Source organism: Amblyraja radiata, chromosome 35 (genome assembly GCF_010909765.2).
Source record: "Amblyraja radiata isolate CabotCenter1 chromosome 35, sAmbRad1.1.pri, whole genome shotgun sequence".
NCBI lineage: Eukaryota > Metazoa > Chordata > Chondrichthyes > Rajiformes > Rajidae > Amblyraja > Amblyraja radiata.
In genome coordinates, this window is record NC_045990.1 from 6,098,498 (window position 1) to 6,170,586 (window position 72,089).

The window sequence follows — 72,089 nt, forward strand, 5'->3', positions numbered from 1 at the left end:
ACAGAGTTATCAGAAGGAAAATGTATAAGAGGGGAGTAAAGGCACGGTGGTGCAGCGGTAGAGTTGCTGCCTTACAGTGCCAGGTTCAACCCCGACTACAGGTGCTGTCTGTACGGAGTTTGCACGTTCTCCCCGTGACCGCGTGGGTTTTCTCCGAGATCTTCGGTTTCCTCCCACACTCCAAAGACGTGCAGGTTCGAAGGTTAATTGGCTCGGTATAAATGTAAATTGTCCTTTGTGTGTGTTCGTGTGCGTGTGTGTGTGTGTGTGTGTTAGTGTGATGCCCCTGTCCCACTTAGGAAACCTCTGGAGACTTTGTGCCCCACCCAAGGTTTCCGTGCGGTTCCCGGAGGTTTTTGTCAGTCTCCCTACCTGCTTCTACTACCTGCAACCTCCGGCAACCACCTGCAACCTCCGGGAACTGCACGGAAATCCTTGGGTGGGGCGCAAAGTCTCCAGAGGTTTCCGTTCAGGCTTCCTAAGTGGGACAGGGGCATTACTGTGCGGGGATCACTGGTCGGTGCAGACTCGGTGGGCCAAAGGGCCTGATTCCACGTTGTCTGACTCTATGACTGCTCCCTAACCTCAAGAGTTGCCACTCTTAAAATTCTCCACCTCTCCTCATCCAAGTTCTTGTTAAAGTTACTTCTTAACGGTTTGGCCCCTTTCCTAAAACCTCGTTGTATAGCCTGATGTCTGAGCTTTGGTAAAACTCCCACGGATGTTAAATATGCTAAATATGCTATGTATAAATATGCTATAATAAATCCAAGGTGTCTATAGTACTGAGAAATCTATGCATTAGATGTTCGATTGGCCCACCTTGCCCACGGTGACTAACATGTCCCATCTGCACTAGTCCCAAGATAGACACAAAAAGCTGGGTCTGCAGAAGGGTCTCAACCCAAAACATCATCCACTCCTTCTCTCCAGAAATGCTTCCTGTCCCGCTGAGTTACTCCAGCATTTATTGTCTCTGCATTAGATGAGTTCGCTTCTGGAAAGGAACTGGAGAACCAGCCGCCAGCAGGAGGAGCTACTTTGCTCCATCTATCGAACGGCTATTGTAAATCAGACCAATCCCCATGCACAGAAAGGATGTGATTTTATTCACTTCTAGGGAGTGAGCTTCAATATCACATGTTGCCAAACACTACCTGTCCTTAAGAAGGCAGTGGTGAGCTGCTTTTTTGAATCATGCAGCAGTTATAGAAACATAGAAAATAGGTGCAGGAGTAGGCCATTCGGCCCCTTGAGCCAGCACCGTCATTCAATATGATCATGGCTGATCATCCAAAATCAATACCCCTTTCCTGTTCAAGTTACTTCCTGTTAAAGTTACAAAGACGTAATCTTTTAGGACTGAGATGAGAAAAACATTTTTTACACAGAGAGTGGTGAATCTGTGGAATTCTCTGCCACAGAATGTAGTTGAGGCCAGTTCATTGGCTATATTTAAGAGGGAGTTAGATGTGGCCCTTGTGGCTAAAGGGATCAGGGGGTATGGAGAGAAGGCAGGTACAGGATACTGAGTTGGATGATCAGCCATGATTATATTGAATGGCGGTGCAGGCTCGAAGGGCCGAATGGCCTACTCCTGCACCTATTTTCTATGTTTCTATTTTCTATGTTTCCTGCTTTCTCCCCATACCCCTTGATTCCGTTAGCCCGAGGAGCTATATCTAACTTTTCTGTGGATTGTCACCTTGTCGTGATCCTGAGATCCTGAGAGCGATGCCGTCTGGAGCTATGCTCCTGGTAGGGCCACCCATGGCGGTAAGGTCGAGGGGGAGGTCTCTGAAAAAGAGCAATCCAACCAAGACCTCAACGGTGGAACAGGCGGAGGACGATGGCTGACCTTAGTGGAGCGTCACAACGGCTGGGAAGGCGGATGAAGGCTGCAGCAGAAAAGGGTCTCCGGTCATCTTGGACTCCATGCCACTGGATTCTGACCCAGATCTGTCAAGGACCGTGTGGTGTCTGTCTGTGCACCAGTCTCCCCACGTTAAACAAAGTCACGCACAGGCGTCCTCCATGAGAGGACAGTCATACTCATTTCGAGTGACCGCCGATGATGATCTAACATGGAGTCAGAGAGTCAAGGGGTCATCAAGCTGTACAGCAAGACACAGGCCCGTCGGCCCATGTTGTCCATGCCAACATCGGCATATTGCTCTGGTCCCATTTACCTGCATATCCCACTAAACTCTTCCTATCTAAATAGTAGGAAGAGTTTAGTTGTAGGAAGGAACTGCAGATGTTGGTTTATACTGAATATAGACAAAAAATGATGGAGTAACTAACTCAGTGGGTCAGGCAGCATCTCTGGAGAAAAGGAATAGGTGACATTTTGGGTCAGAACCCCTGTTCCGACTCCTATCTCTCTGTCTTTTAAATATTACGTGCATCCACTTCTATAGGTTTCTTTAGCGTGCCAATCCAGATATTGAATTGAATTGAATTGAATTCCTTTTATTTGTCATCCAGACCGAAGTCTGAACGAAATTTAAGCAGTCATTACATATAATACAATACAATAAAAAACAACAATAAACACATATTAACATCCACCACAGTGAGTCCACCCAAACATCTCCTCACTGTGATGGAGGCAAAAGTCTTAGGGCTGCAGTCTCTTCCCTCCTCTTCTCCTTCTGCGCTGAGGCGATACCCCCCGGGCGATGTTCCTCGCGGCTCAAACACCGCGGCCCGGGGTAGTGGGACTACCCTCTGACTGAAACAATTGTTCCTGAGGTCCTTCTTAATTCTCTCCCCGCTCAGCTTAAGCCTACGTCCTAGAGTTTTAGAGTCCACAACCCTTGGAAAATTATTTGAGTCTTCTCCTCATCCATGCCCCTCATAACCTTGTGCTCCTCAAGAAGGTCACGTATGCTCCGAAGAAAAAGATTCCCAGCCTATTTACATTAGTCTAGTTCAGAGATACAGCATGGAAACAGCCCCGTCGGCCCACGGAGTCCGCACCAACCAGCAATCCCCGCACACTATCACTATCCTACACGCACTAGAAACATAGAAACATAGACAATAGGTGCAGGAGTAGGCCATTCGGCCCTTCGAGGCTGCACCGCCATTCAATATGATCATGGCTGATCATCCAACTCAGTATCCTGTACCTGCCTTCTCTCCATACCCCCTGATCCCTTTAGCCACAAGGGCCACATCTAACTCCCTCTTAAATATAGCCAATGAACTGTGGCCTCAACTACCTTCTGCGGCAGTGAATTCCAGAGATTCACCACTCTCTGTGTGAAGAAAGTTTTCCTCATCTCGGTCCTAAAAGATTTCCCCTTTTGTCCTTAAACTGTGACCCCTTGTTCTGGACTTCCCCAACATCGGGAACAATCTTCCTGCATCTAGCCTGTCCAACCCCTTAAGAATTTTGTACGTTTCTATAAGATCCCCCCTCAATCTTCTAAATTCTAGCGAGTACAAACCGAGTCTATCCAGTCTTTCTTCATATGAAAGTCCTGACATCCCAGAAATCAGTCTGGTGAACCTTCTCTGTACTCCCTCTATGGCAAGAATGTATTTTCTCAGATTAGGAGACCAAAACTGTACGCAATACTCCAGGTGTGGTCTCACCAAGACCCTGTACAACTGCAGTAGAACCTCCCTGCTCCTATACTCAAATCCTTTTGCTATGAATGCTAACATACCATTCGCCTTCTTCACTGCCTGCTGGACCTGCATACCTACTTTTAATGACTGGTGTACCATGACACCCAGGTCTCGTTGAATCTCCCCCTTTCCTAATCGGCCACCATTCAGATAATAATCTACTTTCCTGTTTTTGCCACCAAAGTGGATAACCTCACATTTATCCACATTATACTGCATCTGCCATGCATTAGCCCACTCACCCAGCCTATCCAAGTCACCTTGCAGCCTCCTAGCATCCTCCTCACAGCTAACACTGCCCCCCAGCTTCGTGTCATCCGCAAACTTGGAGATGTTGCATTCAATTCCCTCGTCCAAATCATTAATATATATCGTAAATAGCTGGGGTCCCAGCACTGAGCCTTGTGGTACCCCACTAGTCACTGCCTGCCATTGTGAAAAGGACCCGTTTACTCCTACTCTTTGCTTCCTGTCTGCCAGCCAGTTCTCTATCCACATCAATACTGAACCCCCAATACCGTGTGCTTTAAGTTTGTATACTAATCTCTTATGTGGGACCTTGTCGAAAGCCTTCTGAAAGTCCAGATATAACACATCCACTGGTTCTCCCTTATCCACTCTACTAGTTACATCCTCGAAAAAGTCTATAAGATTCGTCAGACATGATTTACCCTTCATAAATCCATGCTGACTTTGTCCAATGATTTCACCACTTTCCAAATGTGCTGCTATCCCATCTTTAATAACTGATTCTAGCAGTTTCCCCACTACTAGGGACAATTTACATTTATACCTAGCTAATTAACCTACAAACCTGCACGTCTTTGGACTGTGTAATGAAACCAATTATCTCTGGGAAGGTTCAAATTCAGCACAGGCAGCGCCCATAGTTAGGATTGAGCCCTGGTCTCTGGCGCTGTAAGGCAGCAATTCTACTGCTGAGCCACTAGAGTGATCTCAGAACATGACATTGGAGCTCAAAGACTGAAATGCTGGATAGACTCAGCAGGTAAAGAACAACTAGAAAAAGAGAAGCAGACTTAAAGTTTAGGGTAGACAAAAGTGCTGGAGAAACTCAGCGGGTGCGGCAGCATTTATGGAGCGAAGGAAATAGGCAACGTTTCGGGCCGAAACCCTTCTTCAGACCGAACTTAAAGTTTAGGGTGGTGGCCTTTCATCACTTCTGAAAGTTCAAAGCTTGAAACATAACTATTTTAGGCTCTCCACCGATGCTACATGACATGTTGAGTAGTTCCAGTATAGCCTGTTTTTATTTTAGTATCTGCATATTTTTACACTTGATTGATTCCAGGCACATCATGGAAAATAGGTCCTTCAACCCACCTTGTGTAGGAAGGAACTGCAGAGGCCGGTTTACACCAAAGATAGACACAAAATGCTGAAGTAACTCAGCGAGTCAGGCAGCATCTCTGGAGAAAAGGAATGGGTTGCATTTCGGATCGCAACCCTTCTTCAGACGAGGTCACACTGATCATCGATCACCCGTTCACACTAGTTCTATGTCTGAAGAAGGGTTTCGGTCCGAAACGTCGCCTATTTCCTTCGCTCCATAGATGCTGCTGCACCCGCTGAGTTTCCCCAGCAATTTTGTGTACCCTAGTTCTATGTTATCCCACTTTCACATCCACTCCCTACACACAATTAACCTACAATCCCACATGCCTTTAGGGCAGTGGTTTTTAACCTGGGGGTCATTTGGGGCTTTGCCGGAGGTCATGAAGTGGACACAAATAACATATCCATTTGTTGAGCCCATGTTTAGGACATTATTGAGGACATTACTGAGGAAGGACATTATTGCCCTAGAGGGAGTGCAGAGAAGGTTCACCAGACTGATTCCTGGGATGTCAGGACTGTCTTATGAAGAAAGACTGGATAGACTTCGTTTATACTCTCTAGAATTTAGGAGATTGAGAGGGGATCTTATAGAAACTTATAAAATTCTTAAGGGGTTGGACAGGCTAGATGCAGGAAGATTGCTCCCGATGTTGGGGAAGTCCAGGACAAGGGGTCACAGCTTAAGGATAAGGGGGAAATCCTTTAAAACCGAGATGAGAAGAACGTTTTTCACACAGAGAGTGGTGAATCTCTGGAACTCTCTGCCACAGAGGGTAGTCGAGGCCAGTTCATTGGCTATATTTAAGAGGGAGTTAGATGTGGCCCTTGTGGCTAAGGGGATCAGAGGGTATGGAGAGAAGGCAGGTACGGGATACTGAGTTGGATGATCAGCCATGATCATATTGAATGGCGGTGCAGGCTCGAAGGGCCGAATGGCCTACTCCTGCACCTAATTTCTATGTTTCTAACCTAAGAAAGATACATATAGTATTTTGTTCGCATATGCGCGTACTGGTGCCAAAAAGGTTAAGAACCGTGGCTTCAGGGTGCGGGAGGAAACCAGAGCACCCGGAGGAAACCCACGTGGTCAACGTGCAAACTCCACATGGAAATCAGGATCGAAACTCAGGTATCTGATGCTGTGACAGCTCACTCTACCAACTGTGCCGCCAAAGTTAGCTAAGCCAACAAAGTTACAGCGTAGGAAGGAACTGCAGATGCTGGGTTACACCAAAGATAGACACTAAATGCTGGAGTAACTCAGCAGGGCAGGCAGCATCTCTGGATAGAAGGAATTGCTAACATTTCAAGTCGAGACCCTTCTTCAGACTTCATGTCCGAAGAAGGGTCTCAACCCAAAACATCACCCAAAAATCTATAAAGTGTTTAAGAAGGAACTGCAGATGCTGGAAAATCGAAGAAGGGTTTCGGCCCGAAACGTTGCCTATTTCCTTCGCTCCATAGATGCTGCTGCACCCGCTGAGTTTCTCCAGCTTTTTTTGTGTACCCAAAAATCTCTCTGCCTTAGTAATATTCATTGACCTTGCCTGCACAGCCTTCTGTGGCAAATAATTCTACAGATTCACCACCCTGACTAAAGAATAGTATATGTGATATTTTTTTTGACGAAAAAAAATACACTGTGTTGAATGCTGCTAAATGCTTTATTGATTTTATTCTTCCGCCCGACTATCTCCATAGCGTGCAATTATTGAATACAATCAGAGTTAGAGTTTAAACAGTGGACACAAGCAGTCAACTGAAGCCCCAGGGAAACACCAACCATTACATATCAGAAGCAGGTTTACTCTGAGTACATGAGGTTTGAAGAAGTTACAGAAGAGGTCAACGTCACAACCTTTTGACCAAGTGGAAGCAGGGTGCATCACCAAGCTCGTACCAATGCCACGATATCAGTGTTTGAATGTTGTTAGGCTTTAACTTCTTACTGTTCTTGTTTCTGGAAGATAAAATATATATTATTATCACCAATTGCAATCAGAAGCAAGATGTGAACATTCCATCCAACATTCACTAGTGATGTACAAAGGGAGGTCAACTCTCATTAGGGGGACAAAGAACTACAGATGCTGGAAAATTGAACAAAACACAAAGTGCTGGAGGAACTCAGCAGGTCAGGCAGCATCTGTTGAGGGAAATGGACAATTGGCATTTCGGGTCGGGACTCTTCTTCAGACTTGTTCCGATTAAAAAGAATGTGGCACGAAAAACGTATTTGAACGATAGAGGGAATTTCAAAAAACTCATGTTCGGGGAGTTAAGGAAGTTAAGCAGTGGAACGTAAAAGTCGACAAAGAAGAAGGGTCTTGACCGAAAACGTCACCCATTACTTCTCTCCAGCGATGCTGCCTGTCCCACTGAGTTAATCCAGCATTTTGTGTCTACCCAAGGAAGATTAAGGATCCGCTATACACTAATGGCCCTGTCCCACAGTGCAAGTTCATTCCAAGAGCTCTCCCGAGTTAATAAAAAAAATCAAACTCGTGGTAAGCACGGAGAATGAACGTGGCGGGTACGTCAGAGCTCGGGGACGTCTCTTAGCGCTAACGGCAGGAACTCGGGAAGACTCGTGAAGATTTTTCAACATGATGAAAAATGTCCACGAGAGCCCCGAGTACCGACGAGTGGCCATTACCGTAAATCTCGAATCAGGGCAAACTCGGGAGTACTCTTGGAATTAACTCGTACCGTGGGACAGGGGTTTAAACCCTCGTTATAACGGACCATGGGGAAAGGGGGAGGTGGTGTCAGTTATTGCTGATTGCCTGCTATAACCAAGCAAGGGATTATCATTGTATAAGCAGTAGAAATAAAGTGAGTTGGTGGTTAATAAGGAGAAGGACACAAAATGCAGCAGGCCAGGCAACATCGCCAGAGAACATGGATAGGTGTGGGAAGGAACTGCAGATGTTGCTTCAAACTGAAGATGGACACAAAAAGCTGGAGTAGCTCAGCAGGTCAGGCAGCATCTCTGGAAAAAAGGAATTGGTGACATTTCGGGTCAAGACCCTTCTTAGAGTGAAAATTGCCCAACGCATCACCGGTTCCTCACTCCCCTCCATTGAGTCTGTCCAAAGCAAGCGTTGTCTGCGAAGGGTGCTCAGCATCGCCAAGGACTGCTCTCACCCCAACCACGGACTGTTTACCCTCCTACCATCCGGGAGGCGCTACAGGTCTCTCCATTGCCGGACCAGCAGGTCCAGGAACAGCTTCTTCCCTGCGGCTGTTACACTACTCAACACTGTACCAATCACCCCCCCCCCCCCCCCCCGGACACTCCTCCCACCAGGAAAAAAATTCTATGACTGTATGCACGTAAATAGTTTTATTTATTGCTCATATTTATGTCGCTCTTCTATAGAGATGCTAACTGCATTTCGTTGTCTCTGTACTGTACACTGCACAATGACAATAAACTTGAATCTGAATCGGAATCTTCAGCCCGAGGGTCAGGGGAGAGGGGAATGGGACATAGACGGTGATATAGAGAGAGATATATCACTCTGTAGCCTGTAGTGGGCGCTGCTCTGGCAGCAGCCATGTCATGCAGCTCGTCAGTTTTTCAACCTTTTTTTATTTTTTTAGTATGTTTTAAAGTCTGTATTTAATGTTTCTTCGTGTGTTTGTGTGGGGGGTGGTGTGGGGGGGTGAGGGGGAAACCGCTTCGGTCGCCTCCTCACGTGGAGAGGCGAGTTTTTCCAGGTCGCCTCCCCCGTGGCCTAACATCAAGGATCGACGCGGCCTTTCCCGGAGACGCGCCCGGCGGGCGCAGCGTGGACTCTCGGCGTGGAGCGGGTGAGCCCTCGCTGGGGCTCGCTGGAGGGGAGCGCTCCGTTTCGCTGGCCCGGGGCAGCCGGCAGCCTGAAGTCGCGGCCTGAAGTCGCGGTCTGCAGAGCTCCAGCTGGTGCGGCATCTACAGCCCGGGATCTCACGTTGGGGACCCGGGGGAAGAAGAAGCCATCACTGCCGGCCCGCGGCCGACTTCTACCGCGGGTCCGGCATGGACTTACCATCACCCCTGGAGGGGAGCTTCGACCGCCGGCCCTGCAGTCTACGGTGCTTCTGGCTGCGGCGGGGACTTTAAATCTAGACCGCCGGCCTGCGGCCTACAACAACTTAAAGCCGCGGTCTCCGGTGAGGAAGAGCCGATCCTGGACTGACTCTGGACTCTGGTCCTGACCACGGGGGGGAAATGGAGGAGGACTGGCCAAATTTTGTGCCTTCCACCACAGTGATGAATGCTGTGGTGGATGTTTGTGTTACAGTTTTATTGTGGTTGTGTGTTCTTTATTATTGTATCGCTGCAGACAACCCAAATTTCCACCAGCCTGGCTGTGTGGCAATAAATTATATCTAATCTATATCTAATCTAATCTAAATTATATCTAATATAGAACATAATAATGAAAGATATCCAAGGCAGGGTATAAGTAAAAGCATATTATGTGAACCATGATTTTGTTTTAATAGAATGCTCACCAATTGTTTTGACGACAGTCACATTACTAGTCTCCTGTCCGCCACTTATCGATTGGCTGTGATGGAACACCAAACAGATTCATTGTAAAGTGGTGAACAGCATTACATAAACAAGCACGTAAAATGGACTTAGAGTTACTAATTGCGGTGGGCAGGTTTCCTCCTACTGAAAGTAGTTGGTCGGAGCTCAGACACTGCACCTGATGCTTAAACCAGCATCAGTTCCCCAAACGCTTGGCTCGAAAATTAACATCATTCTAAACTTGATTCAGCCAGTTCAAAGGGCAGCTGATTTTTGGTTCTTGGCCCTCCAAAATATTCCAAATGGAATTTAAATTGGAGGTGGTACCTCATGGTGGTACCCCATATCCCCCACACCTCTCTCCCCCTCCCCCACCCCTCTCTCCCCCCCCTCTCCATCTCCCTCCCCTCACCCCTCCTGTTGAGCTGCTGACTCATAGCACCAGGGACACAGGTTCAATCCTGACCCCCCCCCCCCCCTTACAGTGCTGTCTACGTGGAGTTTGCATGTTCTCCGTGTGTGACTGCTTGGGTTTCCTCCCACATCCCAAAGTCGTGCGGGCATGTAAGCTAATTGGCTTGGTTTATATTCTCTAAATGGTAAATGGGCCACAGAGCTGTACAGAACAGAACAGAAACAGGCCCTTTGACCCATCTTGTCAATGCTGACCCGCTTGCCGTTCAGGACCAATCCCATTTTATAAATTCATGGTGACAGGAGCAGAATTCGGCCATTCGGCCCATCAAGTCTACTCGGCCATTCAATCATGGCTGATCTATCTCTCTGTATCAACCACATTCTCCTGCCTTCGCCCCATAACCCCCGACACTTGTATGAATCAAGAATCTATCTATCTCTGCCTTAAAAATATCCATTGGATGTGGTGCATGTCCCTTTAAACCCCTCATGTCCATGTATCTTTCCCCAATGTCTTTTGAAAGTTAAAGTGTTTGAACTCACGTCGACACCCAACACAGTCTCTGTGTTGACACCCAATAATTTGCTGAATGTGCAACATGAACAGTTAATGATCTAACCTCGGAAGGGGTAACCAACCTGAAACCAGATCCTTGAAGGAGCTCTCTATAGGTGGCAATTTCCTTCTCAAGTTGCATCTTTATGTTGAGGAGTTCAGAATATTCCTTAGTTTTCATCGCCACGTCATTCCTTAGATTGCCGAGCTCCATTTCGAGGCTGGAGATGGACATCGTCAACCTGCTAAGTTGCCCGGCATAATTATCTTGAATGCCTGCAACAGAGGTTTCGAGAGAGAAGACCTGCCAAATGGATTAAAAAGGGAGTTTTATTCCACCGATCATTGTAAAGACATTGGCCAGTATTATATTAATGTAGATCTGCTGTATCAGGGGTGACTGATATGGACCTTCACACAAACCAACCTCCCTTCCATCGACACCTCATGCTTGTTCGACAAGGCATCCAGTCAAAGCAAAAACTATGCATGTTTACACTCATGCCATCCACAGTGTACAGATAAAGGATAAAAGGAACAATATTTAGTTGAAGATAAAGACCGATTATTTGTGGAATTCCCTGCCACAGTGGGCAGTGGAGGCCAAATCACTGGATGGATTTAAGAGAGAGCTCTAGGGGCTAGTGGAATCAAGGAATATGGGGAGAAGGCAGGCACGGGTTATTGATTGGGGACGATCAGCCATGATCACAATGAATGGCGGTGCTGGCTCAAAGGGCCGAATGGCCTCCTCCTGCGCCTATTTTCTATGTAAAATAGTACAAAGTTCTCCAATGAGGCAGATGGGAGATCAGGACCGCACTCTAGCTGGTGAGAGGACGGTTCAGTTGCTTGATAACAGCTGGGAAGAAACTGTCCCTGAATCTGGAGGTATGCATTTTCTAACTTCTGTAACTCTTGCCTGATGGGAGAGGGGAGAGACGAGGTGAGAAGGGTCCTTGGTTATGCTGATGGCCTTGCTGAGGCAGCATGAAAGGTAGACGGGCTCAACGGAAAGGGGAGTTGGTTTGTGTGATGATCTGGGCTGCATACACAACTCTTTGCAAGCACTGCTGTATCTCACTTCTAGGCATGGAGTTTGATCTCCGAACTCCAAAACTAAACTACAATGCCGAGAACTATATTCAGCACTTTGTATCTTCCCCTTTATTGCACTCGAGTTCGACTTGGCTGTAGTTATGTATAGTATTATCTGACCTGATCGGATAGCATACAAAAAAAAAAAAAAAGCTTTTCACTGTACCTCGGTACATGTGACATTAATCAACCTAAACATCAAACTAAATCTTGTAAGCATCTCCAATTGAACTCACAGCACTGCAGAGGGAATCGTACTCGGTCTGAAGAGCTTGCCATTGCCGTTTTAATTCCGTGAGCTGCAGTTTTGCACCTTCTGCAGCCTCGTTGACTTGAACGGCCGCAACTGTTTGTGTTTGGACCTTGGATTAGAGGGAAAGTTGCACTAAAAATTACAAAGTATTCACAAATCCAGATCCCTGGACACAAATATAGCGACAACATGCAGCATCATAGGTTCTCGGAGCTGAATTAAGCCATTCGGCCCATCAAGTCCCAATCCCTCTCAACCCCATTCTCCTGCCTTCTCCCCATAACTCCCGACACCCATACTAGTCAAGAATCTATCTATCTCTACCTTAAAAATTGACGTGGCCTCCACAGCAGTCTGTGGCAATTAATTCCAGTTTCACCACCCTCTGACTGAAGAAATTCCTCCTCATCTCCTTCCCAAAGGAACGTCCTTTTATTCTGAGGCTTCGGCCTCTAGTCCTGGACTTTCCCACTCGTGGAAACATCCCCTCCACATCCACTCTACCCAGGTCTTTCACTATCGGGTAAGTTTCAATGAGGTCCCCCCCGCATCCTTCTGAACTCCAGCGAGTACTAGCCCAGTGTCGTCAATTCAAGTATTTCCCAAATCTTTTTCTATTGGGGCCTACAGTTTTTTTGTTAATTTGATTGAGCGTAGGATTAGAGATCACAATAGCTGTTAAACTGAGCATCGCAGACTTTAAAGAGATTTCTTTATTTTTTTTTCTTTAAATGAGTCATCATCTAATTTGGATTCAGTAAAGTCCAAATTTCATCCCTATTTTCTTAAGCTGCCCTGCAATATGCCAAGAGCCAGGAGTCATTCATTCCAGCTGATAGATTTAGCTGGGCTATTTCATTCACCATTCAGTGCACTCAAAGGGTCTCTGTCTGAAAAAGCAAACGCACCTGAGACTCATACCAGGTTTTCATGGCATCTTGATTGGCCTTGCAAGAGGCTTCATGTTTTGCTCGCATGTCGGCCAGTAGTTTACTCAGGTCAGTTGCATCAGAACTATCCACTTGCACACTGACAGTCCCAGCAACTTGCTGCCTTAAGACAACCAGCTCCTGCATAAACAAAGCATCACAAACATTATGGCATTTTCTCTTGTTGAACATGTACAAAACTATGATGAGCCTCCGTCCCTCTTCCCATCCTGAACCACTTTCAGAAGAAGGGTCCTGACCCAAAACGTCACCTATACATGTTCTCCAAAGATGCTGCCTGACCAGCTGATTTACTCAAGCACTTTGTGCCTTTTTTTATCGTTTAGTAAATGTAATCAATAATCAATAGAGGATCAAAGCAAAGCCAAAAGTTCTTTCAAACCAATATTTTCTATCTCAGGAATGAACTGAACATTATTTTCTTAATTATAGGATATGTCGCTCTGAACGTTAATTTTTTGATGGTGATGCCTTATTGGCATGGAGTCTCATCCTGGACTGTTCCGGCCATTGGTTATTCGGTAGAAAAGTCCAGTGACAACAAAGGCAAAACCAAAATATAGTTCCATCTCAGGAAGGTGCGTAACTCGAACAAATTGGAGAGTAGAGATAGCATCATTAAACGCAAATCCCTCAGCAGTAGAGTTGCTGCCTCACAGCCACAGAGACCCAGTCTCAAACCTGACCTCAGATGCTGTCTGTGCAGAGTTTGCACGTTCTCCCCACGACCTCGTGGGTTTTCTCTGGGCGCTCTGGTTTCCTCCCACATCCCAAAGACACGCGGGTTTGTAGGTTAATTGGCCCTCTGTGAACTTCCCCGAGTGTGTCGGGAATGGATAGGAGTGTGGGATGACATCGGATGGAAGATGCATACCAAATCTCATTGCATTTTTGTGCAATGACAATAAAATATATTATTATTATTATTATTATAACATCCAATTAGTGTGTACGGGTGATTGATGGTGGGCAAGCACTCGGTGGGTTTTATCTTTAAAATTATGAACGGAAATAATTATGAATAAAGTGATGAGAAAGTAGGGTAACATAGAAAAAGTTTGAACGGGTCATTGATGGTCAGCATGGACTCGATGGGCCGAAGATCCATTTCTATGCTTTATCTTCTGAGTTATGAATAACAATAGAAATGAATCCTGAATTGGGTTTTAATAGATGAGCTTTGTGTTAGTCTCCTCCTCTTTGAAGTAAACAGGGGCTATGTCTACAAGGATTAGGAATGAAGATTTATGAGGATGTTGCCAGGGCTAGAGGCTCTGAGCTATAGGCAGAGGTTGAGTAGGCTGGGACTCTATTCCTTGGAGCGCAGGAGGATGAGGGGGTGATCTTATAGAGGTGTATAAAATCATGAGAGGAATAGATCGGGCATGAAATTTCATTCAGACCAAAAGATCTGAATGACAATAAAGGATACTTTGACGTTTTGACATGCACGGAATCCCTTCCCCAGAGTAGGTGAATTGAGGACCAGAGGACATAGGTTTAAGGTGAAGGGGAAAAGATTTAATAGGAATCTTTTCATACATAGGATGTTGGGTGTATGGAATAAGCTGCCAGAGAGGGTAGTTGAGGCTGGGACTATCCCAACGTTTAAGAAACAGTTGGCCAGGTACATGGATAGGACAGGTTTGGAGTGATATGGACCAAACATGGGCAGATGGGACTAGTATAGTTGGGACATGTTGGGTGGTGTGGGCAAGTTGGGCCGAAGGGCCTGTTTCCACACTGTATCACTCTGACTAAAACCTCTAAAGGAGTGAATGCCAAACGTGAATACCATACCTCTTCATGGTTCTTCCTCAGATACACCATTTCTTCTTGCGTAGCTGTCATATCACCTTCCATGTCCTTACAATTGCGTATATATTCCTCCTTCATTGCTTTGAGATCCATTATATCACCCTCCACCATCTGCCTGGTGTTAAATTCATTTTCATATCTGAATTGAAGATGTAGAGAATAGGGACGTTGTTTAAATTGTACATGAATGAAAGGTACATTGAGCTCAAGGTAACAAAACTGTGCAATTTGGGGGGGACTGCAGTTCATTGTCAATTGAGGCCCAAGTATAGACAACAAAACAATATATTTTTTAAGTTAAATATGTACAGTATTAACCATTTCATTATACTATCAGCCCTAGTATTATCTATTGTGTGTGTGGGTAGGAATTTGATAGGTGTAATAGTGGCGTTGAAGAGGCTTTTAGATAGGCACATGGATATGTAGTGAAGAGAGGGATATCGATCACATGCGGGCAGACGATGTCTTGATATTGGCATCATGTTCAGCAAAGGCATTGCGGGCCAAAGACCTGTTCCTATGCAGGAAGGAACTGCAGATGCTGGTTTACACCGAAGATAGACACAAAAAGCTGGCGAAGCTCAACGGGACAGGCAGCATCTGTGGAGAGAAGGAATGGGTGACGCTTCAGGGCAAGACCCTTCTTCAGACTAGATTAGGGGGTATTAGCTATAGGGAGAAGTTGGATAGACTTGGATTGTTTTATCCGGCATGCCGAAGGTTTCAGGAAGACCTGGTGGACATAAATACAATTACGAGGGGCTTAGATAGCGTGGACAGTCGGAAGACCTTTTTCGCAGGATAGAAAAATCAAATACCCAAGGGTGTTGTTTAAAGCTAGGATGTTGCACCCTTTATCCTATATCCGTACCCTGTGGACCACTTGATTGTAATTGCCCAGTCCCACTGTACATGCTCATGCAAGAGCTCTCCCGAGTTTAAAAAATCAAACTCGTGGTAACTTAGTGGCTCATAACGCTAACGGCAGGTACTCGGGAAACGCGGTAAGCTCGTGAAGATTTTTAAAGATGTTGAAAAATGTCCACGAGAGCCCCGAGTACCTATGAGCGGCTATTACCATAAATCTCCGAGTTCGAATCAGGGGAAACACGGGAGAACTCTTGAATGAACTCGGACAGTGGGCTTTAACCATGAGTCGTCTTTTCTTTGACTGGATAACATTCAAACAAAAGCTTTTCTCTGTACCTCGATACATGTGACAATAATAAACTAAATGAAAGAAAAACCATGAAGGAACTTTGCAGATGCGTAATAAACAGCAAATTATGTATAAGCACCGTAATATACTCAATGACTATCAGAATTCCCATATTGTCCATTACACTGGCACGCCCATGGGAAATAAACTGATGTTGTTAATGGTGTCACATTTTTATTTGGAAGCCCCGTAATTTAAAATGTGGCTGCATTTCTGTACACATCAACAAATGGCTCACGCACTTAGACTGGAAGTCTCTCGCAGCCAGGCTTGCATTATCAAGGTCCAGGGCCACACGGGCATTTGCAAGGTGAACTTTCAAGATCTGGAGGCAAAATCAGAATGAGTTACCCATGAGAACGTGCAGTCGAGTTGCTACAGTTTACGATAAGATAAAGTAAGTATGTAAGTTTATTGGCCAAGTATTCACATACAAGGAATTTGCCTTGGTGCTCCACCCACAAGTAACAACATGACATGCAGTGACAGTTACGAATGACTCAGAAAACACTAAACATTAATAATAATAAAACATTAATGATCAAGCATGTGAACCAACAAAATACCAGATCAAAGGGAGGCTACAGATTTTTTGCTTTTGAGTAGAGCAACTACTCGTGGATAAAAACTGTTTTTATGTCTGGCTGTGGCAGCTTTGACAATCCGGAGTCGCCTTCCAGAGGGAAGTGATTCTAAGAGTTTGTGGCCAGGGTGAGAGGGGTCAGAGGTGATCTTACCCGCTCGCTTCCTGGCCCCTGCAGTGTACAGTTCATTAATGGAGGGAAGGTTGCAGCCAAGAACCTTCTCAGCTGATCAATTTATGTTTGCAGCGGTAATTTGTTCCCTTGGTTCCGGTGGGTCACTGCCGTTTGCAGCGCAGTGGAATAGTGAGAGGCCTGGATAGAGTGGATGTGGAGAGGATGCTTCCACTAGTGGGAGAGTCTAGGACTAGAGATCATAGCCTCAGAATTAAAGGATGTTCTTTTAGGAAGGAGATGGAGGAATTTCTTTAGTCAGAGGTTGATGAATCTGTGGGAATTCTTTGCCACAGAAGGCTGTGGAGGCCCCAAGTCAGTGGATATTTTTAAGGTGGAGACTCTTGTTCAGTACAGGTGTCAGAGGTTATGGGGATATGTCATGCAAAGAGCAGCAGTTTGAAACCACTTTAGGAATACTTTGAAAGAGCCAAGTTATCATAATTTAAAACCACTGAAACATTAACACTTTTGAGGTGTTGCAAAATTGAGCATGAATTGAAAGTCATCGACTGTCATTTCTTTTGGTCAAGGAAATGGCAATAACATCATAAAGCTGTCTGCGGATCAGATTAAAGCTTCTTCATCACCAGTGCTCCTGTTAGATCAAATTTCACAACTGGAGCTTCAAGTTTGACAGCATTCTTGGTTCAAAGGACCTCGTTCTCCTGACTGTTTAAGAAAGAACTGCAGATGCTGGAAAAATCGAAGGCAGATACTATGGAACAGTATCCCTCTTCCCATCAGAACTGCTCCCTCCATCACCTCTTTTAAGTCTAAACTTAAAACTTATTTCTACTCTCAAGCCTTTCTTGAGGTCCTCTGAGGGAGCGCTATGTATGTATTGTTAGATCTATGTACCACTGTATGAAGCATGTTAGTACCTGCACTGATGTAAAGCACTTTGGTCAACGAGAGTTGTTTTTAAATGTGCTATAGAAATAAAATTGACTTGACAAAAATGCTGGAGAAACTCAGCGGGTGAGGCAGCATCTATGGAGCGAAGGAAAAGGTGATCTACATCTATTCCTTCGCTCCATAGATGCTGCCTCACCCGCTGAGTTCCCCCAGCATTTTTATCTACCTTCGTTCTCCTGGCTTGTCAACCTGAATGCTAAAAGGACAGAGATTTCTAAAGCTGCTCCCTCTCCTTCTATCCATTTTGCTCATAGGTCTGAACAAGATGAAAGGCTTTAATTAATTCTGTGAAGTAATACAATTATCTAATCCTAATAAACAACCAAAAGCAACCAGTGCAAGAACTATCAGATTGGAGAGAGTTTCAACCTTGTTTGGCCGAGGCCAGACACCCCACCCCCTCCCTCCCTCCCCCACCTTATTTGCTCCTCCTAGGCATACATTCCATAATTCCACACCATCAAATTAAGTCTGACGCCACTTCGATAAATGCAAGAACATTTTGAGCATTATTAACATTTTAAAGTCCACACTTCAAAACAGCAACAGAGAGCTAAGCAGAGCAAAATTAAATTGGATATGTAGGAAGGAACTGCAGGTGCTGGTTTATACCGAGGATAGACACAAAGCGCTTGAGTAACTCCAGGAGACAGGCAGCATCCCTAAGAATGTGTAACCTTTCGTCTCTGAAGAAGGGTTCCAACCCGGCACGTCACCCACCCTTTTGCTCCAGATATGCTGCCCAAAGATCTTAAGCAGAGATGCTGCCTGACCCGCTGAGTTATTCCAGCACTCCGTGCTTAAAATCAAATTGGAGGCAAATTGCACAATTCTGAAAGAAATGTAGAGCCGAGCCCTGTCCCACGGTACGAGTTCATTCCAAGAGTTCTCCCGAGTTTGCCCGGATTCGAACTCGGAGATTTCAGTGGACTCGGGGCTCTCGTGGACATTTTTCATCATGTTGAAAAATCTTCACGAATCTTCCCGTGCTTACCTGCCGTTAGCGAGTCTTCCCGAGTACCTGCCGTTAGCGTTACGAGCCGCTAAGAGACGTCCCCGAGCTCCGACGTACCCGCTACGTTCATTCTCCGTGCTTACCACGAGTTTGATTTTTTTCTAACTCGGGAGAGCTCTTGGAATGAACTCGTACCGTGGGACAGGGCTTTAAACCCTGCAAAGGGTTATCTTAGAATAAAGGGGAGGTCATTTAAGACTGAGGTGAGAAAAAACTTTTTCACCCAGAGAGTTGTGAATTTATGGAATTCCCTGCCACAGAGGGCAGTGGAGGCCAAGTCACTGGATGGATTTAAGAGAGAGTTAGATAGAGCTCTAGGGGCTAGTGGAGTCAAGGGATATGGGGAGAAGGCAGACATGGGTTATTGATAGGGGACGATCAGCCATGATCACAATGAATGGCGATGCTGGCTCAAGGGGGCCGAATGGCCTCCTCCTGCACCTATTTCTATGTTTCTATCTAAAACAAAACAACATATTGAGCATCGTGGTAAGAAAGTGATGCAAGGAATGGGAAGTAGTGATGAGTCAAGAGTGAAGAGTGTTTTATTGTCATATGTCCCAGATAGAACATAGAAACATAGAAATTAGGTGCAGGAGTAGGCCATTCGGCCCTTCGAGCCTGCACCGCCATTCAATATGATCATGGCTGATCATCCAACTCAGTATCCCGTACCTGCCTTCTCTCCATACCCTCTGATCCCCTTAGCCACAAGGGCCACATCTAACTCCCTCTTAAATATAGCCAATGAACTGGCCTCAACTATCTTCTGTGGCAGAGAATTCCACAGATTCACCACTCTCTGTGTGAAAAATGTTTTCCTCATCTCGGTCCTAAAAGGATTTCCCCCTTATCCTTAAGCTGTGACCCTTTGTCCTGGACTTCCCCAACATCGGGAGCAATCCTCCTGCATCTAGCCTGTCCAACCCCTTAAGAATTTTATAAGTTTCTATAAGATCCCCTCTCAATCTCCTAAATTCTAGAGAGTATAAACCAAGTCTATCCAGTCTTTCTTCATAAGACAGTCCTGACATCCCAGGAATCAGTCTGGTGAACCTTCTCTGCACTCCCTCTATGGCAATAATGTCCTTCCTCAGATTTGGAGACGAAAACTGTACGCAATACTCCAGGTGTGGTCTCACCAAGACCGTGTACAACTGCAGTAGAACCTCCCTGCTCCTATACTCAAATCCCTTTGCTATGAAAGCTAACAAGGCGTGTTCTTACAAAGGTCGACTCTTACCTGATCTCTGATGGGCTTGATGATTGCATCGTAGGCAGCATAGTCAATGGGCTTCAAGGCTGTGCCGACTTGGAACGCTCTCAGCTTCACTTCCAACTCTGTGTTTGCTTTTTCCAGACTCCTGACCTTCTCCAGATAGATAGCCAATCTATCGTTGAGGGTAATCATGGTGTGTTTCTCATTGCCAATCAGCCCCCCTGCCCCTCCCATTAATGAGGAGCTTGCACTGCAGGAACTTGATGAGAAGCTGCCTGCCGCTGACATCCCACCACCACCGCCGCCTCCAAATGCATACCCACTACTACCACCACTGCCGCCTCCAAATCCATACCCAATACTACTGCCGCTTCCAATTGAGAACCCACTGCCCCCAAATGAACCACCCGTGGACCTTCTGAAGCTTCCACTACCCCCACCTCCTGAGGACTGCCGCTGAGAGAAGCTAGTGGATTGGCGATGCATGATCGCTGCGCTAGATTATACCAGAAGGCAAAAAGTGGAACTCTGACTCACTACCTCGGAGGACGGCGCTGTTGAGTTGGGAAGTCTACCGATCTCTCAACCGTGCCGTTCACCTGCCTTCTCCACCAGCTTTTATGGCCCAGAAGATACAGGTGCTCCACCCCTCCCCTCCAATCTCATTGGACTCCAACGATCACCTTCCTCAAAACTGACTGCCAAAAAAAAAAAAAAAGACCAACCCCTCCCCTTGCTTTGCTGCTTCGGTTTGCAAGTGCTGACAGGCACCTTTTGTTGTACCATCAATCAGTTTCAATAAATGTATCTTGATGGGTGGTGGCTGGGGAGGGGAGAGCTTGTGGGATGATTCCATAGTCCCAGTATTCCCACAGATCTGTCTCACATGCCCAATACTTCCAATCACTGCCACACCCCACCCCCATTGATCCTACCACACCTCCCCCCTCATTCTCACCCTCTCAGTATCCTCAGCTCTTCACACCCTTCCCTCTCCTAACAATCCTCTCCACTCCCTTCCCTCTCCATACCCTCTCCACACTCACCCCTCCGATCCTTCCCACGTGAGAGGGGAATTATTGAATTGGAGTCTGAGCGGCAACGTTTTCACACAGAGATCTGGGATGAGCTGCTGGGGCAGAAATTATAAGGCAGAGATAAGACTTTTTGCCTTCCATCACAGCGAGGAGGTGTCTGGAAATTCACTGTGATGAATGTTTGTGTTAAATTGTGTTAATTGTATGTTTTGATGCATTTTACCCTCATGACTGCATGGTACAACATCTCGTTCAAACTTGTTTGAATGACAAGAAAGGAAATCCAATTCAATTCAATTCAAAAGACACCTGGACAGGTACATGATACAAGGTTTAGAGGGATACAGGTGAAACACGGGTAGGTGGGAGTAGTGTAGATTGGACACCTAGTCTAGTAAGTGTTCGGCACGGACTAGAAGGGTCGAGATGGCCTGTTTCCGTGCTGTGATTGTTATATGGTTATATGTTATATGGTTATGGATGGGCAAGCTGATGGGGCGTTTATAGAGGGGGGGGGGAGAGGAGTCAGTCTCAGTCTACCCCACGACAGAAGGGGGAGAAGTTGTACAGTTTGATAGCCAAAGGGAAGAAGGATCACCTGTGGCGTTCTGTGCTGCATCTTGGTGGAACCAGTCTGTTGCTGAAGGTGTTCCTCAGGTTGACCAGTGTGTCATGGAGGGGGTGAGCTGTATTGTCCAGGATATTGTCCCATCTTCGGAAAAAATGGGACATTGGTGGACTTTCTTTACAATGGCATCAATATCCTGAGTTGGTGACTCCCTCCATACCAGCCTGTCAATGAAGACAGGTTTGTTATTACAAAATTCTTTAAGGATTGGACAGGCTAGATGCGGAAAAAATGTTCTCCATGTTGGGGGAATCCAGAATCAGGGGTCACAGTTTAAGAATAAGCAAACCATTTAGTACTGAGATGAGAAAAAACCTTTTCACCCAGAGAGTTGTGAATCTGTGGAATTCTCTGCCACAGAAGGCAGTGGAGGCCAAATCACTGGATGTTTTCAAGAGAGAGTTAGATTCAGCTCTTGGGGCTAAAGGAATTAAGGGATATGGGGAGAAAGCAGGAACGGGGTACTGATTCTGGATGATCAGCCATGATCATATTGAATGGCGGTGCTGGGTCAAAGTGCCAAATGGCTCACCTATTTTTCTATGTTTCTACGTTTCTAAGTGATTCAGCTTTGAACAAGTGTTTGCAAAGAGTCAGCAGTTTGGTGACTTTTTCCCATTTACAAGGTAGATCACAATTCACTCTATCTTCCCTCTTTCCCCCGCTTGGGTTCGCACACACACTATATTGAAAAACAAATGCAAATATATAAATTGTGTGTTAGCCTTTGGGCTGGATTAATTTAAGAACATTACTTAATCGTCTAATTCCAAAGAAGAATTAGCTTTTGTTCTGTCTCGACAGGTTTTTAGTGCAAGTTTTACCAAGCCCAGAACGGTGAATCCTAGCCTAAGGTGTCAGTAAATAACTCTTCCAGTTGCCTAAAAATAACAAGAGAAACATTTCAAAGCCCAGATTCTGAGTGCATCAATCAACATCAGCTGGAGTTACTAACTTGGCTGAGAACAGAGGGTGGGATGTTACGATGCTGTCAGTAATTGAATGATAAGCAGATATTTTCCTTCACTCAAAAAGCTGGTGTGAAGGAGTAAACTGTAGAGAAAGAGTGAAATCAGTCTGAAGGTGGGCTAGAAATGCTGGAGAAACTCAGCGTGTGAGGCAGCATCTATGGAGAGAAGGAATAGGCGATGTTTCGGGTCAAGACCCTGAACGTCACCTATTCCTTCGCTCCATCAATGCTGTCTCACCCACTGAGTTTCTCCAGCATTTTTTGTCCACCTTCGACTGTTCCAGCATCTGCAGTTCTTTCGTAAACAAATCAGCCTGAAGATGGGTCTCGACCCGAAAGCTTTTTGTGTCTTTCTTTTTGCTGCCATGCGCTCCAATAATCCCCTTCCAAAATGCTCAGAGGTCCCGATGGTTTGGCATCTGACTCGCTGAATGCCGAATCTTCACGATTTCTGTAACTCACCCGGCATCTGTTCCCTGGCAACCTTTAAACTCACAGGGAATCAACAGAGAGTTAGCTCTTAGGGATAAAGGAATCAAGGAATATGGGGGGAAAGGACAGAATGGGGTTTTAGAAGATCAGCCATGATCATATTGAATGGCGGTGCTGTCTCAAAGGGCCGAATGGCCTACTCCTGCACCTATTTTTCTATGTTTCTATGACTAAGTCATTCACACCCTTTCAACTCACCGAGTTCTGCTTCATGAGCTCCTTGTAAACTTACAGAGAAAATTCATTATATTATTGTTGAACGTAAAAAAGTAGCACTAATAGGTGTTGAATATTAGAGTATTAGGTGCAAAAAGAATATCAATTGGAGTTAATCCAAAATCTACCAGTACAGCATTACTGCAGCAGAATTTCACAAAGTCTCACTGTATCACTTCCTCCATAACTTTCTTTGTAAGCATTATGCAAAAACACTTTGCCTATGATGCCTACGTTTCACAAACTAGAATTGTGCAATGCACAGGTGATATATTTGAGGGTGGAATTAAGTAGTTGGTAAGTTACCGTGCTAACAGCCAGAGTTCTGATCTACTGGTTCAAACACAAATTCCACTCCCATCATGGAAGTTGGGGAATTAAATGAGAATGGAACTAAATTAATATTGACGAACATTCTGGACTGTAAAATCCCATCTGGTTTCATAAGTGCCCTTTAGGGAAGAAAATCAACTGGTCCCACCGAGTGAGCTCCATGTAACTCCAGACTCCGCTGTTTATTATGAGAGTTATCAGACAGATAGTGAGAGTCTTTGTTCACAGTTGACAATGGCTTGGACGGATGATACATGCCGATATTACTCATGATGTTCGCACCCTGTGAATGATTGAACAAATAAAAAATAAATTTGAATGGACGGTGCATGTTTGCAAATTCCCTGTGAAAATTTCCACACAACATGTGTGAAAATTTCCATCCAAAATCATCAGCACTCCCCTTCCATCAATAGAATCACTCCATCACAAACGGTTCATGTCAAGGGTGAAGAAAATCATCTCTGATCCCTCCCACCCAGCTCACCACATCTTCCACCTGCTGCCATCAGGAAGGCGCTACAGCTCACTGCCCGCCAAGACATCTCGATTTAAAAACAGTTTTTACCCACACGCAATCCGAATTCTGAACACACTATGATAACAGCACATATCCTCCCCATGCATGTACTGTATATTGTATGATGTTGTGTTTTATGTTATGTTTGACGGGAATCAGCCTACCTTGTAACATCCTGTACTGAACCTGAATTCCACCAGCTTGACTGTGTGGTCATTAAATAATCTAATCTAATCTAATCTAATTTGATGTTGTTAAAAAGGACCTACGTTAACAAGTTAGAGATTGGTTCGAAAAGAGTGCTGGAGTAACTCCATGGGGTCGCGCAGCATTCCTGGAGAACACGAACAGGTGACGTTTCAGGTCGGGATTCTTCTTCAGACCTAAAGTGCTGGAGTAACTCTGCATTTCAGGCAGCATCTCTGGAGAGCATGGATAGGTGTCATTTCTGGGCAGGACCCTTCTTCAGATACAATGAGCTGGAATAACTCAGTGGGTCAGGTAGCATCTCTGGAGAACATGGATGGGTAACGTTTTGGGTTGGGATCCTTCTTCAAAGGAAATTAATCACACTGAGTTCTTGGTTTACATGTCCATCCAGGGCATTTCTTCTTTCCCTGCTCCCATCCAGCAGAGGGCACAAAAGCTTGAAAACACACACCACCAGACTCAGGAACAGCCTCTTCCCCTCTGTTATCAGGCTTGTGAATGGTCCTTCCATAAGATAGGGTGCTGTCCGATTCACCTCTATCCCATTGCGGTCATAGACTTTGTCTATGGGACTGATGCTGAGAACTATATAGAAACATAGAAACATAGAAAATAGGTGCAGGAGGAGGCCATTTGCCCCTTTTCGAGCAAGCACCGCCATTCATTGTGATCATGGCTGATCGTCCCTTATCAATAACTCATGCCTGCCTTCTCCCCATATCCCTTGATTCCACTAGCCCCTAGAGCTCTATCTAACTCTCTCTTAAATCCATCCAGTGATTTGGCCTCCACTGCCCTCTGTGGCAGGGAATTCCACAAATTCACAACTGTCTGGGTGAAAAAGTTTTTTCTCACCTCAGTCTTAAATGGCCTCCCCTTTATTGTTCCATCTATTGTGCTTGAGTTTGACTTAATTGTATTTATGTATAGTATTACCTGACCCATTTGGATGGCATGCAAAACACAGCCTTTCACTGTACCTCGGTACTCTGGACAATAATGGACCTAACTCTAAACTTACATGGTAAAGTCGAACTACGCAGACATACACTTCAAGGATTGTACACTAGTTCCTTGGTGGGCTGAAATCTTGCCATTAACAGATGGCATATATCACAAAGGAAATCTCACAGTATAAACAGCCTGGGGATATTTTCAATAGTGTTTCCCAAATGCGATTAAGGCTAATGGCTCATTTTTTGAAGATGGCAACACTGCCAATATCACATGGTCACAATAGTGGCAGCATCTCTGCATCTTCTATGTGGCTTCAAATACCAAATGCCTAAGATTTTCCATGGTGGGTAAGCCTGTACTGTACTGTAGCTGGATACTGTTGGCAGCCATTGACCAGTTATGTGTGGAGATCACTTGATCGGGACTATGGTGGTGCAGCGGTAGAGTTGCTGCCTTACAGTGCCAGAGACCCGGGTTCAATCCTGACTCCGGGTGCTGTCTGTATGGAGTCTGTACGTTGTCCCCGTGACCACTTGGGTTTTCCCCGGGGTCTTCTGGTTTCATTCCACTCTCCAAAGACGTACAGGTTTGTAGGTTCAAGTCAAGTCAAGTCAAGTGAGTTTATTGTCATGTGTCCCTGTATAGGACAATGAAATTCTTGCTTTGCTTCAGCACACAGAACATAGTAGGCATTTACTACAAAACAGATCAGTGTGTCCATATACCATGATATAAATATATACACACACATGAATAAATAAACTGATAAAGTGCAAATAACAGAAAATGCGTTATTAATAATCAGAGTTTTGTCCGAGCCAGGTTTAATAGCCTGATGGCTGTGGGGAAGTAGCTATTCCTGAACCTGGTTGTTGCAGTCTTCAGGCTCCTGTACCTTCTACCTGAAGGTAGCAGGGAGATGAGTCTGTGGACAGGATGGTGCGGGTCCTTGATGATACTGCCAGCCTTTTTGAGGCAGCGACTGCGATAAATCCCCTCGATGGAAGGAAGGTCAGAGCCGATGATGGACTGGGCAGTGTTTACTACTTTTTGTAGTAATCTTTGCAGTCAAAATTGTAAATTGTCCCTAGTAAGTAAGTAAGTAAACTTTATTTATATAGCGCATTTTAAGCCAATTTGCATTGACCCCAAAGCGCTTTACATAATTTAAATAATAATAAGTTCCATTGCAAACCATAGAAAAAGGTTTTTTAAAAAAATGAATAAAAATGGACACAACATATTACAGAGTTCAACACAAACATACCCCACAGCAGAATCAAAACATTTCCACTGCGGGGGAAAGGCACCAGAAAGTTAAGTCCTCTTCCTCTGTGAAACATCCCGAGGTCAGGGCCCATCTGTGGCCGTGCAGCCAGTCCGATGATTTTCAGGGCCCTCTTGCCGTAAAGATGAAACATCGGCGTCGGGTGAAACATTCCTCAGCGGCTTGGAAAAGTCTGGAGCGGCTGTCCCCTCCCCGGAGAGCGGAGACCGCGGCACTCGTAGTCCTCCGGCCGCGCCGGCTGGAGCTCCGACCCCGGCGAACTCGATCTCTGGCTCTGCGGCGCTCCAAATCCAAATCCAGCGCCGCAGAGCCAGTGTGTGTAGGATAGTGCTCGTGTACGGGGATCACTGGTCGGCACTGACTCGGTGGGCTGTTTCCACATTGTACCTCTAAAAAAAGAATTGGCCAAAATCTCAAAGTAACCATTTTGGGAGTTACCCAGAAAATGTCAGGTTTCTGCATGCGATTAGTGTAAACTTTAAACATTGTACTAAACCATAGTCAAATGGTTCGAGAAATCTTTCCAAATCCTAATTTTCTATGCATCTTAATTTTAACATGGATTTCCCAGTCCTTCATGGGAGCTGATCAATAGGATGAAGGGAACTAGGAAGTGCTGCTAATATCATCAAAGACCAGGTAGATATCATCAAAGGATCAGGTAGACACAGTCTCTTGCCCAGGGTTGGGGAATCGATGACCAGAGGGCATAGGTTTAAGGCAAGGTGGAAAGGATTTAATAGGAACCTGAGGGGTAACATTTTCACACAAAGGGTGATGGGTGTCTGGAACGAGCTGCGAGAGGAGGTAGTTGAGGGTTGGACAGGTATGAATGTTGACTTCTCTAACTTCAAGTAACCCTTGCTTTCCCTCTCTCTCTGTACCCCCCCACCCCCCCCACTCTAGATCCCAATTAGTTTCACTGTCCTCCTGATTAATTTTACAGATTGAATGCCTCATTGTCACTTCACCCTCAGCCAACAATGAGTCATTCTACATTTCCATGAGCACTATCTGCTTTGATCTATCATTTTCACACCTTACCCTTCCATATCTCTGGTCACCCTCTTCCCTGACTCTCAGTCTTCCCTGACTCTCAGTCTGAAGCAGGGTCTCGACCAGAAACGTCACCGATTCCTTCTCTCCAGAGATGCTGCCTGTCCCGCTGAGTTACTCCAGCATTTGTGTCCACCTCCTCCATAGATGCTGTTGTGTTACTCCAGCACGTTGTGTCCTTTTAAGCTATTCTTGAACCTGGTGGTCACGGTTTTCAGACCCCGATACCTTCTTCTCAATGGCAGGAGTGAAATGAGAGCATTGTAGTGGCCTGGTCAAGGTCAGGAAAAGGCCAGACGCCAGGCGGGTTCAAACAGTAGTCTTTTAATCCCAACAGCGAGAGTACACCACACACACACCTCGAGAGCACTAAACCCAGGGTCGTCTGGAAACCCCGTGGCAGATCAATGCCCCTGTCCCTCAATCGGCAAGGGGGATGATCCAAGGAGTGGCCTACCCCCCCAGGGACTGCCACAGCATGGCCATTGTGGTGTGTGTATAAGAAGGAACTGCAGATGCTGGTTTCAACCAAAGAAAGACACAAAAAGCTGGAGTAACTCAGCGGGACGGGCAGCATCTCTGGAGAGTAGGAATGGGTGACGTTTTGGGACTGAAGAAGGATCTCAACCTATTCCTTCTCTCCAGAGATGCTGTCTGTCCCGCTGAGTTACCCCAGCGTTTTATATCTGCCATGGCGGTGTGGGTCTTTGATGACGCTGGCTGCCTTTTTTGTGGATGAAGCAGTTTGAAAGGATTGAATGGGTGACTGCTGCTCTGTTTTCTTTCCTGTTTATTTGTTTCTATGGCATCGGAGCCATATCTAACCCTCAAATCAGAAGCATATGATCTGTTCATTGTTGTGTTTCTGTCTGCGGGAACTCATTGGGTACAGATAGTTTCATCTGCTGTCAGCATATATGGTTTAGTTTGGAACAATTCCATTTAACTTGGAAAGAAAAACAAATTGACAGCCCACAAGGCCATCTGTTCTACTCTTGGATCTTGTCCTGCAAGTTATTCGCAGTAATGGAGTGTTGAGCTTCTGCAGAAGTTACTGAAGGGCCTGTCCCACGAGCATGCGACTCCATGCGGCAAGCGTGACCTAAAGGGCCGGCCGGTCCCACCAGCATGCGCCTGCATGCGGCAAGCGCGACCAAACCAGAAGCGGAGGTCGAGTGAGTGACGTGAAGTTTGAGCGAAGTCCGCGGAAAGTTCGCGCGTGACGTATGGCGTCGAGGCGGCTGTGGGTCGGCTGGCAGTTGCCGCGCGGAATTTTTGAACACTGTCAGTTTCACCGGAGCCCCGCGTGATGTTGGCACCAGCTCCGCACAACTCCGGCGATCGAAGTGGGCCGGCCCCGCGAGGCCGTACGGCTCAAGCGACCACGTTAGGTCGCGCTTGCCGCATGCAGGCGCATGCTGGTGGGACAGGCCCTTTAGGTCGCGCTTGCCGCATGGAGTCGCATGCTCTTGAGTCTAAATGAGTTGATGTACTCAGTCCCAGCGGTATGGTAAACCAACACATAGCTTGCAGTTTGGATGAGGGAGGGCAGGCAATATCCCCGCCAAATTAACCTTGCTTGAGTCTAAAAGTGGATGTTGGTCCAGATTGTGCAAGGAATTCTCCTTAAACTTTAGACGTTAGAGATATATCGCGGACACAGACCTTTCAGCCCACTGAATCCATACCTACCAACAATCACCCACCCGTACACTAGCTGCATCCTACACACTAGAGCTAGAACTGACTCGAAGGGCCAAACGGCCTCATCCTGCGACTTTTGTCTAATGTCTAACTTTTACAGAAGCCCAATTAACTTTCACATCGTTGGAATGGAAACTGGAGCACTCGGAGAAAACCCAAGCGGTCACATGGAGAATGTACAAACTCAAGACAGTTAGCACCCATAGTCAGGATCAAACCCGGGTCTCTGGCGCCGTGAGGCAGCAATCCTGTCGCTGCGCCACTGTGTTACCCCAAATTAGTCAAAATACTTCTTGTTGGGTTCAGGATCAATTGAAGAAGGGCCCCAATCCAAAACTTCACCACTTTCCATGTCAAGGCTAAACATAGAAACATAGAAACATAGAAAATAGGTGCAGGAGTAGGCCATTCGGCCCTTCGAGCCTGCACCGCCATTCGATATGATCGTGGCTGATCATCCAACTCAGTATCCCATCCCTGCCTTCTCTCCATACCCCCTGATCCCTTTAGCCACAAGGGCCACATCTAACTCCCTCTTTAATATAGCCAATGAACTGGCCTCAACTACCTTCTGTGGCAGAGAATTCCAGAGATTCGCCACTCTCTGTGTGAAAAATGTTTTCCTCATCTCGGTCCTAAAAGATTTCCCCCTTATCCTTAAACTGTGACCCCTTGTTCTGGTCTTCCCCAACATCGGGAACAATCTTCCTGCATCTAGCCTGTCCAACCCCTTAAGAATTTTGTAAGTTTAAAGGACAGCAAATGCCCCTGTCCCACTTAGAAAACCTGAACGGAAACCTCTGGAGACTTTGCGCCCCACCCAAGGTTTCCGTGCGGTTCCCAGAGGTGTTTGTCAGTCTCCTTACCTGCTTCCACTACCTGCAACCTCCAGCAACCACCTGCAACCTCCGGAAACTGCACGGAAACCTGGGCGCAAAGTCTCCAGAGGTTTCCGTTCAGGTTTCCTAAGTGGGACAGGGGCATAAGAGTCAACCACATTGATAGATTAAGAGACATTTGACTAGACCCAACAAAAATGGTGTCATGGATGGTATCGGATGGTGATGTGTAGAACTGAAGCAAATGGGCTTTCTGATAGTTTTGTAGCCAAATACATAGATTGTTCGAGATTTGGCCATTGCAGTTCATGCAACATTTACACTAGCATTTACTCAAGCATTCTACCACATTTCCGCAGTTAAATCTTCTGATTCTCTCTCCCTCATCAGTCCAGCATCACCTTAAATGTGTCTGTCTGATTCACCTCACCCAATTACTAAGATATTGATCAAAACACAAAGAAATGCCGCTTAAGTATGTTCTCCAGGGCGGACCCGTTGAGTTTAGTTCAGTTTAGAGATACTGTGCGTGAACAGGCCCTTTGGCCCACCGTGTCCAGCGATTCCCCGCCCACTACCACTATACCACACTCACGAGGGACAATTTACACTTGTACCAAGCCAATTAACCTACAAACCTGTACGTCTTTGGAGTGTGGGATAAACCGGAGATGTCAGAGAAAACCCACGCAGGTCACGGATGAGAACGTACAGACTCTACAGACAGCACCAGGATCGAACCGGGCTCTGGCGCTACAAGGCAGCAACTCTACCGCTTCACCACCGTGCCACACTTGGAGTTATTCCAGTTATTCTACAAAGTGTGTGTTGGCCAGTTGGAAATTCGATAGATATAATAGTGGCATTTAAGAGGCTTTTAGAAATGCAGGGAATGGAGGGATGTGGATGTAGCGGAGGCAGAGGAGATTAGTTTAACCTGGCATCATGTTCAAATAGTTTAACCTGGCAGACAATGGGCTTGTTCCTGTGAAGGAAGGAGTTGCAGATGCTGGTTTACACCGAAGATTCCTTGTATGCGAATACTTGGCCAATAAACTTACTTATTTACTTACCTACACAGAAAATGCTGGAGTAACTCAACGGGTCAGGCGGCATCTCCGGAGAAAAAAAGAATAGACAACGCCGACAACGAGAATAGACAGAGATTCAGAGTCCCTCTGAGGATCCTCCAGTGCTTCTACTCAGCGGCTGTAGAAAGCATCTTGTCCGGAAACATCACAATCTGGTTTGGGAACTGCTCTGCCCAGGAGTAGAAGGCTCTGCAGAGAGTAGTGCATTCGGCCAAACGCACTATGGGAACTACACTCGCCCCTCTGCAGGAACTATACATGAGCAGGTGCAGATCCAGAGCCAGCAACATTATGGGGGACCCCTTCCCCCCCAGCAACAGACTGTTCCAGCTGCTACGGTCAGGCAAACGCTTCCGTTGCCATGCTGTGAAAACAGAGAGGATGAGAAGGAGTTTCTTCCCAGAGGCCATTAGGACTGTAAATTCTTATCTCACCAGGGACTAACTTACTGTGCCAATTTACTGTTGTGTTGTGTCTTTTTTTTAATTGTTTTTTTTTTTTTGCACAATCCACAAGCATTGCCACTTTTCATTTCACTGCACATCTCGTGTGTGTATGTGACAAATAAACTTGACATGACTTGACTTGTTTCGGGACGAGTCCCTTTTTCAGACTGAGAGTCAGGGGAGTGGGAATCTAGAGGTATGGAAAGGTGCAGAACAGGCCCAAGTACCTAATAGCCCTGTCCCACGGTACGAGTTAATTCCAAGAGCTCTCCCGAGTTAAAAAAAAATCAAACTCGTGGTAGGCACGGAGAATGAATGTAGCGGGTACGTCGGAGCTCGGGGACGTGTCTTAGCGCTAACGGCAGGTACTCGGGAAGACTCGCTAACCGCAGATAAGCACGGGAGGACTCGTGAAGGTTTTTCAACATGATGAAAAATGTCCACGAGAGCCCCGAGTACCGACGAGTGGCCATTACCGTAAATCTCCGCGTTCGAATCAGAGCAAACTCGGGAGAGCTCTTGGAATGATCTCGTACCGTGGGACAGGGGTTTAAGATAGACACAAGAAGCTGGAGTAGCTTAGGGGGTCAAACAACAACTTTGGAGAAAAGGATTAGGTGACTTTTCAGATTGAGTCAAAGAAGTGTCTCCACCCGAAAAATGCCACCTATTCCTTTTCTCTATTGATGCTGTCTGATCTGCTGGGTTACTCCAGCTTTTTGTGTCTCTCTAAACCAGCATCTGCAGTTCCTTCCTACACTGGTAGAAGTTCCTGTACCTGTGCTGCACTGTTCTACGTTGAACCATCCCGCTCACACTACATTATAATGGAGATCTCACTGGAATAATAGATCTGCTGTCTGTATGTTTCTTACCTCGCCAACAAATACCCCTGAAGCAATGTTGGTTTCAACGTCTCCATGGAAACTGTTGAGCTTTACTTACGACCTGTCAACTTGCCGATCCTGCTACAGTGCTGGAGAAGATCAGTGTGCGACGACAGGCATGCCTCGGAGCGAGGTTGAGGAACATATCTCTGCTATTTTTACAGCTGTCATTTGACAGGTTGTTGGCCAGGAGTCCGCAAACATTGCTACCAGGGGTAGGGCAGTGTTGCACCGCTGATGGTTCAACCTGATACATGAGCTCCACATCCCCACCTAACACTGTAGCCCATCCAAGACGGGCCACTGCAGGGAAGTATGGCCACAGCCCAGGCCACCACACAAGCCAACCAACCAGGTGGTGCACAGGCATGTCCCCAACAACCATGGTAGGGTTGTTAAAAATCAAAAATGTATGCCTAGAAATTCCTCCACAGTCACAATTACAACTTCAGTTAGAAACATAGAAACATAGAAACATAGAAATTAGGTGCAGGAGTAGGCCATTCGGCCCTTCGAGCCTGCACCGCCATTCAATATGATCATGGCTGATCATCCAACTCAGTATCCCGTACCTGCCTTCTCTCCATACCCTCTGATCCCCTTAGCCACAAGGGCCACATCTAACTCCCTCTTAAATATAGCCAATGAACTGGCCTCGACTACCCTCTGTGGCAGGGAGTTCCAGAGATTCACCACTCTCCGTGTGAAAAAAGTTCTTCTCATCTCGGTTTTAAAGGATTTCCCCCTTATCCTTAAGCTGTGACCCCTTGTCCTGGACTTCCCCAACATCGGGAGCAATCTTCCTGCATCTAGCCTGTCCAACCCCTTAAGAATTTTGTAAGTTTCTATAAGATCCCCTCTCAATCTCCTAAATTCTAGAGAGTATAAACCAAGTCTATCCAGTCTTTCTTCATAAGACAGTCCTGACATCCCAGGAATCTGTCTGGTGAACCTTCTCTGCACTCCCTCTATGGCAATAGTTGAACCAGAAGACAATACTCAGATGCGGCTAAATAGCTAATTTAGCAATCACAACCAAAAATATATTTCTAAGCAGTAGTACCTTCACTTGGACAGAGCTGGCTAGAGATGGCACAGTGGTAGAGTTGCTGCCTTACAGCGCCAGAGACCCGGGTTCAATCCTGACTACGGCTGCTCTCTGTGCTGTCATGTACAGGGCCTGTCGCACTTGGGCGTCATTTGCGCGTCACGTAGATGGCGAGCGAAGATTTTGTACATCCCAAAATCCTGGGGCGCTGCGCAGGACCACGCATCACTGCCTACGTCACCACGCACCATGCACGTGTAATGCATCACGACACGCGCGTCGTGACGCGTAAATGACGCGCAAATGACGCCCATGTGGGACAGGCCCTTTAGCCTCAAGTTCTTAGGAGTAGATATCACCAGCAATTTGTCCTGGACCAGACACATTGAGGCAAAGACCAAGAAGGCACATCTGTACTTCCTTAAAGAGCTTAGGAAGTTCGGCATGTCCCCAACACCCCTCAGCAACTTCTACAGATGCACCACAGAAAGCATTTTATCGGGATGCATCACTGGATGGTTTGGGAACAGCTCCATCCAAGACGGGAAGAAATTGCCAAGAATAGTGGACGTCGCCCAGACTATCACACGACCAACCTCCCTTGCACAGACTCCATCTACACTTCACGATGCCTCGGCAAGGCCAGCAGCATAATCGAGGACCAATCTCACCCTGAACACTCCTTCTTCTCCCCTCTCCCCTCTCCCATCAGGCAAGAGGGTCAGAAGTTTGAGAACGCACACCTCCCGATTCAGGGATAGTTTCTTCCCAGCTGTTATCAGGCAATTGAACAGTCCTCTCACTAGCTGGAGAGCGGTCCCGACCAACCATCTACCTCTTTGGAGACCTTTGAACTATCTTTGATCTGACTTTACTAGGCTTCATCTTGCATCAATATTATAACCTCTACCCTGTGTCTACACAGTGGGCAACTTGATGTGTTGTCTTTCCACTGTCTGGTTAGCACGCAACAATAAGCTTTTCACTGTACCTCGGTACATGTGACAATAAACAAAACTGAATGAAAAAGGTCCAATGTTTAATGGCAGGAGATACAGGGGCACCAGCCTCAGTGATAAGCATCTCCATAGATCATATCTTCACTTGGGATATCTGTAGTCTTTAAAGTTACATTATTAGCTTAGCAGGTCATCCTTTTATTTTATTTTATTTCATTTTATTTTTTAGCAACCTGGGAATTCAATTGTACAAAGTGGCACCAGAAACGTGGCCACTCTTGCATACTATCTCAGTTTGTTCGCTCCTGTGTCAGATGATGGAGCTCGCTGTCAGCTTCTGTCACCGTACAACATGGTGACAGAATTGTCACCCCAGGCGTCACAGAGTGCGTCGCGTAATCGCTTCCAGAGATCGCCACGAGGAGGGATCGCTTCCAGAGATCTGTCACGACCCCCACTATATCAGTGTAATCTACTATTGCCACTCTCTTGCAAAGTATGGTTGCTCCGGTGTAAAGGTCAGAAGGTCATAAGGAATAGGAGCAGAATAAGGCCATTCGGCCCATCAAGTTTACTCCACCATTCAATCATGGCTGATCTATCTCTCCCTCCTAACTCCATTCTCCCCATAATGCCCGTACTAATCAAGAATCTATCTACCTCTGCCTTAAATATATGCATCGATGGCCTCCACAGCCTTCTGTGGCAAAGATTTCCGCAGATTCACCACCCTTGAGTAAAGAAATTCCTCCTCATCTCCTTCCTAAAGGAACGTCCTTTAATTGTGAGGCTTTGACCTCTAGTCCTAGACTCTCCCACTAGTGGGAACATCCTCTCCACATCCACTCTATCCAAGCCTTCCACTGTTGCATATGTTTCAATGTGGTGTTCCCCTCATCCTTCTAAACTCCACCGAGTACATGCCCAGTGCTGTCAATTGCTCATCATATGTTAACACATTCAATCCTGGGATCGTTCTTGTAAACCTCAGCTGTAAACCGACAAGAATGGGCTCATTATGATCACAATAAATGAAAACCGCAGAATAAATTTAAACTGATTTTACAACAAAGGCAGATTTGAGACTTGACAACTTCAGTGACATTTGAAGCAACAATATTTGAACTAGCAACAGCACTCCCTATCCAAGTATCATGAAAGTCAAACTAATACCCATTTACCTGTCAGCACTGGCTTCTAAAATGACATCACACATGCAGATAGTTAAACATTTGGAAATTCTATTGCAAGAATAATTTGCAGACTTTTGCATTAACAATATACATGTGAACATTTATATCTGTTCACTGAAGTCTACGCTGTGTGAGTCATTAACATATTGTCATTGGTTATATTTAGTGTAGTTTAGAGATACAGCGCGGAAAGAGGCCCTTCGGCCCACCAAGTCCAGGCCGACCAGCAACCCCCGCACGTCAACACTATCCTACACACACTTCTTCTTGCGTATGGTGTGCACAGCCTAAAGTTGGAGGACAACTTGTTCTATTTGATCTTATTTGATTGTGCACGCCAGGTTGATTGCATTCGTCGAAACAGGGCGGACCACGTGAAGGTTGCAATCTCCCACCCCATCCTACACACACCAGGGAAATTTACATTTACACCAAGCCAATTAACCTACAAACCTGTACGTCTTTGGAGTGTGGGAGCAAACCGAAGATCTCGGAGAAAATAAACCCACGCGGTCACGGGGAGAACGTACAAACTCCGTACAGACAGCACCCGTAGTCGGGATCGAACCTGGGTCTCCGGCGCTGCAAGCGCTATACGGCAACGACTCTACCACTGTGCCACCGTGATCGCCCTTTTATTAGTGGAGAATTTTTTTAAAGTTACTCTTCTGATAATACAATGATCCTATCAATTAAGGTTTGTTTTTACACAATTTGCACGCAACCGTACAGCAATTACATGGCACAATTATTGCTCTAATAGGTAACTTGATGACAGATTTTATGGTCCTGGCACCGAATTTGAGAGCATTAAATTGCAGCTGGATTAAATGCCTCCTGTTTTGTTTGCCAAAGTGGTTTATTCATGCCAATCACCTATCACACCTGGGGGGAGCAGATACGTGACAAAGTGGAGTATGTGCTGTGGAAAAAAACACACACAGAAACCTGGAGCTTCCAGAGAGTGAAGGTTCAGTTACTGAGTTTCCTTCACCTTTTTATTCATTGCTGTACAAAGACTGCACTCAAATAAGATAGGGGGCTGGGGTCAGGGTGAGGGTGGGGAGGATCACAGTTTCATCGATTATTAGAAACATAGAAAATAGGCGCAGGGGTAGTCCATTCTGCCTTTCGAGCCAGCACCGCCATTCAATATGATCATCCAGAATCAGTACCCCGTTCCTGCCTTCTCCCCATATCCCTTGATTCTGCTTCTTACACCGAACAGCTTCTTCGCAACAATAATCAGGCTAGCGAACACTGCGAACTCCAACTGTACTTCACAGTGGGAACTGCCTGGATTGCACTAGGGGCTGGTCTTTGTTTTGTTTTGCGCTACATTGCGTTTTTTACATATTTAAAAAAAATTTTTTTTTTTTTTTTTTTTTTAATTTTATCGACTGAGAATTGTGTTCGGGAATCAATCCTGGAGTAAGAATGTCATTGTTCCGTTTTGGTACATATGACAACAATCTAAAAGTGGCACGGTGGCGCAGCAGTGGAGTTGCTGCCTTAAGGGCCTGTCCCACTTTCACAACTTAATTCACGACCTTTTTTCCTTGTGGACATTTTTTATCAGGGTAGAAAAAAAATGCCCCGACCTACTTGATGCCACGAGTACCTACCACTAGCATCACGACCTGCTACGACCTACCTAGGAACTCCTACGACCTCGTGACGACCATGCTGCAAGTATGAGTCAAGGGCAAACTCGGCAGAGGTCGTGAATTAGGTCGTGAAAGTGGGACAGACCCTGTTCTTACAGCGTCGGAGACCCGGGTTCGATCCTGACTACGGGTGCTGTCTGTAAGGAGTTTGTACGTTCTCCCTGTGACCAGCGTGGGCTTTTTCCGAGATTTTTCCGTGATTTCCTCCCACTCTCCAAAGACGTGCAGGTATTTCGGTAAATTGGCTCGGTAAATGTAAAAGGGGAAAAGGCAGAAGATGATTCCAGTTTGTCCTTTGTTAATTCCAAGGGCTACATCACCATCTAGTGGTTGTCAGTAGTAAATGCTGCTCATTGTAAACAAGGCAAGGGTCACTGATTGGCAAACAGGACCATTGACAAACAGGACCTGTAGCATGGGCAGTTTACAGCCCAGTGGTATGAATATTGATGTATTTAACTTCAAGTAACCCCGGCATTCTCTCTCTCCCCATCCCTCCCCCACCCAAGTCACACCACCTTCTCGTTTTCACCCAGCAAACAGCTAACAATGGCCTGTATCGATATCCTCAATCATCGCTACTTTTTTGCATATCTTTCATTCATTGTTCTATATCACTCTACATACACCATCGTCCATATCTCTCATTTTCCTTTCCCCGACTTTCAGTCCGAAGAAGGGTCTCGACCTGAAACTTCACCCACTCCTTCTCTCCAGAGATGCTGCCTGTCCCGCTGAGTTACTCCTGCATTTTGTGTCTATCGTCAAGGTATCGAAAGGCTTGGTTGGGTATGAGGAACCTTTCATAGCAACAAGGCCCATTACAGCGGCTGACCTTCCCACCAACAAAGAGATCACCAGGGAGCTCTGCTTTTACCTAATAGTATTTTTATTTTCTCTTTAAGCTATGAATGCATTATTTTTCCTTTTGGAATTTTGCCTTATGAAATTACGTAGAAACATAGAAAATAGGTGCAGGATGAGGCCATTCAGCCCTTCGAGCCAGCATCGCCATTCATTGTGATCATGGCTAATTGTCCCCTATCAATAACCCGTGCCTGCCTTCTCCCCATGTCCCTTGATTCCACCAGCCCCTAGAGCTCTATCTAGCTCTCTCTTAAATCCATCCAGTGATTTGGCCACCACCGCCCTCTGTGGCAGGAAATTCACAACTCTCTGGGTGAAAAAGTGTTTTCTCACCTCCCAATGGTCTCCCCTTTATTCTAAGACTGTGGCCCCTGGTTCTGGACTCGCCCAACATTGGGAACATTTTTCCTGCATCTAGCTTGTCCAGTCCTTTTATAATTTTATATGTTTCTATAAGATTCCCCCTCATCCTTCTAAACTCCAGTGAATACAAGCCTAGTCTTTTCAATCTTTCCTCATATGACAGTCCCGCCATCCCAGGGATCAATCTCGTGAGCCTACATTGCATTGCCTCAATCACAAAGATGCCCTTCCTCAAATTACAAGGATGTCCTTCCTCAAATAATAATAATAATAATAATAATAATAATAATAATAATAATAATAATAATAATAATAATAATAATAATAATAATAATAATAATAATAATAATAATAATAATAATAATAATAATAATCATAATATATTTTATTGTCATTGCACGTCAGTGCAACGAGATTTAGTGTGCAGCTCCACTGATGTACAAGAAAGGTAAATAAATACAATACATAAATAAGCAAGCTGAATTGATTGACGTGACCATCTGAGGGAGACTGTCCAAAGGGGGGTGGGTGGGGGGGCACTCATTAGGGCCGGTTCAGAGCCGCTATAGCTCTTGGGATAAATAAATAGATTAAATATTATTTCTTCACATGCATTCATTTTCTGTAGCGAGAGCACATTTCCTCAATTGGAAGATATTGGCAGGATCGCTCTCTAGTAGTAGTCATCCCGTTCAAGCTAAAGAATGATAACAGATGAGGATCAACTAACTGATGTCCTATTGATACTGTTTGTTCATTCTAGGCCTTGGATCATTGATAGACACAAAGTGCTGACTCAGCGGATAAGGCAGCATCTCTGGAGAAAAAGGATGGGGACACAGAGAAACATAGAAACATAGACAATAGGTGCAGGAGTAGGCCATTCGGCCCTTCGAGCCTGCACCGCCATTCAATATGATCATGGCTGATCATCCAACTCAGTATCCTGTACCTGCCTTCTCTCCATACCCCCTGATCCCCTTAGCCATAAGGGCCACATCTAACTCCCTCTTAAATATAGCCAATGAACTGTGGCCTCAACTACCTTCTGTGGCAGAGAGTTCCACAGATTCACCACTCTCTGTGTGAAAAATGTTTTTCTCATCTCGGTCCTAAAAGACTTCCCCCTTATCCTTAAACTGTGACCCCTTGTCCTGGACTTCCCCAACATCGGGAACAATCTTCCTGCATCTAGCCTGTCCAACCCCTTAAGAATTTTGTGAGTTTCTATAAGATCCCCCCTCAATCTTCTAAATTCTAGCGAGTACAAGCCGAGTCTATCCAGTCTTTCTTCATATAAAAGTCCTGACATCCCAGGAATCAGTCTGGTGAACCATCTCTGTACTCCCTCTATGGCAAGAATGTCTTTTCTCAGGGACGTTTCAGGTAGGGACCCTTCCTCAGACCTCATTGATGATTAGATCTTTGACGTCGAGCTTGACAGTAAACATGGAGCAAGACTGATTGAAAGGCATCGAAAATCCTTCCATACACAAAAGAATACTTTTGAAATTGATTCAACTTAATATTTCAGCCTTGACTGAGCAGAGCCTTTGCCAAAGAATGCGTGGATTCGGCCCGAAACGTTGCCTATTTCCTTCGCTCCATAGATGCTGCTGCACCCGCTGAGTTTCTCCAGCATTTTTGTGTACCTTCGATTTTCCAGCATCTGCAGTTCCTTCTTAAACACAGTGCGTATTCATAGTACATTGCAAGTTGAGTTCAAGGATACGGTCTATTAAACTCATATCAATACCGCTACATGGATCACGAAGAGATTGCAGAAGGTGCTGGTTTGTTGACCCTCATTGTCTATGCTGGATCCTCCCTGATAAAGATGTCTGCATGCATGGTCCCCATGCCTGATAAAAGCACGACTGACAAACTCTGCAAGGGCGGCGAAGGAATTGATATAAAGTCGGAACGATTGCTCTCACTGCAAGAGCAGGTCAGAGGGTGGACATCCTGCTGCAAATGACTGCGGACTTCCCAGGGCAATTCCACCAACTACCAGACACCAGTCTGGAATGCGGTCATAAGTCATAAGTTATAGGAGTTATCCTCCTCGTCCTCCTGCGTTGCAAGCAATAAAGTCCCAGCCTACTCAACCTGGAGTGGTGCAAAAGTAATTTAGAGTGCAACAATGGGACAATGGAACAATGAAATGAAATTAAGTTAGTGGTAGTAGCACCCCTACTCGGTCATGACTGACCATGGGTGATGCATCCTAGTTTGCAGGTGATGTGTGGTCGGATGCAAGCCTGGGCGATCGATGTCATGTGGAGGACAGGCTGTTGCCCATGCAGCACGTCCCCCCTCTCCACGTCGCTGATCGATCCAAAGGAACAGCAGGGCCGTTACAGTTTGACACCAGCGCCGTCGCCGGAGCTGCCAGAGCGAGGTTATAGACAACGACAAACTACCTTAGGGGCTCCGACTCCGGATTTTCTCCAGGTTTACTCCAGGAGCCTTTTCCATGACTGGATATGGCCACAAGGCAGTGGGGGTTTTAAATCAGAGTTTTCCCTCTCCTAGATGGACCGTCTTCCCAGGCTGACGAACCCCATTTGCCCGAGACTCGTCCAGCTTCAGTTGGACACGAGCAGTGGGGGCACAGTGGTGTAACTGGCAGAGCCACAAGGCCAGACACCCAGGTTCGATCCTGAACTTGGGCACTGTCTGTGTGGAGTTTGCACGTTCTCCCTGTGACTGCGTGGGTTTCATCCAGGTGCTCTGGTTTCCTCCCACATCCTAAAGACGTGCGAGTTCGTAGGTTAATTGGCCTCTGTAAGTTGTTGTAGCGTGTTGAGAGTGGATGAGGAAGTGGGGTAACATCGAACTTGTGCGCATGGGTGATCGATCAATGGTCAGCATGGGACTCGGTGGGCCGAAGGGCCTGTTTCCATGCTGTATTTCTAAACTAAACCAAGCAGAGCAGTTGCCATACCAGGCTGAGACAAGTCCCATCAGAATACTTTCTGTATTGCATCTGCAGAAGTTCGAGACAATCCCTCTGGATATGCTGAATCTTAGACTCCTAAGAAAGTAAATATGCTGATGTGCTTTCTTCAACACTGTATCAGTGTGAAGGGACCAGGTCAGGTTGCTGATGATATAGATGCGTAGGAGCACAAAACTGTTACCCATCATCTCTGCGGATGCGGCAACAAGGACAAGGTTGTCTCCTCAGGTCACCAAACAGCTGAGCGAAGAAGGGTCTCGACCCGAAACGTCACCTATTCCATTTCAACAGAGATGCTGCCTGACCCGCGGAGTTACTCCAGCACTTTGTGTCACTATTCCTTCTTGTTGACATTGAGGGTTAGGTTGCCTTGACACCTTGACGCATGTCTCTCGATCCGTTTCCTGTGCTGCACCTCATCATTGGTATTGATCCAGCCAACAACAACGGTACCATCGGTGAACTTAACGATGGAGTGGGCGCTGTCCCTGGTCAACTTTCACACACTGTGGAGCCAAAGGAAAACCCCCCATTGTTCTTGAGGCGTGGTGTTACTGTAATTGTGGGGGAAGCAGAAACTAATCTGCCAAGACATTCAAGATGCTCAACGTTCAATAAAGAATATGTAAATTGATAACCAATCTCGCAAAGGCAAAGGTATTGATCGATGATGTCAGTGTGCAGTTTCTACACAATGATCGATTAAAGTGGGTTGACCTTGAGTTTGTTAACTTAAGGCTGTTGCCAATTGCTTTCCATGGGGTGCCATAATCCAAAGTGCACATTTATCAGTCAGCAATATCATTGGTGCTTTGAAGATCATACTATATTTCACCTTTGATTGCAATCTCTCTTGTTTTGTTGATTAGGCTGGGACATGTCATGTTTGCTTTCGACTTCTGTAAGTTTCCAAACAAATCAACTTGTTGCAGCTATGGTATATAGTCATACAGTCATAGAGACACAGGGTCTTACAGCATGGAAACAGGCCAACTTGCCCACACCACCCAACATGTCCCATCTACACTAGTCCCACCTGCCTGCATTTAGACAATAGACAATAATAATAATAATAATACATTTTATTACGGACTCAAGGTCCAGACAAGGGGCAACATTACATTAAAAATGCATTGCATATCAAATATCATAAATACATATAAAATCTTGGTATATCACTTATAAAAACATCATAATTTATATATTTTTTAAACTCAATACTTAAGTTAAAAATCCAGATTAAAAGATGATCAATGTCCTACAACGAGACAACGATACCAGTGTCTCCACAGCTGGGATTCGTAGCGTGCAGTGCTAACCCTTATGTTTGTCAAGGCCACAATAAGCACATTTTCAATAGACAATAGACAATAGGTGCAGGAGTAGGCCATTCGGCCCTTCGAGCCAGCACCACAATTCAATGTGATCAGGGCTGATCATCCCCAATCAGTACCCCGTTCCTGCCTTCTCCCCATATCCCCTGACTCCGCTATTTTTAAGAGCCCTATCTAGCTCTCTCTTGAAAGCATCCAAAGAACCTGCCTCCACCGCCCTCTGAGGCAGAGAATTCCACAGACTCACCACTCTGTGAGAAAATGTGTTTCCTCGTCTCCGTTCTAAATGGCTTACTCCTTATTCTTAAACTGTGGCCCCTGGTTCTGGTTTCCCCCAACATCGGGAACATGTTTCCTGCCTCTAGCGTGTCCAAGCCCTTAACAATCTTATATGTTTCAATGAGATGCCCTCTCATCCTTCTAAACTCCAGAGTGTACAAGCATTTGATCCCTATCCCTCTGAACCTGTCCTATACTGGAGTGTGTGTACTGGTTCACTTCCTGGAGTCAATCACAATCTCCTTTGTCTTGCTGACATTGAGGGAGAGGTTGTAGACTAGGCAGCAGGTAACGAGGTTCATGTAAGGTGTGGTGGGAAGGTACGTTCGTTCCTTTAAAAGATTCCAAGGTCCCAATTATTGCACAACTTTATGAGATAGTTGTAAATGAAAGATCACAAATACAATTGTATTGTGTATAATGACCAAACAGCACTTCTCACATAAGTATTTGGAGTCATAGAGTGATACAACATGTAAACAGGACCTGTGGCCAACTTGCCCAAGCTGACCAAGAGACCCATCTACCCTAGTCCCACCTGCTCGTATTTGGCCCATATCCTTCTAAACCTTTCCTACCTATCTTAATGTATGTTAAATGTTACCTGCCTCAACTACTACCTTTGGCACTTGCAGCGCCAGAGAATCGGGTTCGATCCCGACTACGGGTGCTGTCAGTACGGAGTTTTGTACGTTCTCCCCGCGACCACTTGGGTTTTCTCCGAGATCTTTGGTTTCCTCCCACACTCCAAAGACATACAGGTATGTAGGTAAATTGGCTTGGTAAATGTAACAATTGTCCCTAGTGTGTGTAGGATAGTGTTAATATGCGGGGATCGCTGGCTGACACGGACCCGGTGGGCCGAAGGGCCTGTTTCTGTGCTGTTTCTCTAAATTAAATCAAATAAAACTAACAACGCTGCAGCAAGTATGAATTTCATAGTTCCTGCTCTGGTGCATGTGACAATTGAACACTCTTGACACTCCATATCACAAGCCAAAGCTACATCCCCCCTGTCATCATAGCACACTTCCAAAGTGATCCAATGACTTCTAAATGCCTCATCCGCAGCTGAAAATGGTGGTCCACCAAGTTTACTAGCCTGCGCTTTCAACCAATTGATATGGAGTCTGTTGAACCCATTTGGTAGCTTGCAGCATCAAGAAATTTCATGTCAAGTATATGAGTTCCCAGATTGTATTGTATTGTATTGTATATCTTTATTGTTATTTTCCTGAGTACTCACATACCCAGAGGAAACAAAAAAACATTACTCAAACCAGTGTCCATTCAGTGTGCAGTAAAAAATAAATAGAAATAAAAATACATATATCATGAACAAGTTTAACACTACTCTCAATTAAACATCAACAGGCGTTCCGATCGGCAGCGGCACGACAGTGGCTCTGTCCAGGTTGGTGGTTGGTGCGCGATACTTTGGCAGGGGGCACTCCATATCACAAATAAATAATATTTATTTTACTGTCTGATCCTTGCACCTTGTAATCCAGGCTGGCGAAAACACATATCATTAGGAAGGTGCAGAGAAGACTCAGAAACATTGAATTCTCCAATATTATGTTAAGGGGCTCTCCCACTCGGGCGACCTAATCCGCGAGTTTGCCCTCGACATGCTCACAGCATGGTCGACACGAGGTCGTAGGAGGTCTTCATGCTCGAGAGTTGTCTCCGCGTAGTCGAGGCCTCAGCTAGGCCGCGGCGTTTTTTTCAATATGTTAAAAAAAGGTCGCCATGGAAAAAAATCGATACTTTTTTTTCTCGTGGGTTTTGTCGTAGTAGGTCGGCATGTTAGTCGTAGGTAATCGAGGGTAGTCGAAGGTAGTCATAGATAGTCTTCATCATAGTCGAAGTGAGGTCGAAGGGAGATCGGAGGAGATAGAAGGAGATCGTTTTCACTCTCCACTATTCGGTGTCCAATTTTCCTGGTTAGTCGTAGTTAGTCAAAGCTAGTCTTCAACATAGTCGAAGGAGGTCTTCAACATGACAATTTTTGAAACTCTTCTAAACTCGCCAATTAGGTCGCCCAAGTGGGACAGCCCCTTAACGTTTGCAACCTTCTCCCCCCCCCCCCCCCTTCCCTTTTCTCCTCCTATCTTTTCCCCGCCCCATCCCCTGTGCCCCACCTGCTCCCCACCTGGGCTTGCACCTATTTCACCCCACCCCCTCCTCTTCCACCACCTCCTCCTCCACGCACATTCCTTCCTCTGGCCTCACCATTTGCCACTCTTCAATCCCTTTGTCTCACACCCTCAGTTTTAATCTCTGACCTTTGTTCCAACCATCTGCCGATCTCCGCCCTTACCTGTGCCTACCTATCACCTGCCAGAATTTGTCCTACCTCTTCCTTCTCCCACTTTTCCTCTCCCTCCCTCCTGACAATCCCGTCCCGAAACGTAATCTATCCATGTATTGATCAATTTAATTTACAGATCCAGTCTGACAACTAATCTTTGCCAAGTCACCCTGTACTGAATGATCACATAACTCCTGTTTACAGGTATAGAAGTGTGAAAACGCACACCTCCAGATTCAGGGACAGTTTCTTCCCAGCTGTTATCAGGCAACTGAACCATCCTACCACAACCAGAGAGCAGTGCTGAACTACTATCTACCTCATTGGTGACCCTCAGACTATCCTTGATCGGACTTTACTGGCTTTACCTTGCACTAAACGTTATTCCTGATCATGTAGCTATACACTGTAAATGGCTCGATTGTAATCATGTATTGTCTTTCTACCGGGGTGGGAGATTGCAACCTTCACGTGGTCCGCCCTGTTTTGACGAATGCAATCAACCTGGCGTGCACAATCAAGTAAGATCAAATAGAACAAGTTGTCTACAACTTTATGCTGTGCACGCCATACGCAAGAGGAAGAAGGCCTTTCGACTGATTGGTTAGCACGCAACAAAAGTGTGACAATAAACTATACTGGAGGGGTGTGGATCATGTGCAGGCAGTCAGAGATGGTATAGGCATCATGTTCGGCACAGACATTGTGGGCCGAAGGGCCTGTTCTTGTTCTGTACTGTTCTACCTTCCATGTTCCCTGTCCCGTGTTCTGCGTGACGGAACTGGCGATTCAGTGACATTAACGAACCGCGTTGATTCTTAGAAGATACGCAACTTTGCTTTCAATCCGCAATCGACAACCTGGTCAAAGAGTTACTGAAAAATAGAATTCTTTACCCAAGGAATGAAGTCCTGCTGATCCCATTCCTCGGAATCAAGTTAATCATTTTTCTCTCTCTTCGCTATCAGTCAACAACCCCTTATCTTTTATTTGTCTTTCACACACACAACACACACACACACACACACACACACACAAGGATTGCAAATGAATATGCTCTCGTTCGATGTGCTTTCACGACTGGGACTTAGGAAGAGGTTATGGGCCTGATCCTCATTTGACTGCAGAGCCTATTGCAAGGTGGAGTTACCATTTTTACTACATCTCAGCAATCAGAGCGTGGACAAAGTCCAGATTGCACATTGTACACGAGAAGGAGTGGGTGATATTCCTTCCATGAGGCACAGCGGGATCCTTTCTGCGACTGAAAAGAAATGTTTTTGGGTTTGCTCTGCGTGTGATGTGAGGATCTGACTGGAAAAACCATGTCGGCCTGTGTGGTTGGGGCAGTTTATCGAGCTTCATCGATAGAGCACTCTTTCAATGCAAGTGAGTAGACGTGTCTGTTGCCGGGTAGACGTATGAGCTGGGAGGGCTATATTAGCAGTCAAAACACAGGTAAATGGGCCAAGCTTAGATTGGGTGTTTTGGTCGGCATGGACGAGATGGGCCGAAGGGCCTGTTTCCACGCTGCATTAATCTATGACTCTATATCGGGGAAAGTTAAAAGTTGTTCTGCATACCTCGTGCTCTGCTCAAGTCTGTGGTTTTAATGGCTTCGATTCTGATGAGTTGGGTGATGAGTTGGCAAAGATTAGTTGTAGTTTAATTTTAGTTTAGAGATACAGCATGGAAACAGGCCCTTCAGCCCACCATCCATGCTAACCAATGATCACCCTGTACACAAGCTCTATCCTACAAATGAAGGGCAATTTATTGGGACGGTTTCCTCCAACACTCCAAAGACATACAAGTTTGTAGATTACTCAAAAATGCTGGAGAAACTCAGCGGGTGCAGCAGCATCTATGGAGCGAAGGAAATAGGCAACGTTTCGGGCCGAAACATATTTCCTTCACTCCATAGATGCTGCTGCACCCGTTGAGTTTCTCCAGCATTTTTGTGTACCTTCGATTTTCCAGCATCTGCAGTTCCTTCTTAAACAAAAAGTTTGTAGGTTAATTGGCTTCAATAAAATTGTAAATTGTCCCTAGTGTGTAGGATAGTGCTAGTGTGCGGGGATCGCTGGCCGGTGCAGACTCGGTGGGCCGAAGGGCCTGTTTCCACGCTGTATCTCGAAACTAAACTCAACTACAAACATTCAGTGTATTTGATGCAAAGGGTAAGGCCTGAAGATCTGAGTTTGCTACTGTGACCAGATGATGTGAAGGACATTGTTGAACTGTTGCAGTCCCACTGGTGAATCTTGCTGAGAAGGAAGGTTCAGAATTTAAAACCCAGCAATGATAAATAAATGATGAGAGGGAGTCATACAGGCTGTTTGGCTCAACTAGCCCGCTCCGACCAACAAGCCCCAGAGATCTGTACAAGGGGTTTCACTATCATAGAGTCCGAGTGATTACAGTATGGAAACAGGTCCTTTGGCTCAAATTTCCCACACCAAACAACATGTCCCAGCTACACTAGTCCCACCTGCCTGCGCTTGGTCCATATCCCTCCAAACCTGTCCTATCCATGTACCTGTCTAACTGCTTCTTAAACATTGGGATAGTCCCAGCCTCAACTACCTCCTCGGGCAGCTCGTTCCATACACACACCGCCCTCTGTGTGATTACATTTAGCAAAGAGTGCACTATATGCCAATTCTGTTAATGGGCCATTAGACTTGAAAGAAAAACTCATATTCTCTCTCCAAAGATGCTGGCCAACACTATGAGTATTTCTAGCACTTTTAGCTTTCACTAGAGGACCCAAGGCCTTGGTTTAATGTGTCATCTGAATGCTGACAGTGTGAAAGACCCATCCTTTTTTTTTAGTTTAGTTTAGTTTAGAGATACAGTGCGGAAACAGGCCTTTCGGCCCACCGAGTCTGCACCGACCAGCAATCGCCATATACTAACATTATCTTACACACACGACCGACATTTACAGAAACCAAATTAGCCCACAAATCTGCCGGTCTTTGGAGTGTGGGAGGAAACCGGAGCATCCGGGGAAACCCCAAGCAGTCACGGGGAGAACGTGCAAACTCCGTACAGACAGCACCTGTGGTCAGGATCGAACCCGGGTCTCCGGCACTGCAAGGCAGCAACTCTACCGCTGCACCACCGTGCCGCCCCAGAGATTTTCTCCAGAGACGCTGCTTGACCCGTTGAGTTACTCCAGCACTTTGTGTCAAGTCGACTTCATTGTTATATGTATATGTAGGTGAGGTACAAGTACATTGAAAAGCTTGCCTTTGGCAGCATCATAGGTACATAAGCCACATGCAAAAACATAAATTGTATATATATCGCACATACGTTCAACAAAATAATGAAAAAATGACTGGTAAAATATTGCACAATGGACTGGCAAAAATGCACAATAAGAAAACAAGAGGTAGTCCGTAATGTTCTGTTGCCAAGATAGAAACATAGAAAATTGATGCAGGAGTAGGCCATTCGGCCCTTCGAGCCAGCACCGCCATTCAATATTATCATGGCTGATCATCCAAGATCAGTACCCAGTTCCTGCTTTCTCCCCATATCCCTTGATTCCGTTAGCCCTAAGAGCTATATCAAACTCGCTTTTGAAAACATCCAGTGAATTGGCCTCCACTGCCTTCTGTGGCAGAGAATTACACAGATTCGCAAAGTTTTTCCTCATCTCAGTCCTAAACGGCTGAGCCCTTATTCTGAAACTGTGACCCCCTGGTTCTGGTCTTGGGTAGTGCAGGATGAGGGTTGTGCAGGTCGGATCAAGAACCTGCTGGTTACCGCAATACTGAGCAAAATTTTGCACAGATTCTAAACCAACATAAACGACAGAAGAGTACAGAAGTTATTAGCTGTCTAATTCTTTTGAAAGTTAGCATAGCTACATATTAAATTATGATTAGTTCCATGCAATATCTTCCAACAGGAAGGAGAAGATGCAAAATATCGCCAAGGAAACAACAGAGGAAACAATATCATACAAAGCATTTATGTGGGGCTCCTTTCCTTCCCGATGTTTATTCTACTGCAAGAGTTATTTAAACTTATCACAAACTAATGAAAAGTTGCAGATAACGTTATGGACATTAGATAACATTCCTCCTTTGAACTCTGCGCAACTATAATCTTTCTAATCAAATACAATGTGGTGTACAGTTAGGGTCTAGAATCAATATGCTTTCACGATGATGGACACAACCTTATGTCAGGTATTCTTAGCAGGTTTGGAAGCCTGTGGGCATCTTTCACTGGTCTAGAGAGGAACTGCAGATGCTGGTTTAAACTGAAGATAGACACAAAATGCTGGAGTAACTCAGTTGGGCAGGCAGCATCTCTGGAGAGAAGGAATGGGTAACGTTTCAGGTTGAGACCCAAAACATCGCCCATTCCTTCTATCCAGAGATGCTGCCTATCCCGCTGAGTTACTCCGGCATTTTGTGTCTATCTTCGGCATCTTTCACTTCTTGTTTCACGTGAAGTGCGTCGTGACGCGCACGTGATGCCTGCGTGGTGCGTGGTGACACAGGCAGTGACAAGTGGTCGCGCGCGGCGCGCCAGGATTTTGGGATTCTCAAAATCTTCGCACGCCATCTGCATGATGCGCAAATGACCACCAAGTGGGACAGGCCCTTTAAACCTGGATATTGTTGTCTTACGAGGCATTTGCTATCACTGTCTCTCTGAGGCAGATGTTGTCTACGTGGACTTTTGAAGGCCTTTGACAAGGCATCATCAATGTTTCAACTTTGTAGATACACTTCACAGTGTTGTACAGCATGGAAACAGGCCCTTTGGCCCACGAAGCCCATGCCGACCAGCCATCACCCATTCACACTAGTTCAATGTTATTTTCTCATCCACTCATTGTTCGAAAGTTATTTTCTCATCCACTCTTGGTACACTTGGGCAGCTTCCAGTGTGCAGGATTGAAGTAGTACATGGGTGTTCGCTCAGTGGACCGAAGGGCCTGTTTCCACTCTGTATCTCTGAACTGAACTAAACTAAACTAAACCAAACCATCCCTCTCCGCACTCACTCAGCTCTCCATATATTCTGTATCGAAAATACCAACCCACTGTCCATGTTCAGATTACAGTTTATATTCAGAAGTGGGACGATTTATAATGTGGAACAAAGAATAGGCAGAGCAATCAAAAAGTTACTTTGGTTAGGTTTGGTTCACAGAAGAGAATACAACTACATTCCCAGAAATGGCAGGGAGTTGTGAATATAATGTAGATTGGTGAAAAGAAAATGTGTTTCAAAAATTAAATGAACACAAGCCAATACATTCCATCTGGCTGATACTGTACATCCAGGGGTAGTCAGAGAGGCGACTCGGTACAAACAGGCCCTTCGGCCCGCGTAGTCTGTGCCACCCAGCGATTCCCCAGTACTATCCTAAATCCTATGGGCAATTTACAATTTTTACCAAAGCCAATTAACCAACAAACCTATACATCTTTGGAGTGTGGGAGGAAACTGGAGCACGTGGTCACAGGGAGAACGTACAACTCTGTACAGACAGCACCCAAGGGCAGGATCGAACCCTGATGTCTGGTGCTCTAAGGCAGCAACTCTACCACAGCTCCACTGTGTCACTCTACGAAAAATTCTCATTATTGTCTGCAGATTTGGTTTAGTTTAGTTTAGACACCTCTCAGCAGCCGAAGGGCCTGTTTCCACGCTGTATCTCTAAAATCTAAAAGTGTAAAGTCCATATGTGTCCATGGTAATGGTGGATGCGATGATTGGCATTCTGTAGAATTAGGAGACGTCCTTGTAGATTGGAGATACTGTAGACACAAAATGCTGGAGTAACTCAGCGGGACAGGCAGCATCTCTGGAGAGAAGGAATGGGTGATGTTTCGGGTCGAGACCCTTCTTCAGACTCATGCAGAAACGATGTTGTCCTTGCCGATTGCCGCCACCTAGTGGCCACTCTGCTATAACCAAAGTCCGTGATAAAGGCTACTTTTGATGGTGCGTTTTGGTTGGTTTTGATAAACTGGGTTGAAGAACCTGTTTCCGTGCTGTATGGCTCCATGGCTTTTAGGAATATACTTGCGAGAGAGGGGGAGCAACAAGGATTGACCAGATCTCCTAAATCTGGTGGGACTATCATATTAGGAGAGATTGGATTATGTAGGCCTACATTCTAACTAGAAGTTAGAAGAAATGACGCAAATCTCTCTAAAACTCTGACAGGGTCTAAGTTCTCCTGGCTTGGGTAGTCTAGAACAAGAAGGCAGAGGCTTCAGATAGAGCGTTTTCCAGAACACCTGTTCTTCATCTAGAATGCTTCTTCTAGAATTTTCCATGACAGAACACAATGGAGGCCCAGTCACGGAATATTTTTAAGAGGAAGATATTTGTCTTACCAAGGAATGCATTGATCAAGAGGCCAGGAATATGGTATTGAGATTAATCAGCATATCCGTATTCAATAATGGTACAGGCTCAAAGGGCTAAATAGTCAACTCCTTATCCTGGTTATTGATGTTTCCCATGTTTGCACGCACACCCTGGGCACCTGGATATGACCCCATCAGACACCTTTCCGTAGAGGTATATCTGGCATCTAAAGCAGTGCATGTGGTGACTTTGCAGAGCTCAGTGAGTTGTGGTGACCAACCCCATCATTTCAGTAAGGCCTGAATAAACCAGTATATTCTGGTTTACAATAAGTGGCACAGTGACACAGCTGGTAAAGCTACAATCTCACAGCCAGAGACCCAAGTTCGATCCTGACCTCAATTGCTGTCTATGTGGGGTTTGCATGTTTCTCCCTGGGACTGCGTGGGTTTTCTCTGGGTGTTCTGGTTTCCTCCCACAACCCAAAGACGGGTGGGTTTATAGGTTATTCCCGCCTGTTAACATAACCGCCCCCTCACCAGCTACAGTGCAGTGCTGACCTGACATTGACCTAATTGGAGACCTTTGAGCTATCTGTAATTGGCTTGCACTAAATGCTGTAATTTATCTTGCATTAAATGTTATTCCTTTATCATTTACCTGTCACTGCGGACAGCATGATTGTAAATATGTAGTCTTTTCCTTGACTGGAAAGTATGCAACAAAAAGCTTTCCACTGTACCAAGGTACACGTGACAATAATGAATTAAACCAAACAAAACTAAACTAATTGGCCTCTATAATTTGCCCCTTGTGTTTCGGGAGAGGATGAGAAAATGGAGCAACACAAAACTAGTGTGAACGGGTGATCGATGGTCGGTGTGGACCGGGTGGGTCGAAGGGCCTGTATCCATGCTGTATATGAATGAATAATAACAATAATGGATGGGATTTATATAGCGCCTTTCTAATACTCAAGGCGCTTTACATCGCATTATTCATTCACTCCTCAGTCACACTCGGTGGTGGTAAGCTACTTCTGTAGCCACAGCTGCCCTGGGGCAGACTGGCAGAAGCGTGGCTGCCAATCTGCGCCTACGGCCCCTCCAACCACCACCAATCACTCACACACATTCACACACATTCACACACAGGCAAAGGTGGGTGAAGTGCCTTGCCCAAGGGCACAACAACAGTATGCACTCCAAGCGGGAATCGAACCGGCTACCTTCCGGTCGCCAGCCGAACACTTAGCCCATTGTGCCATCTGTCGTCCCATGAATGAATGAATGAATAAGTTTATTGGCATACAGTATTCACATACAAGGAATTTGCCTTGGTGCTCCGCCCGCAAGTGACGACATGACCTACAGTGACAGTTAGGAATGAGACATAAAACATTAAACATTAATCATAGAAACATAGAAAATAGGTGCAGGAGGAGGCTATTCGGCCCTTCGAGCCAGCACAGCCACTCATTGTGATCATGGCTGATCGTCCCATCAATAGCCCGTGCCTGCCTTCTCCCCAATCATAAAATATGTTTATGTTTATCTAAAACTGAACCTCGCATGATGGCAAAATAGCTGTGGTAAAAACTGACAGGGTTAATGAGTTAGTAGTAGGAGCCCCTGTGGCTGTCACTTATTCTCCAACCCTTTGGATGATAAGGAAGGAGTTAGGAGTGGCCAGTCAGCATGTCAGTCCATAGGTTGTCTCTGTTCCTCCTCCCCCTTCCTGTGGAGATGCTTTCAGTGCACTGACTGAGGGCTCACCCCAGTTGCTTCAGACCAGTGCTAACTGTGCACTGTGTCCCCTGGAGCGAGTACCTAACCAGCAGCCTGGAACTTTGACAATGCTGCCAGATATAGACACCGAAATCAACTTCCTCTACATTCAGGATTCAGGATCAGATCAAATGTTGCTACAAAGTGAGTACGGGAAAACCAACGCAATGTTTCTTTAATTGTGTAGCTGGTAAATTTCAATCCCTAGAAATATTTTACTCACAAGGATTCAAAATTCATTCATTCATCCCTTAAATCATGACACCATTTCACGCAAAGGACCCAAAAGGATCTTTGCAAATTTTAGGATTGTCTTAAAATTGCTCTATGAGCGGCAGAATCGCTGTCTCACAGAGCCGGAGACCCTGGTTCGATCCTGACCTCGGGTGTTGTCTGTGTGGAGTTTGTGCGTTCTCCCTGTGACCGCGTGGGTTTTCTCCGGGTGCTCCGGTTTCCTCCCACATCCCAAAGTCGTGTGGGTTTGTTGGTTATTTGTCCTCTGTAAATTGCTCCTAGTGTGTAGGGAGTGGAGGCAAACGTAGGATAACATAGAACTAGTGTAAACAGGTTAACGTGGACTCGGTGGGCTGAAATGCATATTTCCATGCTGTATCTAAGCTAAGCTAATTAACTTGCCTTTAAATAGGCCAGTACAGCACAGGAACAGGCCCTTCAGCCCACAATGTCTGTGCCGTACATGATTCCAAGATAAACGAATCTCCTCTGCCTGCACATAATCCATATCCCCGCATTCCTTACAAATGCATGCACATCTAAAAGCCTCTTGAATGCCACTATCATATCTGCCTCCACCACCACCCTTGTCAGTGTGTTCCAAGCATTCTCGGTGTAAAGAAAATTCCCCTGCAGGTCTCTTTAAAATGTTTCCCCTCTCACCTTAAAGCTGTCCCCTCCACTCTTTCGGCATACACTGATGGGTGCCAAACTCAGTCCTCTAGACACTGTTTCAGGAGTTGGGTTGGGCTAAGGTTTGGATGGTGGTCGCTGGGCATGCGACAACATTTGAACAGTCTCCCCTCACTCAACCCCTCGCCCACGACACTTTTGATCAGCAATCAATAAATAAATAAGTTACCGCACAAGTTGTTCCGTTTACGGCGTGGACACTCAGTGTTCTGCTGAATATTTCTGTTATCTCTGAAAATGTTTGCACTTTCAGGGAGCAGAGGCCACGTTCCTGGGACCTGTTTGTCATTTGCTACAATGAATTTGGCAAAGAGTCATCTCTCTTGCAGAGCCTTCAATTGCTGTTAGTTTCCTTCACATGGATTCACGATGCCTCATTCACAAGGGATTACCTGGTTTAGTTCCGTTTAGTTTAGTTTAATGTACTTTAGTTTAAAGTACGTTTAGTTTAGATTAGATTAGTTTAATTCAGAGATATGGCATTGAAACAAGTCGTTCAGCTCACTGAGTCCGAGCCCACCCTGATCAGCCGCACACAAGTGCTATCCTCCATACTAGGGTCATTATACAGCAGCCAATTAACCTACAAACCTGTTTAAGAAGGAACTGCAGATGCTGGAAAATCGAAGGTACACAAAAAAGCTGGAGAAACTCAGCGGGTGCAGCAGCATCTATGGAGCGAAGGAAAAGGGCAACGTTTCGGGACGAAACGTTGCCTTTTTCCTTCGCTCCATAGATGCTGCTGCACCCGCTGAGTTTCTCCAGCTTTTTTGTGAACCTACGAACCTGCACGTCTTTGGAATATGGCGGAAACAGGAAGACATGGAGAAAGCCCACGTGGTCAAGGGTGCCACCGTGCCACCCTTGACCAATCCCATGCCAGCTCAAAATTTCTTTAGTAACATAAAAATAGTTGGGAGCAAAAGATCAGAAGGAATAGAGTCATTCAGCATCAAATTGGTTCTGCTAATCAGTAAACTCAAGGTTTAGCATTAATCTCAGAGCATTTGCCCACTGCAAGCAGTACCCTCTGATTACAAAGATCTGTCGATCTGTGTCTTGAACAGATGAACCTCGGTGAACAGAAGATTCCAAAGTTTCGCTACTCCTGAGTGAAACCATTTCTTCTCATCTCAGACTTGAATGGCTGATCCTTTTCTTTAAGATGGTTACCCATGGGTCTAGTCACCCCGGTCGAGAAAAATCTAGCGTCTACCACATCAAGGTCTTAGTACCGCCTGGATCTTTCAGATCATCTTCAATTAAGGAATTATTTGAACAAAGTTAGTTGGGGATCGCTTATAAGGTAGAGAGCAGAGTGTAGGTTATTTTAGTGTTGGCTGAAGTAGCACTATAGGAGTTCAGTTCTGTTAACACTCAAGAACAGTGATCTGGATGATGGAATCAATGATACCAGATTTTAGAAGATCACCCATGATCATATTGAATGGCGGTGCTGGATCGAAGGGCTGAAAGGCCTACTCCTGCACCTATTTTCTATGTTTCTATGTTTCAATGATAATATATCTAAATTTGGTGATGGAACAACATTTGTTTGCTGTTGAAGGGCGTAGAGCGGCATGGTGGTGCAACGGTGGAGTTGCTGCCTTACAGGGCCAGGGACGTGGGTTCAAACCTGACTACGGGTACAGTCTGAATGGAATTTGCACGCTCTCCCTGTGACCTGCGTGGGTTTTCTCTGGATGCTCCGGTTTTCTCCCACACTCCAAATACGTACAAGTTTGTAGGCTAATTGGCTTGGTAAAATTGTAAAATTGTTCTGAGGGTATATAGGATAGTGTTAGTGTGCAGGGATCGCTGGTTGGAATGGACTCGATGGGCCAAAGGGCCTGTTTACATGTTGTATCTCCAAACTAAACTAAAAGTCATTAATCCTATAGAAACATAGAAACATAGAAAATAGGTGCAGGAGTAGGCCATTCGGCCCTTCGAGCCTGTACCGCCATTCAATATGATCATGGCTGATCATCCAACTCAGTATCCTTTACCTGCCTTCTATCCATACCCCCTGATCCCTTTAGCCACAAGGGCCACATCTAACTCCCTCTTAAATATAGCTAATCAACTGGCCTTAACTACCTTCTGTGGCAGAGAATTCCAGAGATTCTATCTATTCCTTGATGCTTTATGTTATTTTTCCGAAGTTGGTATTCTTTTTCGAGGTAGATAATGTGCATACAAGCTCCTACCCCAGAGGCTGGAGTTCACAAACTCTAGGCTCACTAGACTGAGGGGGTGCTGTAGTCAGCCTAGAGTTTGGCCCTTAGGCCCAACTTGCCCATACCAACCAACATGCCCCACCTACACTAGGCCCACCTTCCTATGGCAGCCCATATCCTATCCTAACCATGTACTTGTCCAAAAATATATTTTAAACATTTTTTTTGTGGGAGTTTGCTATACAGAAATTAGCTTTTTTAAATTCTGTTTACATAAAATCATCTTGTAATAATTTTATTTTTAGTTTAGAGATACAGCACGGAAACAGGCCCTTCGGCCCACCGAGTCCACGCCAACGAGCGATCCCCACAAATTAACACTATCCTACACACACCAGGGACAATTTACATATACACCAAGCCAATTAACCTGCAAACCTGTACATCTTTGGAGTGTGGAAGGAACTGAAGATCTCGGAGAAAACCCACGCAGTCACGGGAAGAACGTACAGACTCCGTACAGACAGCACCTGTAGTCAGGATCGAACCCGAGTCTCCGGCGCTGCAAGCGATGTAACGCCCCTGTCCCACTTAGGAAACCTGAACGGAAACCTCTGGAGACTTTGCGCTCCACCCAAGGTTTCCGTGCAGTTCCCGGAGGTTCCCAGAGGTTTTTGTCAGTCTCCCTACCTGCTTCCACAACCTGCAACCTCCGGCAACCACCTGCAACCTCCGGGGACCGCTCAGAAACCTTGTGTGGGGCGCAAAGTCTCCAGAGGTTTCCGTTCAGGTTTCCTAAGTGGGACAGGGGCATTATAAGGCAGCAACTCTACCGCTGCACCACCGTGCCCCCCAAAACATTTTGTTCGAACATTTTGCCTCAACAGGGCAAGCCTGGGATGAAGGGATAAATAAAAGAAGGGACTGCAACGTCAGATGCAGCAATCAATGACATTTTGTTTCTTTGAATCATAGATTCCCAGGTTAAGATGGAGTATCCTGTTGAGTCGATGTGTGAGGAGTTGTGTCCGATTTGTGGAGACAAGGTCTCTGGATACCACTATGGACTCCTAACTTGCGAAAGTTGTAAGGTATGAAGCCTTGTCAGCCAATTCTTGAGGATATGATTATAGTTGAAACCAGCCTTCAACAACCTCTCTAACCCTAGATGCTGGCTCCCAATAGCTTTTAAGCGAAACAGTGGCACAGCAGCCAGTAGTAATGTTGCTTTGGTGAAATTGTAAATTGGCCCCAGTGTGAAAGACAGAGTTTGTGACTGGGGTGATTGTAGGCCGGGGGAATTTTGGTCTAGGAACAGTGAAAAGCTTTGTTTTATGTGCTATTCAAATAGATACACAGATACAATCAATTCAAACTCTATAAGCTGAGAGGGGGAATGTTTCAAGGAGTTGTGAGAAGGAGGTAATTTGCACAGAGAGTGATGGGTATCTGGAGAGTGATGCCCGGGGTGGAGGTGGAGGCGGATAAGACAGTGGAAACAAGGAACTGCAGACACTGGTTAATGCACCAAGTGCTGGAGTAACAGCGGGTCAAGCAGCATATCTGGAGAACGTGAATAAGTGACGATTCGGGTCGGGAACCCTCTTCAGACGAAATTAAGAGGCTTTTACCTAGATACAGTACATGGATATATGATGAATGAGGGATATAGATCATGTGAAGGCGTAAGCTATTGGTTTAATTTGGCATGTTTAACGTTCAGCACAGACATTATGGGCCGAAGGGCCTGTTCCTGTTCTGTACTGTCCTCTGTTCTACATTCTGAATGGTGGGGCAGGCTTGAAGAACCTGGTGACTTATCCCTGATCCTATTTTCAGGCATTCTCGTTCTTATGGCCGCCCAACAAGCGGGGTGGCACGGTGGCGCAGCGGTAGGGTTGCTGCCTAATACACCGCCAGAGACCCGGGTTCGATCCTTGACTATGGGTGCTGGCTGTACGGAGTTTGTATGTTCTCCCCGTGACCACGTGGGTTTTCTCCTGATGCTCCGGTTTCCTACCACACTCCAAAGACGTACAAGTTTGTAAGTTAATTGACTTGGGTAAAATTGTATATTGTCCCTAGTGTATAGGATAGAACTAGCGCATGTGGTGATCGCTGGTCGGCACGGACTGTATCTACACACTATATCTCTAAAGTGTAAAGTCTAAAGTGGCACAGTCCAACTAGTGACTCATTGCATGAATAACATAGAATAATGAGGAATAGATTGGTTAGACAGACTACCCAGAGTAGGCAAATTGTGAACCAGGTTTAAGGTAAGGGAAGAAAGATTTAATAGGAACTTGAGGAGTAACATTTTCACACAAGGGGTGGTGGGTGTATGGAACAAGTTGCCTGAAGGAAGGGTTTCTCAGTTGTCTGAGAAGGGTTTCGGCCCGAAACGTTGCCTATTTCCTTCGTTCTACAGATGCTGCTGCACCCGCTGAGTTTCTCCAGCATTTTTGTGTACCTTCGATTTTCCAGCATCTGCAGTTCCTTCTTAAACAAGTTGCCTGAAGAGGTAGTTGAGGCAGGTACCATCGCAATGTTAAAGAGGCATTTAGACAGGTACATGGATAGGACATGTTTAGAAGGATATGGAGCAAATGCAGGCAGGTGGGACTAGTATGGATGGGACAAGTTAGTCCGTGTGGGCATGTTGGGCCAAACAACGTGTTTCCATGTTGTATGACTCTAATGTACTAAACACCAGTAATCGCTGGATTGGACACAGTGCTTTTCAAGATCAGGCAGTTCAGTCCCTAATGAAAACCAAGTGTTTTGGAGATATGTTGTAACCGTCAAGTGAATAGAGGAGCGATACATTGGTGTACATGGGGCTATAATGGCAACAAGTATTGTCTTAGAATGAGGAAGTGTTGTAGCGAGGGCGTCCTTGTGAAAGTTAACAGGAGCAACAAAGTTTACTGTTTATTCTGTTATTTATAGTAACTCCTCAGACCCCTTTGATTTTGTAACAAGCCTTTGTAGATCACAATGTTCCTCTGGCCGGTTACAAACAAGATGTCTTGTACTTAATTATGTATATATATCTATTTATATTATATATATATATATATATATGTGTGTGTGTGTGTGTGTGTGTGTGTGTGTGTGTGTGTGTGTGTGCGCGTGTGTGTGCGTGCATGTGTGTGTATACATATGTTTATTGCAACTGTTTCATCTTGTGCAGTAATTGATACATTTTCTCAATATTGCTGGAAGCAGCTCTAATTTAGTTTAGTTTAGAGATACAGCACGGAAACAGGCCCTTCAGCCCACTGTGTCCAGCCGACCAGTACACTAACTATCCTACACACTAGGCACCTTCTGTAACGGGGAAACAGGCCCTTTTGCCCACCAAGTCTGCGCCGACCAGCGATCCCTGCTATCCTGCACACACTAGGGACAATTTACAATTTTACTAAGCAGTACATCTTTGGAGTGTGGGAGGAAACCGGAGCACCCGGAGAAAGCCCACGTGGGTAACGGGGAGAAAGTATAAACTCTGTACAGACTGCACCCATAGTCAGAATTAAACCCGTGTCTCTGGCGCTGTGAGGCAGCAACTCTACCGCTGCAGCTCGATGGAGCACTGTGCTAATAATGAATGAACACTGGTAAACTCAGATACTCTCCCAGTGGAAAGGCCGGTGGGGGTGACATCCTTTATTATATCCAGGAACAATCTGCGCAAAAGAGTTTTTTTTTTCCGCTCTCCTGAACAGGATTTGTTTACTGACAAACGAACACAGAGTTTGGTGAGGGGAGATACGACACTGTCAGAAAATGGTCATAAACAGGAAGCTCCTTTCTAGTTCATCCTGATATATGGAGAAAACAATGGCAACAAGCCCTTGAAAGACACATTCATTAGTTAGAAAGTTATTTTTAAGAAAAAAGCTTTGCGATTTTCTTTGCAATGTTCTACATTGTTGAGGAATAAACATTTGTTTCTACTTCTCTGCTCCAGAGTCTCAAGTCTATTATAATATAACAAGTGTCCAGATTATATAAGGGTTCTGGTTCTTACAAGGTTAATTCCCTGGATGGCGGGACTGTCATATGCTGAGAGAATGGAGCAGCTGGGCTTGTACACTCTGGAGTTTAGAAGGATGAGAGGGCATCTTATTTTTTTTTTTTTTAATATTTTATTTTATTAGAAGTAAGTACAGTCATATGGCACCAAAGTGCCTAATATATATTTTCATAATACATTTTATGTACAACTTCTTTTTTTTTTTTATTACACTGAAAAAAGATTAGAATAGGAAAAAGAAGTTAGATAGTAAAGGATAGAAAGATGTGAAATATATAGTGTGTGAAAAAAGAAAACGAGTAAATGAAGAAAGTTGAGAGAGAGAATAGAGAAAGAAAGAAAATAAAAAAAGAAAGGAGATCATTATTTATAGTCTTGACCAACCCTGGTCCAGTCCTGAAACAGTTATTTTTTACAATTGTGTTGCACCATATGATTCCAAAAAAACGACGAATGGAGACCAACTCGTTATGAATTGGTCTGATTTATCCATTAGGAGGAGAGGGCATCTTATTGAAACATATAAGATTGTTAAGGGCTTGGACACGCTGGAGGCAGGAAACATGTTCCTGATGTTGGGGGAGTCCAGAACCAGGGGCCACACAGTTTAAGAATAAGGGGTAAGCCATTTAGAACAGAGAAGAGGAAACAATTTTTCTCACAGAGAGTTTGAGTCTGTGGAATTCTCTGCCCCAGAGGGCGGTGGAGGCAGGTTCTCTGGATACTTTCAAGAGAGAGCTAGATAGGGTTCTTAAAGATAGCGGAGTGCGGGGAAATGGGGAGAAGGCAGGAACGGGGTACTGATTGGGGATGATCAGCCATGATCGCATTGAATGGCGGTGCTGGCTCGAAGGGCCGAATGGCCTCCTCCTACACCTATTGTCTATTGTCTATTGGTCCAGAGACCTGTCCGTAACATTTTTCCTCCATGAATCTGGAATGTCCAATTTTCCACAGTAACCCCAGTCGTGTTGTTCTACACACATTGGCTGCAATCCTTTCATTTCACCGAGCACTCACTTTAACATTACCCAGAATAGAGTGGCTACGGTAGAGTTGCTGCCTTACAGCTCCAGAAACCAGGTTCGATCCTGACTACGGGTGCTGCCTGCACGGGGTTAGTACACCCTTCCTGTGAGCTGCAGTAAGATTAAGATTCAGATTCAGATTCAGATTCAGATTCAGATTCAATCTTTATTGTCATTGTGCAGTATACAGTACAGAGACACTGAAATGCAGTTAGCCTCTCCCTAGAAGAGCGAACATAGAATAATGAGCAATACATATATATAGAGGGTAAACAGACTGTGGCTGGGGTGAGAGCAGTCCTTAACGATGCTGAGTGCCCTCCGCAGACAACGCTTGCTTTGGACAGACTCAATGGAGGGGAGTGAGGAACCGGTGATGCGTTGGGCAATTTTCACCACCCTCTGCAGTGCTTATCCGGTTGGAGACAGAGCAGTTGCCATACCATACTGTGATGCAGTTGGTAAGCAACATCTCTGGAGAGAAGGTGAAGGAAAGAACTGCAGATGCTGGTTAAAATCAAAGGTACACACAAAATGCGAGAAACAGGCAGCATCTCTGGAGCTGTTTTCTCTCCAGAGATACTGCCTGTCTGCCTGTCCTGCTGAGTTACTCCAGCATTTTGTGTCTACCTTCTCTGGAGAGGAGCAATGGGTCGCGGCAGAATTCCTCTGTGTCCCAGTGTTAAGTTGCCAGGAAGACTTTGTACCATGCAGTGACATTCAAAGTGCTGAAGAAAATAAAAATTCCAAGCCTATCGTATATAATCAACTTAATTATCTTCTCAGAATCAAAGGTCTCTGGCTAGGTTCTCTGCACAATGATAATGAGTGTCGTAAAGCAAAGTTCAAAAGGACACAGTGTGGATTAGTTTGTGTAAATAAACTGATGGAAAATGATCACCATCCCACTACCTCACCATTCCTCAACACTGCCGGCCAACCCAGATACTGGATCGGCGATTGCAGCACTTTGTGGCTGTTTTTCACAAAACCAGCATCTGCAGTTCCTTGTTTTCTGCATTGAACAGTACAGCACAGGGAAAGGCTGTTCAGCCGCCAATGTCCATGACAAAAATGATGTCCATGGAATGTAGAGGCAAGCCCTGTGTTTAGAGATACAAAAAACAAGACACACAAAGTGCCGGAGTAACTCAGCTGGTCAGGCAACAACTCTGGAGAACATGGATAGCTGGCTTCAGGTCAAGACCTTTCTTCAGGGTTACTCCAGCACTTTGTGTCTACACTGCAATAAGTTCTATTGAATTCACAATGTGTTAAGGCACGATTTAATCTCATGTTGGCTAATGGTAATGTCTGGTATGCTCCCATGCCCAATCGCTCTCTGTTCAATAACCTACATGCATGTTGGTAAGGCTAATGATAAGATCTGCTATGATCCCATGCACAATGGTCCTCAGTTCAACAACTACGTACATGTCCATAAGGCTAATGTTAAGGTCTGCTATGGTCCCATACCCAATTATTCTCCATACAACAACCTATGTCCACGTTGACAAGTCTCATTGCCTGTACTCGTTTTCACCCTAACAGCTTGTTTCCGTTGTCATTGTTACTTTTTTGCATACCTTTCATTCATTATGTTCCAATCTCTCTACATCATCATCTATACCTCTCATTTCCCTTTTCCCCTGAATCTCAGCCTGAAGAAGGGTCTTGACCCGAAACGTCACCTATTCCTTCTCTCCAGAGATGCTGCCTGACCCGCTGAGTTACTCCATCTTTTTGTGTCCATCTTTTTGTGTCCATCTTCAGTTTAAACCCGCATCTGCAGTCCCTTCCTACACAAGGCCAATGTCTAAGGTCTGCTATGGTCTTATCCGCAATAGTCTTCTGTTCACCAGCCAGCAGGCATTGCGAAGAGCAAGTATGTTCCGAGCAGATGGAAACACACACACACACACACACACACACACACACACACACACACACACACACACACACACACACACACACACACACACACACACACACACACACACACACACACACACGCACAGAGGTTGGCCAATAAATTATGTCATGGGCTGAAACAGCCTCATGGAGGCCAGACGGAAACGGTCAAAATCTCTGGCTGGGATACGAGAGGTCAGAGCACGACTTCCTTGCCTGATGTATCTCTTGTCAAGCCAGCTGCCGCTCCAGATCTCGGAGGAAATGCCGCTGATTAACTAAACTAAGAAGTCATGTGCAATCTTCTATTTTTAGGGCTTTTTCAAACGTACGGTCCAGAACAACAAGCACTACACCTGTGTGGAAAACCAGAACTGTCCGATAGACAAAACGCAGAGGAAGCGATGTCCTTACTGCCGATTTCAGAAGTGCCTGACAGTGGGGATGAAGTTGGAAGGTATTTGGACATCTCACACTTACTTTTGCATGCACCTGTAACCATGAATGTGGTGATAGACACAAAAGGCTGGAGTAACTCAGCGGGACAGGCAGCATGTTTAAGAAGGAACCGCAGATGCTGGTAAATCGAAGGTAGACAAAAGTGCTGGAGAAACTCAGCGGGTGAGGCAGCATCTATGGAGAGAAGGAAATAGGCAACGTTTCGGGCCGAAACCTTCCTTCAGACTGATGTGAACAGGCAGAATGACGGGACAGGCAGTATCTCTGGAGGGAAGGAATGGGTGACGTTTCGGGTCGAGACCCTTCTTCAGACTGGTTAGGGATAAGGGAAACAAGAGATATAGACAGTGATGTGGAGAGAGAAATAACAATGAATGAAATATGCATAAAAGTAACGACGATGAAGGTAAACAGGCCATTGTTGGCTGTTTGTAGGATGAAAATGAGAAGCCGGTGTGACTTGGGTGGGGGAGGGTTTAGAGAGAGAGGGATACGCTGATGGTTCAATAACTAGACCAGTAGCCACAATTCTGGACCATTAACTCAGACATGGATTTAAGTCACATCATTGCACCTGAGGAATTTATGATCAAATAATCAGTTTTGTTTCGAGTTACTATGCCAACCATCAAGTCACAAGCGATAGGAGCAGAATTAGGCCATTCGACCCATCAAGTCTACTCAGCCATTCAATCATGGCTAATCTATCTTTCCCTCTCAACCCCATTCTCCTCCCCATGGACCCCCCCCCCAACAGAATTCTATGTTATCCCATTAGCTCATCCACTCACGACACACTAGAGGAAATTAACAGAACACAATTAACCTACAAACCTAAGATAGACTTAAAATGCTGGAGTGACCCAGCGGGACAGGCAACATCTCTGGAGAGAAGGAATGGGTGACGTTTTGGGTCTCGAAACGTCATTCCTTGAGATGCTGCCTGTCCCGCTGAGTTACTCCAGCTGCTTGTGTCTATATTTGCATCTGTAGTTCCTTCCTACACTTAACCTACAAACCTGCTGTCTTTGGAGTGTGGGAGGAAACTGGAGCATCCGGAGAAAACGCACGTGGTCACTGGGATAACGTGCAAACTCCACATTGATAGCACCCGGCTACATTAAACCCGGGTCTAAGGCAGCAGCTCTACCGCTGTGCCACTGTGCTGCCTATAAATTAATTTAAATTAGTTTAACTTTAATTAATTAAAATTAAACTGGAATTTAAGGTAAAAAGCAAGTTTGGTCAATCTTGATCAGGTTGCTTAGAAATCTCAATTGAAGTAATTTGGAGAGGAAGTCTCCATCTTTATATAAGGTACACAAAATTGCTGGGGAAACTCAGCGGGTGCAGCAGCATCTATGGAGCGAAGGAAATAGGCGACATTTCGGGCCGAAACCCTTCTTTATATAGTCTGCTTTATATGCAGCTCAGAAACTGGCCCTTCAGCTGTAGGTTAGATTCAAAGCAGGCCTCTGCCAGGGAGCTGGGGTGAAGGATACTGCCCCGAGGAGTCCCATGCAACCTGTTTCTCTCGCGGTTCACAGACTCGCCAGCCGCCTGCCACCTTTGCGGGCTGGGAGAGTCTGTGTTCCACCTGTACATGGAGTGCGTGAGGCTGCAGCCACTGTTCCATTATCTAAAGGGACAGCTCCGTGCCTTCTGGCTGCTCTTCACACCCACCATCCTCATCTTTGGACACCCTGTGCGTAGGGGAGAGGGTAGGGGCGAAGATGTCCTGGTTGGGTTGCTCCTGGGCCTGGCCAAGCTGGCCATCCGCGAGTCACGGCACCAGGCGGTGGAGGGCTCTGCCCGAGCCGGCTGCCTGCCCCTTTTCCGGGGTTACGTCTGCGCCCGGGTGGTGTTAGAGAGGGATTACGCGCTGTCCACGGGCGCCCTGGGGGATTCCCGGGACCGTTGGGCACCGCAGGGGGTGGAATGTGCCCTCAATAAGGATTGTACTATAGTAATTTGAAATTTTAGTCTTAGATAATTTGGTGACTTTATACTTTGGTGATGGGTGTGTAACCATGGTTTTGTTTTGTAAGTGTTATTTTGTATCATCATTGAATAAATTATTTTTGTTCACGTTTTGTTTCGCAGCGGTGAGGGCAGATCGCATGCGTGGAGGCCGCAACAAGTTTGGGCCCTTGTACAAGCAGGACAGGGCATTGAAGCAACAGAAGAAGGCTCTGGTCCATGGCAGCAGGGTCAAATTGGATCCCACCGCGTACGTGATGCAAAGCTTGTCGGCGGACCTGAATGGGCCCGTCTCCGGTGAAGGTCTACACTCAGCCTCCAGATGCCTATCCTTGAGTTACAACAGCCTGTCATCGCCGACCCTAGACCAGGACGCCTCTCTGCCGGTCAACATGTCCATTGGGGCTCATGGCTCCATAGGAGGGTACCAAGTGTGCAGCCCCTTCCCCAGTTGCCACGTCAAGTCGGAGTACATGGAAGCCGGCTGCTCCGGCGCGCAGGAGTCGCTGCTCGGAAACCCGTACGTTGTGGCCTACAGACCTGCCTCCAGCGCTACCGTGCCACAGTTGATGCAGGAGCTGGTGAAGTGCGAGCCGGACGAGGCGCAGGTCCGAGCCAAGATCTTGAACTACCTGCAGCAAGAGCAGACGTCCAGAGGGAAGCACGAGAGGCTCAACACTTTTGGGATCATGTGCAAGATGGCCGACCAAACCTTGTTCTCCCTGGTGGAGTGGGCCAGAAGCAGCATCTACTTCAAGGAGCTGAAGGTAACGCACGGCCAAAACAACTCTGCCGTCTCAACCATGTTTCTCATTCACAAAATGTACATAACACTGACAAGAAACACTAACAACATGCTGAGAGAATGCAGCAGCTGGGCTTGTACACTTTAGAAGGATGAGAGGGTATCTTATTGAAACATATAAGATTATTAAGGTAGACAAAAATGCTGGAGAAACTCTGCGGGTGCAGCAGCATCTATGGAGCGAAGGAAATAGGCAATGTTTCGGGCTGAAACGTTGGATAGGTGACATTTCAGGGCACATTACCTCCCATGCTTACAAAATTCTTAAGGGGTTGGACAGGCTAGATGCAGGAAGATTGCTCCCGATGTTGGGGAAGTCCAGGACAAGGGGTCACAGCTTAAGGATAAGGGGGAAATCCTTTAAAACCGAGATGAGAAGAACTTTTTTCACACAGAGAGTGGTGAATCTCTGGAATTCTCTGCCACAGAGGGTAGTCGAGGCCAGTTCATTGGCTATATTTAAGAGGGAGTTAGATGTGGCCCTTGTGGCTAAGGGGATCAGAGGGTATGGAGAGAAGGCAGGTACGGGATACTGAGTTGGATGATCAGCCATGATCATATTGAATGGCGGTGCAGGCTCGAAGGGCCGAATGGCCTACTCCTGCACCTAATTTCTATGTTTCTATGTTTCTATGCTTTTCCCTGCCTCTTTACTCACCTAGCTTTCTTCCTCCACCCCACCTGCAATCAGTCAGAAGAAGAGTGCTGACCCAAAATGTCACCTATCCATGTTCTCCAGAGATGCTGCCTGATCCGCTGAGTTAATCCTGCCCTTAAATTGCAGATTGGGATCTTCCGTAGATTTGTTTGTGTCAGTGGGTTATTGTTTGTCTTTGTGTCGTTCCTTTCTGATCCAGCATCTGCAGTTCCTTATGTTTCCGGTGCAATGAATGATCAGTTATTTTTTATCGTAATGTTTGAGGAACAAGTTTACTGCCTCTCAATCAAGAGGTGGTCTAGAATCATGTACGCCAGGTTAAGAAGAGAAAGACCAGGGGTTTAAAATCACCTCTGAGAAATATCTGGAGCTTCCATTAACTCCTGCTGTCGGCTGGATCGAGCAGCTACTGTGCATTGCTCGATGATATAATAGGCGTTGTTTTAAGCCATGGGCACCAACAACACAGTCTAGTCAAGTCAAGTCACATTTATTTATATAGCACATTTAAAAAACAACTCTCGTTGGCCAAAGTGCTTTACATTTGTTATAATAATAATAATAATAATAATAAATTTTATTTATTGGGCGCCTTTCAGACATCTCAAGGACACCTTACATAGATTAACAGGAATATAAACATATAATCAGGGTAAAATAAATAATAAAGACATCACAGAGACACAAACTAAAAACAGAATTCAGTCCAAAAACAGAAAATCAAAAACACAATGTGAAGAGAGAGCAGCGGCAGCCAAAGCGCGCCAGCGTCCACTCTCTCTTCACGGCAGCCATCTTGGACACAGACTTACAGGATTACGTAGAGACAGAAAATCATCCCCCCACAATGGTTACCACTGTGGGGGAAGGCACAATGTCCAGTCCCCAACCCGAAGTTCACCCAAAGTCAGGCCTGCCACCGCAGTTGCCTCTACGGAGGCCCGATGTTCCTGGCCGTTCTCACCGGGTGGTCTTGCCCCGGCGTCGGGAGAGTCCTTTCAGCGGCTGGGCCACCTGGAACAGCCGCTTCCAAGCAGTAGACCGCGGCTTCCGAAGCCGACAAGGCCTATATAAGAATAGGCCTATATAAGAATAGGCCTATATAAGAATAGTATAAACAAACAAACTACATACATATATACATATAACCCTCGCTCAGTGGACGTCAGGAAAGGCTTGGGAGTATGGATAAGATTTTAGTCTTGACTTAAAGGAGTCGATGGAGGGGGCAGTTCTGATGGGAAGGGGGATGCTGTTCCGCAGTCTAGGAGCTGCAACCGCAAAGGCACGGTCGCCCCTGAGCTTATGCCTAGACCGCGGGATATTCAGCAGCCCCAAGTCGGCCGATCTGAGGGACCTGGAGGTGGAGTGGTGGGTGAGAAGACTTTTAATGTAGGAGGGGGCAAGCCCATTGAGGGCTTTGTAGACATGGAGGAGAATCTTGAAATGTATACGGAACCGCACAGGGAACCAGTGGAGAGAGGCCAGGATCGGGGTGATGTGGTCACTTTTTCGGATGCCCGTCAGGAGTCTCCCTGCGGCGTTTTGGACCAGTTGCAGGCGGGACAGGGAAGATTGGCTGATGCCAGTGTAAAGGGAGTTGCAGTAATCTAGGCGGGAGGAGATACATGTGTGGATGATCTTTTCGAGGTCAGCAGTGGTACAGCAGCCAGCCCTGCAACCTCATAGCTCCAGTTTCAGTGCTGACTTTAGATGCTTTTGGTGTGGAGTTTGCAAGTCTCACTGTGACCAAGTGGGTTTCCCTGGAGTGTTCCAGTTTCCTCCCACATCGGTGGGATTGCTGCTGTGTGCACTGAGGTACAGTGAAGCGTTATGTCTGCATGCCCGCCAGTCAAATCATGCTATGTATGCATAAATACATTCAAACCATACACAAATAGAATGGGCAATGCAACGAGAAAAATTCCACAGTGCAGAATATGGTGTTACAGCTTAATGTTGTCACAGTTAAAGAGGAGCAAGTTTGAAGGTTAATTGGCCTCTGTAAAATTGCCCTGAATGTGTATGGTGGATGAGAATGTGGGATAACATCGATCTAGTGTGAGTGTGTAGGAAGGAACTGCAGATGCTGGTTTAAACCGAAGATAGACACAAAATGCTGGAGTAATTCAATAGATCAGACAGCATCTCTGGAAGAAAGGAATAGGTGACGTTTCGGGCAGAGATCCTCCTTCAGAAGAAGGAGGGTTCATATCTCTTGTTTCCCTCTCCCCGACTCTCAGTCTGAAGAAGGGTCTTGACCCGAAACGTCACCGATTCCTTCTCTCCAGAAACGCTGCCTGTCCTGCTGAGTTGCTCCAGCATTTTGTGTCGATCTTAAATGTTTCAAACTATCAATATGTTGACAGAACATTTGATTTATTTCCATCAAAGAAGATACAAACATTCAAAGTGAAAACTTCCTGCTCAGATTAGGTAAAAAGCATACATTCCTATACTAATATTGAGATGTTATCACTACTTTGTATCTTAGGCAAGTTGCTAAAGTGACTTTTATCAAATTCCACATGTTATTTCATACAAAATGTTACGACTTTAAAACAAATAAGTTTACTATAGTTCATGATGACTATTTTAAAATAACCAACACTTCTGAAAATAGATGGGTGACGTTTCGGGTTAGGACCTTACTTCAGACTGAAGATTTTAATCACTGATTCAAGCAGAATTTAAAGCTCCATTTAGTCAGAACACATCGAATGTAACAGCACAGTACTGAATGTGTAGGAAGGAACTGCAGATGCTGGTTTACACCGAAGATAGACACAAAATGCTAGTGGGACAGGCAGCATCTCTGGATAATAATAATAATAATAATAAATTTTATTTAATGGGCGCCTTTCAGACATCTCAAGGACACCTTACATAGTAATCGGAATAACATATAATCGGAATATAACAAGTAATAAAGACATCACAGAGACACAAATTAAAAACAGAATTCAATCCAAAAACAGAAAATCAAAAACACAGTGGGAAGAGAGAGCAGCGGCAGCCAAAGCGCGCCAGCGTCCACTCTCTCTTCACGGCAGCCATCTTGGACACAGACCTACAGGATAGAAGGAATGGATGGCGTTTTGGGTCAAGACACTTTTTCAGAAGAAAGGTCTTGACCCGAAACGTTACCCATTCCTATCCAGAGAGGCTGCCTGTCCCCGCTGAGTTATGCCCCTGTCCCACTTAGGAAACCTGAACGGAAACCTCTGGAGACTTTGCGCCCCACCCAAGGTTTCCGTGCGGTTCCCGGAGGTTGCAGATGGTTGCCGGAGGTTGCAGGTAGTGGAAGCAGGTAGGGAGACTGACAAAGACCTCCGGGAACCTCCAGAAACCGCACGGAAACCTTGGACGGGGCGCAAAGTCTCCAGAGGTTTCCGTTCAGGTTTCCTAAGTGGGACAGGGGCATTACTCCAGAATTTTGCATCTCGCATAGTCCTGAATGGTGTGCAACATCTGCCAAATGTGTACAGGATCCAAAACGCCACCCATCCTATTTTTCCAGAGATGCTGCCTGACCCGATGAGTTACTCCAGCACTATGTATCCCACTTTGGTATAAATCTGCATCTGCAGTTCATTGTTTAGAAGGCAGTCTCCTGCCTGCCTGCCTGTGATTGTTTGGATGTTAGGAAGCACCAGTTGTGTGTTGTGGGGGAGGGAGGGAACTGCGGAAGAGAACTGTAACAGGAAGAACATTCTTTGTTGAGGGCTCATCTGCTCAGGAGGACATGATGGCTCATCTCCTTTCAGGAACTGGCCCGACCGGCCAAATAAACAGGATGGAGGGTCCTGTGTTCCCGAGGATAGGGAATCCCTTTGGTTCACGCTGTCTTTATCACCAAGCCGAGACTGAACGCACTTCCTGATGTATGCCGTGTGTTTTCAACAACTTTTCCCAAATCTTACTTGATGCTGCCTCACATGACTTCGATTAGGCCAATTTAGAGTAAAAATGACGTGCAGGAAGGAACTGCAGATGTTTCAAACGAAGATGGACACAAAATGCTGGAGTAACTCAGCGGGGCAGACAGCAACTCTGGAGAGAAGGAATGGGTGATCTTTCCAGTCGAGACCCTTCGGAAAAGGATCTCGACCCAAAACGTCACCCATTCCTTCTCTCCAGAGATGCCGCCTGTCCCGCTGAGTTACTCCAGCATTTTGTGTCTATCTTTAGAGTAAAGATGACCATCGTTCTAACACACCATGATGGAGGGGAGTGGTGGGAAGGGTGTCCGTTATTGCTGGTTACCCACTATAACAGTCTGCTTTTCTGTACGGGGTTTCCTCCAGCACTCCAAATATGTACAGGTTTGTAGGTTAATTGGCTTGGCATAAATGTGAATGTAAATTCCTAGCCTGCCCAAACTCTCCGTATAACTCAGGCCCTCGAGTCCTGGGAACAGCCTCGTAAATTTCTGAACTCTTTCCAGTTTAATGACATATTTCCAGCTTAGGACCTGCGATTATTCTCTTGTACATCGGAGGGCGTATTAACATTCAACTACTTTGCTCAGCTGAAAGTATTTTAAACTTGAGGCTGACT

General features: G+C 45.7%; 2 protein-coding genes across 4 annotated transcripts in view; one reads left to right on the top strand and one right to left on the bottom strand.

Annotated features, from left to right (window-relative positions):
* Window positions 1-6,643: 6,643 nt before the first annotated feature.
* Window positions 6,644-20,291, bottom strand: LOC116991800 (keratin, type 1 cytoskeletal 11-like). The gene is made up of 8 exons (XM_033050746.1): window positions 19,766-20,291; window positions 16,077-16,159; window positions 14,595-14,751; window positions 12,753-12,914; window positions 11,828-11,953; window positions 10,577-10,797; window positions 9,499-9,554; window positions 6,644-6,958 (listed from the first exon to the last, which is right to left on the bottom strand). Exons 1-8 carry the CDS (start codon window positions 20,225-20,227, stop codon window positions 6,936-6,938), a joined length of 1,290 nt encoding a protein of 429 aa, XP_032906637.1. The 5' UTR covers window positions 20,228-20,291; the 3' UTR covers window positions 6,644-6,935.
* Window positions 20,292-46,467: 26,176 nt separating this feature from the next.
* The window catches only part of LOC116966060 (nuclear receptor subfamily 5 group A member 2-like), a 34,236-nt gene continuing 8,614 nt past the window's right edge, over window positions 46,468-72,089 (top strand). Inside the window, exons 1-4 of one of the 3 annotated variants that reach the window (XM_033012206.1) lie at window positions 46,468-46,790; window positions 57,622-57,737; window positions 63,943-64,084; window positions 66,190-66,833. In XM_033012206.1, the coding sequence (XP_032868097.1) occupies window positions 46,727-46,790; window positions 57,622-57,737; window positions 63,943-64,084; window positions 66,190-66,833 (966 nt within the window). In that variant the 5' untranslated portion in view covers window positions 46,468-46,726. Of the gene's footprint in view, window positions 46,791-53,503; window positions 53,684-57,621; window positions 57,738-63,942; window positions 64,085-66,189; window positions 66,834-72,089 lie in introns of those variants that run through there. The other 2 variants (XM_033012205.1, XM_033012207.1) reach the window with 2 other exon arrangements.

What these genes read in the sequence shown, in the direction of transcription:
- LOC116991800 (XM_033050746.1), bottom strand. Translation starts at nt 20,227, where the DNA reads ATGCATCGCCAATCCACTAGCTTCTCTCAGCGGCAGTCCTCAGGAGGT. An exon ending in AAACCTGGTATGAGTCTCAG is followed by an intron (nt 11,954 to 12,752) that starts GTGCGTTTGCTT and finishes CTCTAATCCAAG; the next exon opens with GTCCAAACACAAACAGTTGC. An exon ending in CTTCAAGGATCTGGTTTCAG is followed by an intron (nt 9,555 to 10,576) that starts GTTGGTTACCCC and finishes GTTCCATCACAG; the next exon opens with CCAATCGATAAGTGGCGGAC.